A 70801-nucleotide genomic window follows, 5' to 3' on the forward strand; every position below is an offset into this window, starting at 1 on the left:
TGTTTGATATATTTGTATTAATTATATCAACTATTTGTTTTATAAAAAATAAAAAAAATTTAAATATGCTAATTTTACAGCTCTGTGATGGAATGAGTATGCCCCAAACCAGACTGTGGAGTGTCCTCAGGCTAGTTCTTCAGTTTCTACCTCACATTCCAGGACAAAGACCCCCTGATGACCAGTTAATGGAGGCAATAAAAATAATGACCATAATATACCAGACACATCCAGTCAATTTTAAATTTATTTTTTGGCCCTGGCTCAGCACGTTTGATTCCTGGTCAAGGGTGTGTACCTGGGTTGCAGGTTCTGAAGTTCCAACCCATTTTTATCTGGCTGGTACTTTCTTCTTGTATTCTAGCCACATGATTTATGTGTTTACAGCTGAAATAAGGAGTCGGCTCAGGGATGGCTTTTCAGGCCAAACACTGTTCTGTAGTAGTGCATCTCCTGCCCAGTACCCTTTCCTGGGTTGGCTGTTGGGGGGGACATGGCTCTTTCTCCTTCTAGTTTAGATAGCTCTTTTCTTACTGAAAATTTTATCCAGGAGAAACCAAATCACACATACAAGGTACAAATGGAATAAAGCAGTTGGTTTTTAAATGCTTTATTAACTTTAACCAGTAGATAAATATAACTGAGCTAACAGTTTGGGTCTGGTCACTGGGCAAATGAGACCATTTGAGACCTCACAAGAGTGCAGTGTGGAGACTAGAACTAGTTGTATCCTCTCTTCACAGACTAGTCACCACAAGCAGCAGAGGACAATCTAAGAACTTTCACTGCTGCTCTGCGCACCGTAAGAGGGGAGATGAAATTCCAGGGCATCTGCTGTCACACAATACCCAGGAAGCTGCAGGTAGGATGGCAGCACATAAATTTTCAACCTGGGACAGCAGTATGCAGCATGGTGCTATAGTGCTGCACAACCCAGGCAGTTGCAGTCTACAGTTCACATTTTTACTTAGGAGGAAAATCCACACATTTAAGAAACTCTTACCCTATGTTGATCCTCAGCCCAGATATCTGTAGTCTCATCATAAAAATTGATATTAGGTGGTTGTTTAGTTAGCTACTCTGTTACTTAAAATCTTATAACCCACTTTAATTACTTAAAGATGAGAGTTACACTTGTATATGTAGTTATGGCGTAACTGGAAGGTAGTTAACTTGTTTTGCTTTTAAGAACAAAGAACAAACAGTATATAGATTTAAATGATAGTGTGTCAACAGGCATAAATGTAGAGAAGCTAACAGCTATTTTAGTTTGTTAACATACATTTCACGGCCACTATAATGTGTCTGGCACTAATTCCAAACATATCCAGCAGTTCATTTGACTTTCCACTCCGAGGCACTCCTTGCACTGTCAGCCCATGGACCAAGATGTCAGGCTCCATGGAAACAGATGCACAGACAGCCTCCCGGATGCCACCTAGGGAAGCAAAGGATGTTAGGCTCTGTTCTGGAAGCGGCTAGTCAGCCTTAACGCCCCATGACATACAGGCCTTTGAATTTGCTGGTTCCCGGGGAGAAAGATTTTTCACTAGTATTGACTCATAAAAGCAGTCATTCCCTGACTGGCCAGAAGAGTTCTTCTACATTGCAGGTTTCCCAATTGCTCCCAGCCCCACCTACAGTAGGGGCTCTCACTCAGGGCTCCATGGATACAGGGGATTGTGGAGCTCAGATACTCAAAACTGTCAGGAACCCAAAAACGATTAAAACCAACAAATGAACTGTAAAGAAAAGAACTGGCAGGCCTGAGGCGACCAGTTTTGGAAGGGCTGCTTCTAAGGTTGGCCCTCAGGTGGTACCTGGGCAGTGAGCAGTAGTCCCTGTGCCTGGACTATTTGCACAATAGGGTGGTTTAGTCAGAGCACCTGCTTTCCCCTGGGAGTTGGGAAATTTGGAACATGCCTAGCACAGGGGGCTCATACGACCAACCCCCAATAAAAACAGGGCGCTGGGTCTCAAGTGGGTTCCCTGGGTCTGCAATGATGCATTTTTCACTGCTGAAGAGAGTACTTGGCAGGCCACTCATGGAAGGGAGGGAGTTTAAAGCATGGGGTTCTGAGCTGTGCCCTTTTCCTGTAATAAACCTCAGCTGTGAGGGTACTGGGACTGCTTCCAGAGACTCTCTGTGGATCAAGGGTGTGCTCTTAGGGCCCTTGACACGAGAACACATGAAGCTCCTAACTCCTCATTCCCTTATCTGCCCCACTTAAACTTCCCAGGCCAAACATTGCGCCCAGCCCCCTTTCCCTGACACATACTTTTTCTGCATTTGTAGTGTTCTCTGCCTTCAAGGCACTATTACCATTTTGGGGGTGGGCAAACTATTAATCATTCAAAACTCAAGAGCAACTGTGAAGCTCTTCATGAACCCTCCCTGCCCACAATGCTGAGTTAGACACTCATTTGTGCTGTCACTGAGCCACCCAGGGACCAGGCACTGTGCACTGTGCAGGGAACACACAAATGAGTATGGGCACAGCCCCACCCTTAAGGAGCCAGTGTAGGTGGGCAAGAGACTCCTAAGCTGATAGACTTGCAAAGAGCAGTGACAAAGGTTGCTGGGTAAGTGGTTGGCTGGAGGTGATGCCCAGGAGCACGGGGCGCCTCCAGTCAAGGAAAACAAAAACACCCTGCCAAAGCATACTTTAAAAAGACATACCTTCTGGGTGGTGATCCTCTACCGTGATAATTCGACCACCTGTGCATTTTGCATTGGCGATAATGGTGTCAGCATCCAGGGGTTTAATGGTAAACAGGTCAATGACACGGATAGAAATATCTGGAGAACAGCAATAACCAGCTTGGTATATGAAGCAGACTTAGAACAAAAAGACCAATGGGGTACCTGAGGCAGCCCAAGTCCTACCTCTCCCCAGCTGGAATGTTAACATTTAGCAACAACAAACTCACCTTGTTTGGAAAGATCATCAGCAGCTGCTAAGATTTCATGCAGAGTAACTCCAGCTCCAATAACTGTGACCTTGTCATTGACACTCTGGCGAATGACCTGGTATTGTACCGGCAAAACAAAAGTGCTTGGTTACTATGCTCAGAGTGCTTCTCAAAGTGGAAGACACTCTGCTACACCACTCTTCCCAGATTCTACCAATTTTATTCCTTAATAATTCACTATAAAAATGGGCTGAATAAACACACCGAAAAATGACATTCTCTTTTTGATAACCCCCACTTCATATTTGTTTTACAAATTCATCTACCTTTCCTCATGATTTTTCAGTGCCGAATTACTAAGTTCTTACACAATACGTATACAAAATGACCCTTTAACAAAAAAGGTGGATATGAAACTGAGATCTGAAAGGCAGAGGGCTGGAAGTGAGTTACAACTCATGTACAGCCAGAGCATGGACTCATACCCACTGAGGGGTCTGGAAAGGCACCATCTCTGGACTGCTTGGACATCTTGCTGGGGTGAGCACATAGACTGAACTCCACTGATGAACCTGTTAACGGACTGTTTTGGAGCATTTGGTACATGCTCTGTGCCATGTACCTTGCAGACCCCGAGTGCTCTGTAAGGTCTGTGCATTAGTGGGCCCATTCTGCAGCCAAAGAAAGTGAATCTCAGAGCAGGAGAAACTTCCCCAGGGCTGAGACTAGCAACCAGGCCCATGTATTGTCAAACCCATGCTCTCAACCACTCTCTCTGCTGCAAGCAAAAAACAGGGGTCCTTGGCCTTGCTCACAGAGTTTGGTTTCCTTCAAAGCTCCCCAACCAAAGGCATCTGGAATTAGTCTTCATTTCAGCCATCTGTATAGGTTTCCCTCTAACTTTAGAACCATTTCTGACAGTACAGATATTCAGGGCTTCTAAGCCACCCCATTCTCTGTGATAATGCCCTAGCTTTTTCACACACACACACACACACACACACATCTATGTCTTTTGAAAAACCCAGCCTTTGAGTTATCTATGCCATGCATGTTATCATACACATTTTAACTTACATTCTTTACCATTAGGATATTTATTTTGTCAGGGCAATGCAAATATTAGGAGGGAAAAAGGAGAGATATGAGAAAGCTCTGCAGACCTTTGATTATCATTGAGAACCCTCTCATGCCCCACAGGCAAACATATGGCCTTGAGTTCAAATGTGGGAGTATAGAGAACAAAACCTGTAGTTAACACTGAAAGTGAATAATGTAGTTTTTCCCATTCAGTGTTGGCCAGCTACCTAGTTGCATAGACTGTTCTGAATATACCGTTTATTACAGCACTAAAGCCACTCAGTGCTCAGACATAGTCATTCTGAGCACTACCAACTATGAATTCTGGAGCAGCCTAGCCATTAGTAATCAAGTAGGATGTCACCTGTTGCTCCTTCAAGAGTGGCTGTTGGTTTTTCACATATTTAAGAAGAATATTAATGACTTTATAAAAGGCTTATAAGAGTAGGGCATAAAACCTTCCAATGAAGTATGATCTCTTGCTGCTCACTATGAATCCTGAGAAAACTGCTCACCTTTTCTGAACCTCATCTACAAGACAGGGCTGCTAACAATCCATGCTTCTAGGGCTTTTGTGAGAAAGCCAGAGATAGAAAGTGCCCAGGATGCTAGCCTTTATCAGCAGGTCTGCAGGTAAGGCCACATCCAATGTGCAAAAACCATTTCAGGGCCCCATAATGGCCAGCAGCAAGATGGTTCCTATTCCCTTTTGTTCCTGACCTTGAATATGCAAAACCAGAACCTCAAAGATCTGTTATTCCTTTGAAATAATGGGTTCTATTATTTTGTTTAGCTTGAGGCTGTAATAAGTTATAGCCAAGCAACTCAAGTGCCTTCAGGTTGTATTGCTTTATCTTTAAAAATCCAACAAAGAGAGACTCCATTTGGAAAGGAGAGAAGTTCAGTTCTGGCTGATGTTGGTAGAATGTTCCTTCTGGAGGAAAAGCAGGCAAAGGTCACAACTGATTTTTTAAAAACTAGAACAAAGAAAGGATGAAGCCTTGCCCAGCGGTGCTGCTCAGTGACTTGAGCACTGGTCGTCCCATGGACTGAGATGTCCCGGTTGATTCCCAGTTAGCACACATACTGGAGTTGTGGGCCTGATCCCCAGTAGGGGGTGTGCAGGAGACAGCTGATCAATGTCTCTCTCTCTCCGGTCCTCTCTCTCTCTCTAAAAAAATCAATAAAAAAAAACATATTAAACAAAGGATGAAGCCTAGACTGTGGGGATTACCTAGTGCTAGCTTTAGAATAGTTCCCTGCATGTGAAATGACACTAGAGGACACTGGAGAACTTAAGGTCTTACCTTCGCCTGTCCAATCTCAAAAATTTCTTGTGGGGTGTAAATAACATCAGTTTCAGGTCGACTGGTCCGAATGTAGCATATTCCCTAGGGTATAAACAAAAACCAGAAAGTCAAACTCAATTTCCAACTAATAAACCTAAAAAAAAAAAAAGGTGGGGAGGGAGAACTGGGACTGAACAGTTTCTTTTATTATAACAAAGCACACATTTTGGAGCAAGAGATAAGCACCTACAACCACTGGCAAAAAGGTCAGGTATCATCTGGTCAGGTTATTACTGAGCCAGGCAAAAGTTTATATAGGACCCTGGTGGATACCCTCAGTGACAAGCTCTCCATGCTTTCACATTCACTGATTTAAGTAAGCTTTCTCAAATACATACCGACCTGTTCTGTCACCACAGAACGTAAATTCTGGGCAGGAGCACTGGCTCGTGTTGAGTAGAAAGGTCAAAACACAATGTTAAACAGTTAATTTTTCCCACAATAGCCTGTAATGCTTCAATCTTAGAAATACCGTAACACAGGATTATAAAGTGACTCAATATTTTCCCAGTGAGAAGATGTACAATACATTTTTATCAACTTGAACACATAAACAGAAGTATAAATACTCAAATGTCTGAAGTATTTTTTTTTTTGGTACATGCCCCTAGTGGGAACTGAACCCAGGACTCTCTGGTCCACAGGCTGACACTCCAACCGCTGAGCCAAACCGGCCAGGGCTCAAATGTCTAAAGTTTTAAATTTACATACATATTTAAATCATACATTATAAACTAATATATTAATTTAGGAACATAGCTTTTGTTAATTCATTCCAATGTTATAAATCAATTCTATTCAGTGTTTTTATTGAGGTAAAATTTACCTCAGTGGAGTGCTCCACAAATTCTGACAAAGGTATACGTACACCACATAACCATCACCTGAATCCAGATTGCATTTATTTGCCCAGAAAGTTCCCTTGTGTCTCTCTCCTGTCACTCTCCCTCCCAAGCAGCAATCTCTGTTCTGATTTCTGTCACCACAGCTTTGTTTTGCCTCTTTAGAACTTCCTAGAAATGGAATCCTCCAGCACATATGTGATCATTCTGTGTATGCACAGGCATATAACAATTAACAGGATATAGTAAGTAAAAAAGCAAGTATAGAACAATAAGTACAGTGTAAGCCCACTTAGGTTTGAAAATAAAAAGGTCCAAGAACCATGTCTCTAACATGCTGCAAGTGCTTAGAATGGAATTTCCACAATCTACCCCAACTGTGCAGAGAGTCACCTATACAGGAGCATGGGTGGGTGGTGAGGAGAGTCTGGTGATAGTTGAGATGATTGAAAAGGTGAAGACTACATCCCCTAGATGCCCCTACAGCTGAATTCTGGGCAGAAATTAGGTTATGTTCATCTGATACCCTTGCATGAGACTTCAGGAGGGGCAAGCGGGGCAGAAGTCATACTCTTGCCCTTTTGCACCTGTTTCTGAGGGCAGAGACAGGATGGGGACCCTCGGGTATTTGTCTGCAGTGAAGTCCCATGGGCCACTCTGCAGCTTTCTGGATGTCACAAAATGGTGGCACAGGGTGTGTCTAAGGCCAGCACTTTATAGCTCACTGCTGGAGCCCACTCCTTTGGCTCTGCCAAAAGCTCCCTGCCTCAGACCCCTGCCCAATCTGGGCCATCAGGTGGTGTTCGGCATCTCTCTGCACCGTTTGTCTTTGAACGTGTTCATGTTTTATGTGCTTAATCACCTTTATTGGGTAATTTCCTTTTCCCTTTATTGATTTTAGAGAGAAAGGAAGGGAGAGGGAGAGAGAAATAGAAACATCGATGAGAGAGAACATCGATTGGCCACCTCCTGCATACCCCCCACTGGGGATCAGGCCCACAACCTGGGCATGTGTCCTGACCAGGAATCGAACTGGCGACCTCTTAGTGCATGGGTCGATGCTCAACCACTTAGCCACACTGGCTGGACGGGTAATGGTTCTATTTTTAAAAGGAATCCTACAACCAAATTTTCTATAATGAATATGTATTACCTTTATGCTGACAAAAGAAAAAGGAAAAAATCCAACCGTTAGTACCAAACCAGTAGCAGAGCTCAGAAGCATTTCCTGTTTGAACCAGTGTTCCCTAAAAATACCTTGGTATTGGCCGCCAGGAACACAGCATGCTCTGTAGAGACTGCATCACTTGGATAAAAAATGGTGCAGTTGGGAATTGCTCGGAACATGGCCAAATCCTCCAGGGCCATTTGGGAGGGGCCATCTTCACCTGAAAAAAAACAAAAACACAGCCCAACAAAAACATGAGCAAGATCAAGAAGCTAGGACCCTCTCCTCTGCTAGATAAACACAGCTCTGCCCTGGCTGGTTTGGCTCAGTGGTTGGAGCGTTGGCCTGTAGACCAGAGAGTCCTGGGTTCGGTTCCTGCTAGGGGCATGTACCAAAAAATAATATAAATAAAATAGATAAACACAGCTCTTATGGACACTGAGGAGGGGGTGGGGGAGAGCACAACTGTAGCAGAGCCCTACAAAACTGTCCAATTCTTATGTCAGTATAATGCCTTATAATGAGCTGTCACACATCTACTTCCCTCGAGACATTATTGTGACACCTCAGGTTTAGCTAACTGACCTTCCAGATATTCAAACCAGTGGTCTTTTCTTGCCCCTGACCCCTGCCAACCTCTGGCACTTGGTCACTGGGCCCTGCTACTCCTGTCCAAGGTGACTTGACACTTCTCCTTGAGCACAGGTGCTAAGTCAGCCTCAAGTTTCTGTCTCTGTTCCCTTTTGCTTACAAGGGTCCTCTCAGGCTCTATCCTTCCTTCTCTGCTCTTCCATCTTCTCCATCAAGAGACTGTGGTTTTTAGATTGAAGTGATTTTATGCACTTCTTAAGGCCTTCAAGTGGTACCCTTGGGTGCTATTGTAGCTAAGGGGACCTTAGGGCTTGTTAGGGAACAGTGTTTCTGGCCAGAAATGCTGTGGAAAGAGAAAGCCCAATGTATAACAAAGTAGTCTACCTCTTTTAGCTAGGAAGGGGGCTGTTATTGTATACACTGCCTTGCCTGGGATAACAGACTAATCTCAGAACCCCCAGCTCTTCTGGGTTGGACCTAGAGCCATGTATCCACCTAGCTGACTTATTTTGAAACTTTCACTGTACCCAATCCCAGGCAAAGACCCCCAATCCAAATCCCTATCCAGGCCCTCTGCCCAGGTCAGCCATGAAATGCTGTGAGTCCTCCTCTCTTCTCACTCTGCTCTCTTCCCCTGGATCTGGCCCATCCAGAGACTTCTTAATCAGTCTAGTTCTTCCAGGGAGTCCCAGAGATAGCAAAACCAGCCAGGGTTGCACATGGTTTTTCTTCTTTTTTTTTTTTTTATCCTCACCTGAGGACATTTTTCCTTTTTTTTTTTTGTTCAGAGCATGAGGGAGAGAGAGGGAGAGAGAGAGAGAAACATCGAGGTGAAAGGGACACATTGAGTGGCTGCCACCCGCACGACCCAACCAGGGCCGGGGACAAACTGCAACCGAGGCACGTGCCCCCAGTGGAAACTGAACCTGAGTCTCTCTGGACCACAGGCCGACGCTCTAATGCTGAGCCAAACTGGCCAGGGCTGCACATGGTATTTCAACCCCCTTCCTGGCTTTCCTTTTCCCATTGTTTCCATCTAGGTTGTCCTGCCAGATTAATGCCCTGACAGTAATGTCTTCCTTAGCCTCACTCCCCTGCATCAGGATTCTCAAGACTTCCCATTCTATCCTATCAGGGTGCCCCACCCAGACAAAGCCCTGGCAGGCTGTGCTCCTCACTTCCCTGTGCCCATGACCACACTAAGAGCAGAAAGGGGTTCTGTGATGCTGGGGTGGTCTTATTCATAACCAGTATGTGCCTTGACATGTAAGAGGCACTCAGGACAGACCATTTTTTCTCAATGACTGCAAGAGTAGGCATTTTACAGTACAGTTGTCCTTCACCACTTTGTACTTCGACTTTCGCAGCTTCACTCTATCGCGGTTTTTTCAAATACTAAAAACTGCGATAGAGTGAAGTCACGAAAGTCAAAGTGCGAAGTGGCGAGGGACGACTGTTATAAATAAAGAATCTTACTTCGTGGAAATTCATTTATCGCGGTAGAGTCTGGAACTGATTAACCACAATAAAGGAGGGCCGACTGTAATATCAAAGGAGATCTACTCAAAAGTTACTCAGAATATCTAGAACTTTTAAAGCACAATGTGATTTAAAAAAAAAAAAAAAAAGTGGTTACAAATCAAATGTTATGAAACCCTACATACATTGGCAATTCAACCCTTCAGACACTAATCTTTCTCTGTAAAGTAGAAAGGATATCAAGATGATGGCATTGAGAACTCATACCAACGGATACCCCGCAGTGCGACCCAATAAGGTTGATGTTGGTTTGAGAGATGGTTCCCATCCGGATTTGATCAAATGCTCGGGTCAAAAAGGCAGCGAAGGTGCTAACAAAAGCAATGGTCCGACCACGGATGGTGCATCCCAGTGCTACGTTCACCTGTAACACCAAGAAAGCAAATCAGAACACCCCTGGACATGGCCCTCATCACCCCTAACTATCCCTTTCCCCCTTATACCCAGTGTAGAATGCATGGTTCTCAGGATAACACCCCTGCTCTGCACAACCCCCTGCCTCACCCCACCCCAGGCACATACCCAGGGAAACTCTAAGCCTGGCAAACCCAGTGTCCCCTGAACACTGCCAGAAACCAGAGGAATTGTGGTGCTGACTTGGCTCCTCAAATAAGAAGGAAAAGCCTGGGACACTCATGGCCACCCCTCCCCACCTAGTCCTCATGGGTCTCCTTCCTATTCTTCTCTTCCCAAACCCTCTGCATACCTTTCTCCCTGCTCCCTCACATGGTGCCCTCATCTCACATCTCCTGAAGAATAAGAGGCGAACAATGGAGGCTCTCCCATCTGCCCCCTGACCAGCCTGTCCACTGTGATGCTAGAAGTCATGGCAGCCCTGCACCTACCTAAGGCCCATTTGCCATGCTAAATCTCATCCTTCTCTTCCTTTCTCAAGAACATCTCAAACTATGCAATGATCCCCTCTCCTCCATATCCCTCCTGTATTCAATCAGTTTTTCCCTTTCTCTTGGGTTCTCTCACCATTGGAATATGTGCTGTTATCTTCCATCTTCACCCTCCCATCTCCACCTTGTCCTCTCCCTTCAGAGACTGCCTTTCATTTTTGTTCTCCTTCACAATATCTCACACTGACCCCACTCTCTGCCTGGCCTCCTCCTTCTAGGCTTCCAACCCTATGAGGGACCTTGAAGGTACCAAATGCAAGAGTTCCCCTGACCTCCATTTGCATTGTATTTGACCTCTCAGCAGCATTCCACAGGACAACTCCCCTCTCCCACTGGATGCTGCTGTTCCTGCCTCTGCTGGATGGTGCGCACCTTCTCCCCCAAGGATGTTGGACTGAGTCCTGGGACTCAGTGGCACCCTTTTTCATCTGCCCCCTCTACTGGCGACTGGCATGAGATTGTGGCCTGCAAAAGTCCGATATGATCTGACCCTTGGCGACTTTTCTGAACCAATTTTATTCTATATTCATAATGCTTCTTGCCACTGTCCCTTTTTCCTGCTCCCCAAACATCTCAAATTTGAACCTGCCACAGAGATAGCTGTGCCCTCTGCTGGGAACGCCATCTCCCTGATATGTGCACCGCTGACTCCTTGTCACATAAGTCTCAGCTTAAATGTCACCTCTTCTGAGGCTGTCCCTGATTGGCACTAGTTACATTCCCACTAACCACCTGTTTCACCATGGCACTGGATACTACCTGCTGGCTGCTTCTTTACTACTTTTCTTCCAATTCTAACAACACATTAGTAGGCACAGAGTATATGACTGGTGACTGAAGGGATCATCAGTGAGTTAGGGAATAAACTTTGATAGGAGGCTCAGTTCAGAAAATTATGGATTGTATTTTTTTATACTCAAAATGGAAATAGCTTAATGAAACTCACAGAAAAAATATACATATTCCTACAATTGTGATGACCTACTTTACTGAACAAGGGGCCTTAAATTCCAACAATGACAGGGCCAGGGAAGCACTGTGAGTGAATGAGCAGGTGGGAGGGAGGGACACGGCCCATCTAAATGGCTCCAACTGACTGGTGGGAGGCAGGAATGCCATCCCAGTGTTGTCAGATTTTCCCATTCTTCAAGAGAATCCAGAAGTCCAGATTCTATATAAAATCTGATATTTAAAAGCTGGCAACTAATTAAAAATGTGTAAATATTACTTGTTCCAAATCAAGTATCTCTGGTGGTCATGTGAGACCTGCTCGCTCAGTTTTCTGGCCAGTGCTGTTTTTGACCTCTACAATGTGAATACAGATATGCATTGTCCTCTGTCTGTTCTGGCACACAGCTTTAGAGGTCAAGGCATTTACTGGCATTAACTACTTTCTTTCTTTAGGGTGTGGGGGATATGCACACCTAAAAGAGACTCCCTGTATTAAGTTAGTATCTCTCCAGGGAGAGATGAAGCACAGATAAGCAGACAGCTTTACCCAAGACCATAGCTCTACTGGCATTCTTGAGGCTGCAATTAGCACAGCACTTGAGTATCTAGGATATGTTAGGTCCTGCACTACAGTGAAGAGAGAGAAATCACAATCTCTAGTAGCTCTCTCAACCTACTGGCCTCTGGGTGGTTGTAGGATTGCTTGATTGTAAGCAGGGCAGAAAGAGCTACTGGGAGCTCAGAATGCTTTGGGCTTGGAGCCCTGGGGTCAGACGGTTGTGGCCTACTGGGACAGGGTGCTGGACAGTACACCATGCTCCTCCCCCAGCAGTCCTGGAAGCTATCCCTTAGACTCTGCCCAGTTTCCCTGGAGACTTTTTTTCTCCAGTGCCTTTACTTTTATAAATGGAAAGAAAAACTGTAAGGTGGGCCAGGACCTCCTGTATCCAGTGGGCTACTGTTAATCAATGAGAAGACCCAAGCACACGCACCATGTTTTGCTCGGCAATAAAACACTCAATGAAGCGCTCAGGGTGCTCCTTCTTGAATATCTCAGAGAAGGTGGAGTTCTTGGTGTCACCGTCCAGCACAATGACTCTATCATTTGCATGGCCCAGCTTAGCCAGAGCCAAACCACATGCTTTCCGAGTAGCTACCTGGAAAAGTCAAACAGTAGAGTTTCTCAGAATGCCTTTAGAAAGGTGAAATTGTGTAGAATTACAAACTGTCATCTATCCAAATAAAAAAAAGAAATTTGCGAGTCACCAATAATCTTTTCTAGGGTTGTAAAAATGGATTGCTAGCCAATCTTAAATCCAATTTGGCTCACTGGGTTATCCATTTCTCAAAATAAGTTTGTTCTTCTGAATAATTTGTATTGTTGATTAAAAAATTTAAATTTTCCTTGCCCTGGCTGGGTGGCTCAGTTGGTTGGTGCATAGTCCTATGCATCAAAAAGGTTGTAAGTTTGATTCCCAGTCAGGGCCCATATCTAGGTTGTTGTGAGTTCAATCCCTGGTAGGGGCATGTACTAGAGGCAACTGGTTGCTTTTTCTCTCTTTCCCTCTCTCCCTTCTGCTCTCTCTGAAAATAAAAAAAAAAGCTTGGATGAGGACTAAAAAAGATTTTAATTTCCCAAAATGTAAATGCCTCTATGACTTTTCAGCTATAAAACTGGTAACACTCACTGCAAAAATTAAAATGTAGAACTTTAGAATCCTGACACCAATAATAAAGAATTCCATTAAGATATGTTTGAGATTAGATTGAATTTACGAATTTAGGGGAGAACTGACATCTTTACAATATTTTTTCTATTAAAAAACAAGGTTTGGCATTTCCTCAAAATGTTAAACATAGAATTACCATGTGACCCAGAAATTCTACTCCTAGGTATATATCCAAGAGAAAACTACATCTATATAAAACTTGTATACAAATGTTCAAAGCAGCATGATTCACAATAGCCAAAAGGTAGAAACAACCCAAAGGTTCAGCAAAAGATAAATGGATAAACAAAAATGTATAGTATATCCATAAAAGAGAGAACTGTACATGCTACAACATGGATGAATCCTGAGAACATCGTACTAAGTGAAATAAGGCAGACACAAAAGTTCATATATTATATGATCCTGTTTCTATGAAATGTCTGAAATAGGCAAATCCACAGAGAGAGGAAGTAGATTAGTGGTTACGAGGGGCTAGGTAGGAATGGACAGATTGCTAATGGGTAAGGAGTTACTTTTTGGGGTGATGCAAATGTTATAATATTGAGTGTGGTGAGGGCTACACAATTCTGTCAATATGCTAAAGACCATTGAATTTTACACTGTAGTCAGTTATATCTCAATAAAACTGTTATAAAAAAACAAACAAGGTTTGCCTCCTCATTTTCTTTGTCATTCATCCAAACACTCAGAAATATTTTTTTTAAATAGGCAATTCATGTAGACAGTACAAAATTCAAGTTATGAAAGGATATTGAGTGAAGATGACATCTTCCTTCCACTCTCCTATCCCCCATTCACTCAGTTCCCCTCCCCAGAGGTAAGGGGTTACTTTTTGCAGCACCTTTTTAAAAAAATTGATTTTTACAAAGACGAGAGGGATGGAGGGAGAGGAAAAGAGAGAGAGAGAGCAAGAAAGAGAAACATCAATTTTGTTGTTCCACTTATTTATGCATTTATTGGTTGTTTCTTGTAGGTGTCCTGACCGGGGATCAAACCCCCAACCTTGGAGTATGGAGACGATGCTCTAATCACCTGAGCTACCTGGCCAGGGCCCACAGCAGCCTTTCAGGAACAGTCTATGCAGAAATACTTGGTGAGTGTATCATATGTACAAAACATACAGGTTTCTTTTAAGGGCTATAGCTTTAGAGCATCTTAATATAGATTTGTATATTTAAGTTTATTTTTTTAAGTTTTTTTTTTTTATCCTCACCCGAGGATATTTTTCCATTTTTTGTACAGATAGAGTGGGAGGGAGAGAGAGGAAGGGAGAGAGAGTAAGAAACATCGACGTGAAGGGACACATCAAGTGGCTGCCACCCGCACGACCAACCAGGGCCGGGGACAAACCGCAACCGAAGTACATGCCCTTAGTGGGAACCGAACCCGGGTCTCTCCGGACCGCAGGCCGACGCTCTAACCGCTGAGCCAAACTGGCCAGGGCTATTTTTTTAAGTTTTTATTGCCATTATTAAAGGTATCACCTCTCCATTTTGTTACGATAAGATAGAACTTAATCCTTGTATACTAGTTTTGCTACAAGCTCGCTTACTGAACTTTTCTTATTTCTAACTGTTTCTGGTTGATTCTCTTTAGTGTTCCAGACATACAACTCTATCACCTGCAAATAATGATAGCTTTGCCTTCTTGTCAGGACTGAGCCTTTTATTCTGTTATTTAACTGCAGTGGCTAGCCCTTCCTGAGTGGAGCTGACTCTCTGCCAGGTTAATGAAATGTTTTTGCCATTAGGTATAAAGAGGGCTCCAGGTTTTGTGTTTTTTTTTTTACCAAGTATTCTTAGGTATAAAAACATGGAAGGAAAAGAGAAGGACTAAAATTTGCTAAAATTAAACAAATTAGTCTGATGTTAATATTTTCATGTATTAACAATTTTTGGTCACAATTTCTCAGAATTTTTCTGATTCTTTTACAAAAGCTTAGTTTGAGAATATCGCTTGTGCCTATATGATATTCTTGTTTTTCATATATTTTTTAAATTTCAAATTATTTTTAGCCAGATATTTCAGCTCTGCTTTGTACATCAAAAAGTTTTCAAGTTCCCTTCTCCCAGAGCTCTTGAGCAAAGGGGTTGGGGGTGGGAAAGCCTGCATTTAACATATGATGACTATCTCTGCTTTCCAATGAACGCTGTCCCTTTCCAATCATCTGAATTTATCAGTAACTCCAGCCTCTACAAATCCAATACTGATATGCCAATGCAATCATAAACTCAGAATTATACAGGCTTAGGGCTCCAGGTTTAAGGTATCTAGATTGAAAATAAGATTGAAGTAGTTCACCAGTCCTACTTTGTTTTACTAAGGGGTTTTTAGAAACAAAAACTGGCTGGTGTGGCTCAGTGGTTGAGCGTCGACCCATGCACCAAGAGGTCGCCGGTTTGATTCAGGACACATGCCCAGGTTGTGGGCCAAATCTCCAGTGGGGGGGATGCAGGAGGCGGCCAATTGATGTTCTCTCTCATCGATGTTTCTCTCTCCCCCCTCACTTCCTCTCTCTCTAAAATCGATAAAGGAAAAAAAAAAACAAAACTTAAATTTTATAAACTGCTTTTGTTTCCCATGCATCAAAATGAAAATTTCCCCCTCCCCAATACTGATGAATCACCACATTACTAATTTGCACATACTTCTTTTAATGTATTAATGGAGTTGAGATTGGTGACTGTTTTATTAGAATTTTTACATTGATAGTCATACATGAGGTTGGTCTGTATAGTTTTTCCTTTGGTCTAGCCTTGTCACATTAAAAAAATGTTTTTATTGATTTGAGAGAGAAACATTGATGAGAGAGAGAAACATAGATTGGTTGCCTCCTGCATGCACCCCGACCAAGGATCAAACCCACAACCTGGGCAAGTGCCCTGACCAGGAATCAAACTGGTGACCTCTTTGATGCACAGATGGCGCTCAACCAACTGAGCCACACTAGGCTAGCTCTGTCACATTTTGGCTTCATAAGTGAATTGGAATGATGCATTGGTCTTTCCCCATATTTGAGAAGGTTTGAAATAGTCTAGGACTTACTCATTCCTTGAAGGTTAAAAATAAGTCTTAACTTGGTGCGCTGAATGGCAATTTGAAGGTATTACTTTTGGACAGTTTTCTAAATTTTTCCTATGGCTGTTGATCTACTTAAGTGTTTTGTATCTTTTAAAGTCAATTATGGTATTTTATGTATTCCTAAAATAATGGTCCATTTTTTTACAGGTGTTCCTATCAATTACCATAGAGTTGTATAGTTTTATCATAATTTTTCTGAATGTTTTCTGCATCTATGGTTATCTCCTCTAAAGACTAATTTTATACATTTATGGGTTAAAAAATTTTTTTTTCTTTATTGATTTTTAAAGAGAGAGGAAGGGAGAGGGAGAGATAGAAACATTGATGAAAGAGAACATTGACTGGCCACCTCCTGTATGCCCCCCACTAGGGATTTGGCCCACAACCTGGGCATGTGCCCTGACCGGGAATCGAACTGGCAACCTCTCGGTGCATGGGTTGACACTCAACCACTAAGCCACATTGGCTGGGTTACATTTATGTTTTTGTTTTTGTTTTTTCATCCTCACGCAAGGACATTTTTTCCATTTTTTGTTCAGATAGAATGGGAGGGATAGAGAGGAAGAGAGAGAGAGAGAGAGAGAGAGAGAGAGAGAGAGAGAGAGAAACATTGATGTGAAAGGGACACATCGAGTGGTTGCCACCCTCATGACCCAACCAGGGCTGGGGACAAACTGCAACTGAGGTACGTGCCCTTAGTGGGAACCGAACCCAGGTCTCTGTGGACTGCAGGCCAACGCTCTAACAGCTGAGCAAAACCGCCAGGGCTACATTTATGTTTTTTGTCTTTAAGTAGACCTAGCTATTGTGTTGTCTACTGTATTATTAATTCAGAGAGTCAACTCTTATATTTGTGTATTAATGCAACTTGTTGTTTAATTCATTAATTTTTATGAACTGGCCTGCTTCCTTAATTTTTTCTTCTTCATAAAATATACACACTTCTTTTGAAAAATGAAAAGTTCCCATAATTCCACCTTCCAGAGAAAAACAGTTCAATCTGATCATGTTTGTAAATATACTTTTCAATGACCTTTAATAATATATGATGCCCCCTTTTAAGATTTTCTACCCCAAAATAGAATTAAACTTTATGCTGCTTTGAAACTTGAAAAACAGTAATGATAATTTGGGTGAGCTTTTTGCTGGGTCATTTCCAATTTTATAATTATAACAAATGGTACAATCAACGTTCATTCTGGCAGACATATCTGCACACTTGCACAGATATTTCTGTAGGACGAATTCCTGAGTTGCACTGCTAGTTCGAAGGGTCTGAAGTGATTAACACATGCTGTTAAAGTACCCTTTGTTAATGTGCACTTTTTCCTCATTAACTCCTTTTTTCTGATTTTTCATCTATTTTCTAATTTCTTAAGTAGTCAATTAATTTTTAACCCTATTACAAGTTTAACCCATATTACCAGGACAGGAAAACATAAGCAACACTCAGAATGTCCCCAAACAAATAAGGAAAATAAAGGTCAAAAAATATTTTCTTCCTTCCAGGCTTGCCATCCTGTTTCCTTAGGTCCTGAAGATTCCACCTATTTTGGGTCTGTTATAATATACCCAGAAGGCAGGATATAAAAATGATGATAAAAAATGAAAAGGCACGCCAGCCAGTTTGGCTCAGCAGTTAGAGTGTTGGCCCTCGGACTGAAAGGTGTTGGGTTTAATTCTGGTCAAGGGCTTGTACCTGGGTTGCAGGTTCAATCCCTGGTCAGGGTACGTGCAGGAGGCAACCAATGGATGTCTCTCTCCCTCACTCTGATGTTTCTCTTTCTCTCTTTCTCTCTCTCGCCCTCCCTCCCACTCTATCTAAAAATTAATGGAAAAATATCCTCAGGTGAGAATTAACGAACAAACAAAAAAAGGCTTTATGTTTAGGGTTTCATGACTAATTTGTTTCCTTTTTGAAAAATTGGTCTTTTTAACTGGCTTGCTTCCTTGTGTAATCCAGGAAGTTCAAAAAATCAGCCCAGCCTGGGCCCCATCATTAGAGCAGACACAGAATTGTTTTATGCACAGTAGGCTGCATAAAACCACAAACTGAATTTAGGAAGCAAGCAAAGCCACCCAACGCTGGGCACTAATAAGTAGTAAACAACTGAGAAGAAAATTCAGATGTAAGTTAAGTTTGAAATCAAAGAATGAATATCAGAGACAGTAAAAAAAGAAGGTAAACCCACCTTTATTGCTTATAACCTTTAAATGTCACACCATCTAATAATTGGTTCATCCATGGATATCAGAGTAAATAGAGTCCTGTGGATTTAGAAAAGCAGAGAACAAAGCAGTTTGCTTACCAGGTCACCGACTTTGTAATCAGGCAGAGAGGTCATCTCTATGTCCGTGATGTTGATTTCAGGACAGTCTTCAATAGGGGCTTTTGGTTCAAGCTGCCTGTTGGTCTCTATCTGGCTCTCAATTAGTTTGATAATTGCATCTGCTCTTTCTGTTGGCATTGGCTTTCCATGCCAATTTTCTGCATCCTCAACGCCTGCAACCAAAGGAATAAAAGATATTCATTCTGTAAATATTTAAAAACATCTGTTAGGTCATCTGAAAGACATCCTGATAGAAAAGATGTCAGCCAAGGACTCACAGGAGTAAAAATCTGGCACAGCCTGAGATGATATCGCACTCCCAAAGAACAGCCTGGACAAAGGCCCCAGAGGCTCTTGAGGGGGGCCACTGGTCCATGTGCTGGTGGACGGAGGGGAGAGTGAGGGAGATGAGGTTGGAGAGACAGGATCCCATGGAGGATCCCATGCATATAAGGACTTTTGAGTTTTGTCCAAAGCAATATGGGAAACTGCTGAAGGGTTGGAGCGGGGAAGGTGACTGATCAGACCTGTGTTATAGCAAGATCACCACAGTAGCCCTGTAGGGACTGGCTTGTGGAGATAGCAGTTAGGGAGAGATGGCAGGGGCCTGGGTGGGAGAGATGGAGAGAAGTGAACAGATGTGAGATACACTTTAGGGACAAAAATCAGAGTCGATGGGGGACTGGGTATACATGGAGGGGGCATATAAGGGAGAGGCAGAGGCAAGGAGGATAACCCAGGTTTCTGCCAGAAGCAAATCGGTCAGGTGGTCATTTCCTGAACTGAGGATACCAGAGTAAGACTGTTATTTTGGGGAGGCATCACAGAACAGTTTTATTCTAAAATTTTGATATTAAAACACACCAGAAATCACACCCTTTACAACTATTTTTATACTTGAGATGAACAACTTCAGGTGTCAGCTTTGAAATTTGCAAGAAGTTAAGATTTTCAAAACCTCTTCCTTCCCCAGGCCCTCAGTTACATAACTACCTTTCCTAGAGGCACCACTTTACTAGTTGCCTGTGTTTTCCCTGATGGTGTGGGCACAGGCAAGCATGCATGTGTGTGTGTATACCCTTATTTATATATCTGCTCATGCACATAGCAGAACCTTCTCACACATTCCTATGGAGATCGTTCCCTGCCAGTCCTCTAACTGATAGACTATCCCTCCTAGCCACTCTCTCATGTAGGCAGAAAACCACTGCTCACCTGCTGGGGGTCTGGGCTTCCCTTCCCACCCTAACCAGACACACCGTTTATAAAAGTTAAGGAGAGCAACAGTCTCCAGCACATATTTCAGGCACAGTCATTGTGCACTAAGTTGGTTGTCTGCCTGGCCAGCCTGAGTCTCCTGCACAGAAATAACCCCAAGTAGAAAAGAAACACTTCTTGCCCTGGCCGGTTTGGCTCAGCGGTTAGAGCGTTGGCCTGCGGTCTGGAGAGACCCGGGTTCGGTTTCCGCTAAGGGCATGTACCTTGGTTGCAGTTTGTCCCCGGCCCTGGTTGGTCGTGCGGGTGGCAGCCACTCAATGTGTCTCTTTCACGTCGATGTTTCTCTCTCTCTCTCCCTCCCACTCTATCTGTACAAAAAATGGAAAAATGTCCTCGGGTGAGGATAAAAAAAAAGAAAAAAGAAAAGAAACACTTCTTTACTTGGAGTGCCTCGGCCCTTGAAGGTCTTGGCAATTATAGCAGTGGGCTTGTTCTTCACTTGAGTTGCTTGCCAGAACACCTCGCACAGTGCCTCAACGTCACGGCCATCTACCACGTAAGTATTCCACCTGTCAAACAAGGAGGAAGCTAGGTTATAAGGTGAAATGAGGGATGGGCAGAAAGAGGAGACATAAAACAGGACAGTTACCCAAAGGCTTCGCAGCGCTTCTGATAGATGTCTATGCAGTGCTCGATGGGCAAGACGCCACTGTGGCCCAGGCGGTTCACATCGAAGATGGCCATGAGATTATCCAGATTGTAGTGAGAACCAAAGGCCAATGCCTCCCAGACGGAGCCTTCCCAAGACTCGCCATCTCCCAAGAGGCAGAACACCCGATAGCTGGGGCAAGCCAGAAGAAGTTTAGGATTCTGCTTGGGTCTCTTCAGGGCCACTCAAGCAAATATATTTCATGGAGAGAAACAAAGGAACAGACTGAGGCAGATGCTTCAGATCATCAAATTCCTAAGACTTGATGTCCACCCTGTTCAAACTCAACATCTGAGGAAATACAGCTTTAAAAGCTTGGGCCTCATGAGATGGGCTTCGCCTTTGACTAATTTTCTCATTCTAGCTGTAAAGGCTATTTCTAGGTTCTTCTGCCACTTCCCTGGGCTCAACAAACAAGAGGGGGTGAGAAGAAAGCAGCTCCCTAAACACCCAAACATTTACATATAGTTTTTTGGCAAGCTCCATTTTAAGGACTGCCGGCTTCTACTTGTGATCCTACAAATTCATTTACAATAATCATAATCAAAACATTCTACCTCAGGAACATATGTTCTGTTCTAAAATGGTAAACTCCTCTGCAGGAGAAACATGAAACATTTATATCAATGAAACAAGCCAGACCCCCCCAAAATGCTGTAATTTAAAAAAGTGATTAACGGCAGGATAGGGACTAATAGAGGCAATAATGAGAGATAAAAAATGTCAACAGACTTATGGGAAATGAAGTAGGGAAGCTGCCTGAGCAGTGGACGACGCAGAAAAAATAAACCTTTGATTATTAATATTTAGGGGTCCCCAATGCAAAGGTAAATGTGCCATCTGTTCACTCTCTAATAAAGCTCACTGAGACATGGAAAACAGAAAGATGTCTTTCCTAAGCAAGATTAGAGTCCTAAGAAATTGGTTTCAGTACTGCAGGCAGCACCTAAAGCCCAACCAGAGATGCCAGAACAGTTTCCAGAAACATTATTTCTATACTGCATGAACATTGGTAACCTAAACTTCCAAAATAATTACTGTCTTCCCAAACTAATAAGCCATAAATAAAGTCAAAGTGCCTGGGGTGGTATGGGGACAGTTAAGTGGTTTCTGGGTAAGCACCTTACCTGGCATTGTCAAAGTACTTGCCAGTATATGCCATCCCACATGCAGCCCCCAATCCTGGACCGAACCATCCGATTGCCATACCAACAAATGCCAGTCGCTGTAAGAGAAGGGACCAAATGAATCTAGGTGCACCTGCAGGACACAGGTATCAATAAGTTGAGTATTAGGCCAATTTCTGGCACTGAGTATAGGTTGCTCCTTAAAACGGCCCCCTCCCACCCTGTTGGGTGACTTCCTATTCACTACATCCACATGTACCCCAAGTCTCAGATCACAAACAGAGGGGAACCATAGGTAATCAATGCAACGTGGCAAGGATGCCTGCAGCTTTGGGAACATAGAGGGAGGCTTTTCCTCCATATGGCAGGCTAAACAGAGCCCAAGAGTAAAGCAGAAAATCTAAGCATGAACCTTGCCATTTCACAAGGCCTTTTATCTACCCATGCACAAACCAAATGTTCAATCTTTTTGGAGAATCATAAGGTTTTTTGTTCAGACATAGTGGGAGGGAGAGAGAGGAAGAGAAAGAGAAAGAGAGAGTGAGAGTGAGAGAGAGACTGACTGACATGAAAGGGACACATTGAGTGGCTGCCTCCCACATGACCCAACCAGGGCTGGGGACAAACTGCACACAAGGTATGTACCCTTAGTGGGAACCGAACCCGGGCCTCTCTGGACCACAGGCCAACGCTTTAACCACTGAGCCAAACCGGCCAGGGCGAATATGGATTCTTAAGACATGCTTTATCCTCCCATTGCCACCATCTTGGCCTGGCCACCATCATCTCTCCCCATCACTGCAGTGGCCTCCCTGCTCCTCCATAGCCGTTCTCAACATAGCTACCATGGGGAGCCTGTTAAAACCTACGCCTGCTCATTACTCTCTGCCAAGAACTGACCAAGGTCTTGCCATCTTGTGCCAAGCAGAGCCCAAGTTCTTGCACTGGCCTATCCACAATGACCCTCTTCACCTCCTATTCTTCCTCCTACCACTCTCAGTGGCCTGGCCTCCTTGCTTCCCCTGATGGGCACATGCCTGCATCAGGGTGTTAACACTTTCAACTCCCTCTTCCCCAAGTGCTCAGTACTCATGCCTAAAGAGGTGAACAGCTCACTCCCTCACCTCTTCCAAAATTCTGCTCAAATGTCAGCATCAAGGCCTTCTTGGACCATCTCTTTCAACTAGTAACCCCAAGCCCTGGCCAGTTTGGCTCAGCGGTTAGAGCATCAGCCTGTGGTCCCAAGAGACCCGGGTTCGGTTCCCGCTAAGGGCGCGTACCTCGGTTGCAGTTTGTCCCTGGCCCTGGTTGGTCGTGTGGGTGGTAGCCACTCGATGTGTCCCTTTCACGTTGATGTTTCTCTCTCTCTCTGTTCCTCTCTCTCCCTTCCACTCTACCTGAACAAAAAATGGAACAATGTCCTCGGGTGAGGATAAAAAACAAATCAACTAGTAACCCCTACCCCTCCACTTCCCTTGGATCCAGGATGCTCAGCCCCATCTGACATGCTAGCTCTCTATTTACAGGTTTGTTTCTTGTCTGCTCCCTTCTCCAGTCAAATGTGAGCTCTAACCAAGCAGAAGTTCGTGTGTGTTGTCACTACCATGGATGGATATTTGCTATTCTCAGATCCCTCTCCCTTCCTGTTCCACCCTACTCCTCTGCTCCTCCCAGGGCTCCTGACCTTCCCTAGCTTTCTCCATGTGCTCTGTGACCCCAGAGATGCCCCTCCACTTTTCATCTCTATCCCCACAGAACTGTCCCAACTGAAATCTCTCCTGATGTCGCCTCTAGCTCCATCCTTTTCCCCATGGCTCCTACATCTTACTCCTATAACAAGCTCTGGCTACCAGTTGCCTTGCATGCCCTTGGACCCAGCCTGGGCTCTGCAGTCAGACCAACTCTGCTTCTCCCTGGCTTTAAAAAGGGGGCAAGTGAAACCACCTCCTCAAGCTGTACTTTGTAGATACGGTGGAGATGAGAGCCCTCCTCAAGCGGCAGGAGGCTGTAGGATTGACTGAGAAGACTGGTGGGGCACTAACAATGCTGGCATGGTGGAAGTGCCCCCACATGGGTTCCCTTCTCTTTTCCATGAACTCTTATACTGTGGAGGGAGACACTCACAAGTGAGTGGAGCTAAGAGCTAGAATAAAGATGTGTACAAGGTGCTATAGACATCCAGAAAAGAAAGGCTTCTCTTCCATGTTCTCATCTTTGTTCCAGCATATAGTATATATCAAGAACAGTTTACAGAAAGGCCTTTTGGTTACTTTGCCAGGCCTGCCTGCCTAAAGAAAACAAAAGAGATTAAAACAAAAACAAAGGCCTGGGTGGGGGCATAGGGCCATCATAAGCCATGATCCCAAGCCAGAGGGCTCTAAGAAAGTCCAAGCACCTCAGTGAGCTACATTGCCAGGGTTTAGCAGTGGGCCTTCTAATGTACTCATCTGCATTAGACACTTGCATCCCAGGAGAACTGATGGTGAAGACCCTCTGGTTCCTCTGCCTGTAGTGGAGTCTATTTACTCCATTCCCAGCCAAAGCCCAGATGGACCACGCTTCTGTGTGTTTTCTCCTTTCCTCCAATTTTATCTGCTGATTAAATCTGATGAACACAAATTCTAGCAAATGAACAGTGCCCAGCCTGCTATTCCATGCCAGAAAGCCTCTTTATCCCTCTAAGGCCAATATCTCCGATTATTTGATAGGATAGCAGTGGATCTGGGACAGTCTAGGCACCTTTTCCTTTTTCTAAACCAGAGATCTAAACACTCATACTGTTTTTGTACACTTATATTTATTTGATTTTTATTGTAAAGAAAATTCAAGCTTATGGGAAAGGTTTTTTTTATTTTATTAATTTTTGTTACAGATGTTTCTCCTTTTCCCCCCACTGATTCCCCCCTCCTTTTTTTTTTTTTTTTTTTTTTTAATCCTCACCCGAGGACATTTTTCCATTTTCTGTTCAGACAGAGTATGAGGGAGAGAGAGGAAGAGAGGGAGAGAGAGAAACATCGATGTGAAAGGGACACATCGAGCGGCTGCCACCCACATGACCAACCAGGGCCGGGGACAAACTGCAACCGAGGCACATGCCCTTAGCGGGAACCGAACCCGGGTCTCTCTGGACCGCAGGTCGATGCTCTAACCGCTGAGCCAAACCGGCCAGGGCCCCCTCCCTTTTTTTAAAATCCTCACCCAAGGATATTTATCCATTCAACTTCAGATTAAGTGGGAGGGAGGGAGAGAGAAACATCAATGTGAGAGAGAGACATGGACTAGTTGCCTCCCGCACAACCCTGACCAGGGCTGGGAACTGAACTGCAACTGAGGTACATGCCCCTGACCAGAATTGAACCCGAGACTCTTTGGTTCGCAGGCTGATGCTCTAACTGCTGAGCCAAACCGGTCAGGGTGGAAATTTTTAAGAATAGTACAATCATGTCCCATATTCTCTTCACCTTGATTCATCAACTATTACTAATGGACCACTTTCGCTTCATCTCTATCTTCCTACACACACTCATGCATTTTATTTATCTTTTGCCAAACCTCATTTGAGATTATATTTCAGTCACAAAGACAGAGTCATAACCACAACCCCAGGTACCTCAACGAAGCCTGTATTCTGACTTTTTTTTTTTTTTAATCAGAAGTGTGAGTTTATTAATTAATTTGTGTTACAGATGTTTCTCCTTTTCCCCCTACTGATTCCCCCCCTTCCCCTCCCTCCCTGCCCTGTCCCCAGTTTGTTGTCCATGTCCACTGTTCATGCATACATGCATATAAGTTCTGTGGTTTATCTCTCCCCCACCATCCCCTCTTCTGGGGATTGTCAGTCTGTACCCCACATCCACGTCTCTGGGACTACCACATTCCTCAGACTGTTATGTTTATTACATTCCACAAATAAGTGAGATCATATGATACTTGTCTTTCTCTGTTTGGCTTGTTTCACTTAGGATGATACTTTCCAGGTCCCTCCATGTAGTCTCAAAGGATAAGAGGTCTTTCTTTTTTACAGCTGCATAGTACTCCATTGTGTATATGTACCACAGCTTTTTTATCCATTCGTCTGACTTTGTTTTTAAACTACTTTCTGATGCCAAGTTCTGGGGTTTGTTTGTACATAGTGCTCTACTAGTTGTTTTCTTTCTTTTTTTTTTTTTGTCCTCACCGAAGGACATTTTTCCATTTTTGTTCAGATAGAGTGGGAGGGAGAGAGAGGAAGAGAGAGAGAGAGAGAAACATCGACGTGAAAGGGACACATCGAGTGGCTTCCCCCTGCATGACCCCAACCAGGGCCAGGGACAAATTGCAACCGAGGTACGTGCCCTTGACCAGAATTGAACCCGCGACTCATTGGTCCGTGGGCAAACACTCTAACCGCTGAGCCAAACCAGTCAGGAGTACTAGTTGAGTTTTAAATGATTTGCTCAGGCCCTGGTCTTTGTGGCTCAGTTGGTTAGAGCACCGCCCCATGCACCAAAGGGTCACAGGTTTGATTCCTGGTCAGGGGATATACCCAGGCTTCAGGTTTGATCCCCAGTTGGGACACGTTCAGGAGACAATCAATCAATGTTTCTCTCTCCCTTCCTTCCTTCTCTCTCTTAAGTCAATAAAAACAAACAAACAAAAACAAAACATATCCTCTGGTGAGGATTAAAGTAAATAAATAGCCCTGGCTGGTTTGGCTCAGTGTGACCAAAGGGTCACAGGTTTGATTCCTGGTCAAGGGCACATACCTGGGTTGCTGGTTTGATTCCTAGCTGGTCAGGGTGTGTGCAGGAGGCAACCAATCGATGTCTTTCTCACATCGATGTTTTTCTCTCTGTCACTCTCTGTCTCTCTGTCTCCTCCTTTCTCCCTTCCACCCTCTAAAAAAAAAAATCAATGGAAAAAATATCCTCACGTGAGGATCAACATCAACAACAAAAAGAGCAGCACGTTCTTCTAGATCTACCTTGCTTTTAACATTCCTTTTCTTTCCCATCCCCCAATATAATGAAGTACCTGGCAGCATACCTAATCTGAGAAACTTCCCCATTGTTATCAAGCCAGATCTGCAGAGAAATGGAACAGAAAGCTGACTGACAAGGATAGGATGTCCCTCCAAATCCAGTTAAATTTTCCTTGAGCTCAGCAAGTTGGATTCACTAATGTTACCCACTTCTACCCAGGTGTGACAGGATAAAAGCAACATGATCCTGCCAAGGGGGACTTCAGTGCTAGGTGGTGTAAAAAGGGGTACCACCAAAGGAAAGGAAGGGTGCGAGTCCCACAAGTCATCCTTCCTACCACACAGTCCTTGGTAGAACACCTTTTAGATCTTTATGAGATGCTATGGTGTAAATGTTTGTGTCCCCCCAAAATCCGTATGTTGAAAGCCTAATGCCCAAGGTGACAGTATTAGGAGGTGGAATCTCTGGGTGGTGATTAGGTTATGAGAGCAGAACCTTCAAGAATGGGATTAGTGTCCTTGTAGAGGGCCCTCACCAGAACATGACCATGCTTATGCCTTGATTTTGAACTTCTAGCCTCCAAAACTATGAAAAATGAACTTCTACTGTCTATAAACCACACAGTCCATGGTATTTCATTATAGCAGTCCAAATGGACTAAGAAATAAGGCAAAGAAAGAAGAACCAAAAAGATAAACAGAGCCCATTTCAGATCTTGTTGCCACATGGTGGCTTTATTTTTTTTTATTTTTATTTTTTTTATCCTCACCCGAGGATATTTTTCCATTTTTTGTTCAGATAGAGTGGGAGGGAGAGAGAGAAAAAGAGAGAGAGAGAGAGAAACATCGATGTGAAAGAGACACACTGAGTGGTTGCCACCCGCATGACCCAACCAGGGCCGGGGACAAACTGCAACCGAGGTACGTGCCCTTAGCAGGAACCGAACCCGGGGGTCTCTGGACCACAGGCCAACGCTCTAACCACTGAGCCAAACCGGCCAGGGCTACATGGTGGCTTTAAAAGTGAGTTTAAGAGAGCATCTGAGTAGGCCCTGGGCTCCCATGCCTGCTAACCTTGCAAAGGATAAATCGATCGTTGTTCGGGTTCTCTGGGTCCTCCTGTTTATATTTCATGATGTGGAAGAACAGCACAGACATGATCTCAGCAGCACTGCTGCATGATGTAGGGTGGCTGAAAGAAAAACATGGCACAGGTCATTTCTTACAAGTTACTCACCAGGGACATGGTGCATGGGGAGGCTTTTCAGCACACGGTCTCCTCAGACCAGAAGCAGCAGTCATTACTCCCAGCCCTGGAAGAATTCAGTCAAGGGGAAGGGATATAGGGCCACTGCTTCCCACTGCATATATGGTCAACTAATATTTGACAAGGGAATCAAGAATACTCAATGGAGAAAGGACAGTCTCTTCAATAAATGGTTCTGGGGCAATGGGATAATCACATGTATGAAACTAGACCCCTATAATACAGCACTCACAGAAATTAACTTGAAATGGATTAAGAGTTAAATGTAAGACCAGAAACCATTACAGTCCTGGAAGAAAACACATAAAAAAGGCTCCTTGACATGGGTCTTAGTAATTATTTCTTGGATATGACACCTACAGCTCAAGTTAACAAAATACAAAACAAACAAGTGGGACTACGCCAAACTAAAAAGTTTCTGTACAGCCAAGGGGACCATCAGCAAAATAAAAAAGACGACTTATTTTATGGGGAAAATATTTGCAAACCATGTATCTGATAAGGGGTTAATATCGAAAATATATAAAGAACTTGAGTGTACAACTCAATTGCAAACCACCCCCAAATAATCCAATTAAAATGGTCAAAGGACCTGAAGAGATATTTTCCCAAAAATATTAAAATGGCCAACAGGTACATGAAAAGGTATTCAACATTACTAATCATCAGGGAAATGCAAATCAAAACTACAATAAGATATAACCTCTCATTATATTAGAATGGTTATCATAAAAAAGGCGAGACAGGTGTTGGTGAGGATGTACAGTAAAGAAAACGCTTGTTCACTGTTATTGAGAATGTAAATTGGTGCAGCAACTATGGAAGACAGTATGGAGGCCTCTCAAAAAATTACACTATGATCCATTAATTCCACTTCTGGGATATATCCAAAGGAAATAAAAAACACTATGTTGAAGAGATATCTACACCTCTATGTTCACAGTAGCATTATTTATAATAACCAAGACTTGGAAACAACATAAGTGTCCACAGAATGAATAAAGATAATGTGGTACATGTATACAATTATTATTCAGCCATAATAAAGAAGGAAATTCTTCCATTTTCAACAACATAAATGGACCTTGGGGTAGTATGCTAAGTGAAATAAGTCAGACATAGAAAGGCAAATATTAGTGATCTCATTTATATGTGGAATCTAGAAATAAAAAACAGAAAAACAAACTCTTAAGAAATAGATCATCAGATTTGTGGTTACTAGAGCTGGGGGTTAGGGGAGAGGGAATTGGAGGTAGGTGGTCAAAAGGTACAAACATTCAGTTATAGGATAAATAAGTACCAGGGATGTAATATACAACAACATGACTACACTTAACATTGCTGTATAGTTTATTTGAAAACTGTTAAGAGCCTAATAGTTCTCATCACAAGAAAAAAAAAACACTTTTCTTTTTAAAAATTTTCCCCCTTTTTATTGATTTTAGAGAGAGACGAAGGGAATGGGAGAGGGAGACAGAAACATCAATGAGACAGAACATCGATTGGCTGCCTCCTGCATGCCCCCCACTGGGGTTCGGGCCCACAACCTGGACATGTATCCTGACTGGGAATCGAACTGGCGACCTCCTGGAACATGGGTCGATGCTCAACCACTGAGCCACACTGGCCGGACTTCTTTTTGTATCTGTATTATATGATGGATCTTAACTACATATATTTCAGTAATCATTTCACAATATATGTAAGTCAAATCATTATGCATACTGCTTAAACTTATACAGTGCTGTATGTCAGTTACATCTCAATAAAACTGAGGGAACATTTTTTTAAATAAAAGAAATACCACAAAGAAGATCCCATTGTACCACCTAAAGTTAATTTCTATTAGGAAGTGAATGATGAGACTGAGAAGTTTCTCATGGTGGAGTAACCTAAGGCTCTTATTGAATGTCAATAACCACCACTCTTAGAAAGCAGCCTGCATGGATGTCCAGCCAGTGCCTTAATAATTAAGGGGGTGGGGTGGGGACAGGGTAGAGGACAAAACCAACTCCCTAGAGTCCTGCCCCAACTGTAGGAAGTTAAGATTTTAGGCCCAGCTCATGCATATTAATAATAAATATCTCCTTTCAAGTCTCACAACACAGAAAACAGAAACTTCAACTTCTTGCCTTGCAAGTATCCCCCTAAGGGGATGATTTGGATTTTAAAGCTGTTAGAGATCCCTTGAGAAAATTCGAAGGTGAGGAGAGCAAAACGAAAATTTTTTTTAAAAATGCAAAAACAGGCAAGTCTTAAACTTAAACTTAACCAATGGGTCAAAGAAGAAATCACAAGAGAAATTAGAAAATACTTAACACAAATGAAAGTGAAAACACAACATACAAAAATTTATGGGAAACAGCAAAAACAGTGCTGGGAGGAAAGGTTGTAGCGACAAATGCTTAAATTAAAAAAGATAGACCAGCACTGGCCAGTTTGGCTCAGTGGTTAGAGCGTCGGCCTGCGATCCGGAGAGACCCAGGTTCGGTTCCCGCTAAGGGCACGTACCTCAGTGGCAGTTTGTCCCCGGCCCTGGTTGGTCGTGCGGGTGGCAACCACTCGATGTGTCCCTTCACGTCGATGTTTCTCTCTCTCTCTCTCCCTTCCTCTCTCTCCCTCCCATTCTATCTGTACAAAAAAAAAAAAAAAAAGATAGACCTCGCCTGGCCATTGTGGCTCAGTGGTTGAGTGTTGACCCATGTACCAAGAGGTCGCCTGTTCGATTCCCGGTCAGGGTACATGCCCAGGTTGTGTGCCCGATCCCCAGTGTGGGGCATGCAGGAGGCAGCCAATCGATGTTCTCTCTCATTGATGTTTCTATCTCTCCCTCTCCCTTCTTTTCTCTCTAAAATCAATAAACAAAAAAATTTTTTAAAAAGACCTCAAACAAAACACCTAATTTTATAAGTTTTGAAATACAAAAGTAACTAAATCCAAAACTACCAGAAAGAAAAAAATAATAAAGATTAGAGCATAAATAAAATAGAGACTAGGAAAACAGAGAAAATAAAAGCAAAAGTTGGTTCTTTGAAAAGATTAATAAACTTAAACCGTGAGCCGAACTAAGTAAAAAAAAGAAATCACTAAATTTTTTTTTTTTTATCCTCACCCGAGGACATTTTTCCATTTTTTGTTCAGATAGAGTGGGAGGGAGAGAGAGAGAGAAACATCGACGTGAAGGGACACATCGAGTGGCTGCCACCGCACGACCAACCAGGGCCGGGGACAAACTGCAACCGAAGTACGTGCCCTTAGCGGGAACCGAACCCGGGTCTCTCCGGACCGCAGGCCGATGCTCTAACCGCTGAGCCAAACCGGCCCGGGCCAGGCTTTGTCTTTTTAAAACTCCCATGCCCTGTGTTTTGGGACTCTGGCGTCGAGGACAACCACTACACAGAAAACCCCTGCCCTCCCACTCCAACGCGAGCTCCAGCCCGTCCCCAGGGCGGCCTCCACTGCACGGCGGCGCCCGAGGAACCACCAGGGAGGCAGTGGGGAGTGAGGGGCTGGTGCCTGAGCCTGTGGCCAGCCACTAAGCGAACCAGCGGTGGTTACGCTTGGCTGGCGTCAGGGGTGGAAGCGAAATCCCACTGGCCCAAAATTGGGCCTCTAAGACCAAGCCCACCGAGCTCCAACGGTTCCCTTCACCCACGTCCCTCATAACCGCTGGGCCTACCACCCGGAGCCAAAGCCGCTTCGGCTTCGAGGAAGGCGCCTTACCCGGAGCTCGAGGCGCACGTGGCTCTGATGGAGTGGATGCGAAGGCGATTGGCCAGGTCCCGCAGCACCTGCAGAGTTTCCTCGTCAGGTTTGTCTTCTGAGGCCATGGCAACGCTCACCTCTGCGTCGGCCATAGCTGCTACCCCGTCAGCTGCTGAGGAGAAAATGGCGTGGAGTGTGCGCCGCCGTCACTTAAGTGACCTCTGCATTGGCTTCCTCCGCACAGCTCCTTCCGCGTGGCTCCCTCCGCGCACCCAATTCAATGGATTTTGAACGTTTCTCACTTGTATATATGACATTATTCAAAATTATTTAATTTCTTTATATCTTCCCTCGTTTTATTAATTCAAAGAGGACTGCCTCTGTGCGTGAGTTCAGGGTCTACTTTTTGGGGTTGAATGTGAGTCCAGGGTCTACTTTTGGTGTGGCGGTTGACAAGATGGCGGAAGTAGTAAAGTGGCCTTCGATGCACATGCTTTAAAATACGATGGTGCATTTTATTTTACACGTTTTATCACACTATTAAGAGAGCTGTGCAGTAATTTTACAATTTTCGGGTACTCCTCACACCCAATAGCAGCCCAGCTACTAGGTCAGCTTCTTAGCACATGAGGTGGGCTGAGGGTTCTGAGACCTTGCGCCGACCTTTCTAGAATCTTCCGTATGGCAAGATCCGTGTGAGTGCTTAGGTGGCATTAGCCCAATACTAGCTAGCTGCGTTTTCAGGGAGTCTGACTTGAGGAGGCTCCTACTGACTTTCTGTATGAAGGTCCCCATCTGTATGAAGGTCACACTGTTGTCTTGGGGAGCTCCCCTCTGATTTTGAGACGGTCTACCAAGAACCAGCCTTGCTCCCAGCAGCACCATCTCCACAACACAATACCCTAAGTCCAACCATTCCACCACTAGGAAGCATCTTGAAAACTGCCAAGCTCCTGAGAGCCCCAAGTGTCTCTGATTGCAGCTAGACATTTACGTTCTTGCTTGGTCAGGGGGTAGTACATTGACATTTTTCATTGATACTCCTGACTGCTCAAGAAAAACCCTGCCCCTATGTGTGCTCCTACTTGCAGAATACCTGAGTGCTCATTTCCTCACATCCTCATCCACACTGAATATTGTTAGCCTTTTTAATGTGTGACATTCTGATGGATAAGAAAAATCACATTTAATCATTGCTTTGATATACGTTTGTCCAAGTTTCTTTCAGTGGCACGTTTATCATATGTTTATTGCCATTCGTAGTCCATCCTTTGTGAATCGTCTATTGCTACCCTTACTGTTTTTTTTGGATTATTTCTCTTTACCTTCTTAATTTGCAGGACTTCTTTGTGTTGATTAGCCTTTTATCTATTAGCGATATTGCAAATCTGTTGTTTCTCAATCTGTTACGTTTTACAAAAAAGTTAACGGGAATACTTTATTTTTAAGAAGAAGCGTTTGAACCAAAACCTAACTTTATGCTTTTTTTCTCCATAAGAATGTTTTAAAACACTTTTATTCAGTAAAATATGTAAATCTGTTGCTTCATGGCATTTTGGTTTGAGTCATTTAGAAAAATCTTCTCCACACAAAGATCATAAAAATATTCCTATTATGTCCTCCTAATACTTTTACAGTTTCATTTTTATGTTTAGTTCTTTGTTCTGTCTCAAGTTTATTACTGTGTATGATTATCAGGAAACACTAACAACTTTTTTCAAATAGCCAATTGTCTCAAGACCATATTTATTATTCCTTTTCAAGAATTTCTTAGCTTTTTTTGTACATTTTTTTCTTCCAAATAAATTTTGAATCAGCTATTTTTAAGATTCTTAGGAAATTCCCATAGGGTTTTTAATTGGGATTTTATTGAATTTATATGTTAGTATGTACAGGGCTAACATATATATTTACAGTATTGAATCTTCTCCTCAAGTACATGGTATATAACCATTGATAATCACATTGACACTGTATTTTATATTTTCTATTTAACTGGATATTTTGTTCTTTTTCTTCCTCCTTTCCTTCATTTTCTGGATTAATCAAGTTCTATTTTATGTCTCCCCTTGGTTATTTGGATGTTATGTACCTGGTTTTTTCCTAGTGGTTACCTTTAATTTTTTTCACCAACATTTTCCTCTCAATTTTAAGTTTGTTTTAAAAATAATTTTTTTTCTTTATTGATTTTTAGAGAGAGAGAAAAGGAGAGGAAGAGAGAGATAGAAACATCGATGAGAGAGAACATCGGCTGGCTGCCTCCTGTATGCCCCCCACTGGGGATCAGGCCCACAACCTGGGCATATGCCTTGACTGGGAATTGAACCAGTGACCTCTTGGTGCATGGGTCGATGCTCAACCACTGAGCCACACCAGCCAGGCTCAATTTTGAGTTTTATGTGATATCTATAAAATTCCCCAATAGAACAAATCATTAGAAAACGTTAATTTTCCCTATTTCCTATTAAACAACTATTTAGTTCTTTCATTTATCAATGGTATATATGAACATAGTTTAAAGCAGGGGTCCACACACTTTTATATATATATATACATATATATATTTATACATATAAATATACATATTTAAAAGATTTTTTTGTCCTCACCCAAGGATATTTTTTCATTGATTTTTTAGATAGAGTGGAGGGAGAGAGGGAGATAGAGAAACAATAAACATCCATGTGAGAGACACATCAATTGGTTGCCTCCTGCACGACCCCCACCAGGACCAGGATCAAACTTGCAACCCAGGTACATGCCCTTGACCGATACTTGAACCCAAGACCCTTCTATCCATGGGCCAATGCTCTAACCGCTGAGCCAAACTGGTCAGGGCTGATATATATCTTTCTTTATTATTAACAGTATTACAGATGTCCCCCATTTTCCCCCCTAGCAAACTTTTTTCTGTGAAGAGCCAGATAGTAAATATTTGAGGCCATGGGATCTCTGTTGCAGCTAATCAACTCCACTGTTGTGATGGCACAAATGCAACCATGGACAATATGTAAGTAAAGAAGAGTGGCAATGTGCCAATCACACTTTGTTTATGGACATTGAAATTTGAATCTCATATAATTTTCACATGTCAGAAAACATTCTTTTTCTGATTTTTCAAGCATTTAAAAATGTATAAATGGTTCTTAGCTCACACCTATACAAAACCAGGCCACAATTTGCCAACCCCTGGTCCAAATAGTTAAATGGTTCTATGAAATATTACAAAAAATAGCAGTCCCTGGCTTCCACCCACCCAATTGTCCACTCTCCAGAATCAACCACTTTCTACCCTTTTAGCTGTTTCTTTTAGCATTTACCTCTAGTTCTCTAAATAAAAACTTTATAGTGCTATTTAAATTTTTAAAATATATTTTAGAAATTATTGAATGACTTCTCGCTATAAAGGACAATGAGGTAGCTCTTTCACCCCACCCCACCCCCATCTTTCCAGTTAGATCATTCCTTGGTGTTCACATTATCAAGTCAATGAAAACACTGGTCACAACTGAGTCATTACTCTGATGATGTTTTCTTTCTCTTCCAGTGTTTTGTTTTCCTTCAAGTTAACATTTGTCTCCCCCAATCCTTGTGTTGTTTGTTCTCTGCTATATAGGTCAGTACTTCTGCCAACTGTCTGTATCTCCTCTCCAGCTGGTCAAAGATGTCTGGCATTTCATTCATTTCATCCCCTTGGAGTGCTCTCTCCTGGAGCCTTTTGACTTGCCCTCCAGGACTGCAGCCCAGCTGCCAGCCTAGGCTCCCCTGCCATCATTCTGGAGATTGCATTTGCCTCTCTTTCGTCTTGGGGGTCCTGTTTCATAGATTCCATCTCTACCTCTTTCTGAGGTTCTTCTCTGGTTTTGGTGGAGCACCTTCTCTGGTAGCTTCCAGAGAAAGAATGCAGAGGAAGTAAACTATATGAGTACTTTCATGTTGGAAAACGCCTTTACCTCACAATTGACAGTTTGGGTATAGAATTCTAGGTTGGAAAATTGTTTTCCTCCCAAATTTAGAAGGAATTAGTTCATTGTTTTCTAATATCTAGTGCTTTGCTGAAAAGTTTGAAGACATTCTGACTTCTGATTCTTTGGATATGATCTCTTTTTTCCCCTCTCTGATGGTTATTCTCTCAGCATTTTGAATATATTATTCAACTCTCTTCTGAATTTTATTGATGCCATGAGAAGTCAGCTCTGAGTCTAAAAGTCATGATTTTAAAGGTAATCAGCTTTTCCCCCTTTTTATTGAGCTTATTGGAGTGACAGTTAAAAAATTATATGAGTTTCAGGTGTACAATTCTATAATATAGCATCTGTATATTGTATTGTGTGTTCACTACTCCAAGTACTAATCAGCTTTTTTAATCTGGCTGTTTTTAATATCTTATATTTAGGTGTAGATCTATTTCTGTTCTAATTGTTTGGGATTTATGGGGCTTCTTGAATTTGTGTCTTTCATTAGTTCTGGAAAGTTCTTAGTGGCTATCTCTTAAAATCTTTCCTGAATTAAAGTCACTCCTGACTTTCCACTGGGAGAGCATTTTCAGATCAAAAACTGTCATGAAGGCACTTGTGGTTAAAAAATAGAAACATAACAGTGGCTCTACCTGTTCAGACCCCATTGACCTCTTCTAGTTCATCATCATTCACTTTGCCCTGGTCCACCGTGTTCCAGCTATGCTGCTATGGCCATCTTTATTTTAGAAATGAGAAAACTGACCCTCTGAGCAGTTTATTAACTTGCCCAAGGTCCCAGAATGGTAGAGTCAGGATTTGAACTGAGCTCTGTCTCAAAGGTAGTGCTCTTTCTGTTATCCTTCACCATGTGGGAGACTCATTCATTTGTGTCACGATAGAATTTTATACCCTGAACTATGAGCTCTATGAGAGCAAGGAATGTGTCTGGCTTTTGTAACACATGGTAGGCAATCAGGAAATATGTATTGAATGAATGATTGGATAAAGGAACATATCTGCTAGGTTGCAAAGCTCTCCACCTCTCTCTTCTGTCTGCCTGGCAGTAGCAATGCAGCAAGATGTATGGCTTAATGGGAATGAATTTATTTCATACTTTACAAGAACAGTTTTTAATAAAATGAGATGCACAATTGGTAATTCTTGGAAGAAAGGAAGCCCAAGAATGGAAGGGGTAGGTATGGAGGGGGTATTCTAGCCATCGGGGGTCACAGTGAGGTATACCCATAAAGCAAGAAGTCTGGTGCCGAAAAGGAGAGGAGATGGATCCGTAAGATGAAATTGACTTCTCCAGTCTGTGTTGGACCCATCTCGAATGCATAAATCTTGCATATATAGTTATCTGTGCATATGTGTAAGTATTTTTATAGAGTGAGGCAATAATGTGTTCAATTCTCCTATTATTACAGCTTACAGAAAAGTACCCATTTTTAAATTTGTTTCCCAATGCAGGTGGACTACACCAAGAGCCCAAGTGCAACCCTCCCCTCCAACATTCCCTCGTGCAGGTTCCTGTCTTCCAGTAAAAAGGGCCCCAGTAGCCACTCCAGCCTCTTGGATGGGGAGATGGCCCGAAACTTACGGGAGAGCATCAAGCACCGCATCCTCTACCTCTCAGAGCAGCTGAAAGTGGAGAAGGCCAGTCGGGACAAGAACACTGTGGGCTACCTCAAGCTGGTGTCCAAAGCCGACCGGCACCAGGCCCTTCACATCCGGCAGGCCTTCGAGAAGGTGAACCAGCGTGCCTCTGCTGCCATTGCCCAGATTGAGCGAAAGCTCCGTCAGTGTCACCAGCAGCTGCAGGAGTTGGAGGAGGGCTGCCGGCCCAAGCGCTTAGTGCTGAAGGAGGAAAGCAGCCTGGACAACTGCCAGCAGTCCAGTGAGAAGGCTCTAGTTTTGGAGTCCCCCAAGCTGGGTGGGAAAGATTGCTTGTCCACCAACCAGTCTGAGAGACACTTCCCACTGGAGAGTCACTCCCCACCGGCCTTAGAGCAGTGTACATCCTCAGAGACAAAGGGAAACTTACTATTGCAGAAGGCGAAGGAAGAGCTCAAAGAAGTAGAAGAGTTTCACTTCAACCTTCGGGTGTCCTATCAGAGCCTAAAGGAGAGGTATCTGACAGACCTGCAGGTGTCACTGGAGTCCCTTCAGGAGGAGAAATGCAGGTGAGGTAAAACCCCTTCTGCCACCTTGGCTTTGGGGACAGGACTGTTTGTAGGAGGGTGAAGGGAAATCAGGGGCGGGGTAGCAGCTCAGAATTCCTCTTGGTGACTGCCTCCCCCCCCCCCCCCCCCCCCCCCCCCGCAGTGAAGAGAGCTCATGCACTGTCCATGGTGGCACACCAGCCTGGCATTCTGCTGGCAGCGAATGAGGCTCTAGCTCCAGGCCCTACCAGGCTGTCCTGCCGCTGTGGCTCTAACTGGAATGGCAGGAGACAGCCACGGTGGTGTTGAGCCCAGAAGACACCTTTCATCACGGAGGCATTTTGCCATCCTCTCTGCTGGAATGGTGTGTAGGCAGGATTGAAGTTGTCTTACCAGCCCTTATCCCTTCACTTGTGCTCATGGCTGAACTGGGGCACAATGTCACATATGGGATGTTTATTCTGAAAATGACTGCCTTCTGGAGAATGCTTTCTCCCCACTGTGCAGTGGGTTGATTTTATTTTCATCTAAGACTAGTCCCCCCCCTCTAAAAGGCAAACTCAAAGGACCCCCTCCATTCCTATTTGGTCACTTCTCAGGGTTCCACTGACCTTCAGAGGTGCCATACTCCCTCCCCTGATCCCTGTGGTGTTCATTAACTCTAATCCTTTCTTTCTCTCCACTAGACTGAAAAAGGGGCTTTATCTTGTCCATTTCTATATTTCTAATGCCAAAAACTGTGCCTGCCATTTAGCAGGTACTCAATAAATATTTGTTAAATTAATGGGGGGAAAGGGAGAGAGGGATTTGCTTAGATGAGCCAAGATTCTCAGCATTTTCATGAAAGCAAGAATTTTGCAGTCCATTTAGTCTCTTTTTATGGGGAAATCTTACCTGCGTTTACACTGCTAGTTTCATAAAGGGCAACCCACTGTTATTACAGGTTTCTTTTGGAGGTGATTTTCATAGGACATGGCAATGCAATCTAAAATCTTGGCACTTTTTTTTTTTATCCTCACTTGAGGATACTTTTTCCATTGATTTTTAGTCAGAGTTGAAGGGAAAGAGGGGAGAAGAGCGGGGGGCGGGGAGGAACATCGATGTGAGAGAGATACATCGACTGGTTGCCTCCTGCATAATCTCGACCCTGGGGATCGAACCTGTAACTCTTCCGTCCACAGGCCAGTGCTCTAACTGATGAGCAAAACTGGCCAGGGCTAAAATATTGGCACTCTTTTTTTTTTTTTAATCCTCACCCAAGGACATTTTTTCATTTATTGTTCAGATAGAGCGGGAGAGAGAGAGAAACATCGACCTGAAAGGGACACATTGAGTAGCTGCCACCCTCACGACCCAACCAGGGCTAGGGACAAACTGCAACCGAGGTACGTGCCCTTAGTGGGAACCGAACCCGGGTCTCTCTGGACCGCAGGCCTATGCTCTAACCGCTGAGCCAAACCAGCCAGGTCTCTTTTTTCCCCCTTTATTTATTTTTTATAATCTTGGCACTCTTTTTTTTTTTTTTTTTTTGTGGTACGTGCCCCTAGCGGGAACCGAACCCAGGACTCTCTGGTCCGCAGGCCGATGCTCAACCGCTGAGCCAAACTGGCCAGGGCAATCTTGGCACTCTTAAAGAACCCTTTGTCGAAACAACATTCCCAAGGTTGGATTTATATAAAGCAAGACTAGAGCTTGGTGGCAGTTATACATATCCTTATACATTTCCATATTGCCCAGGACAATGGGACTGTTGTGCTCAAGTGAACTCTTAACACCTTAAGCAAATCAGAATCTGCCAGCTGTGCAGGGGAGTAGGGTAATCTACCTCCCCTCAGACTCTGTGTGAATTCCACAAGTTTGAATTGCTGAGCCAGCCCCATGCCCCCACTACTGGACTGTGACAGGGGTATGAAATAAACTTTAATTGTGTTCAGCCGCTGAGATTTTCTTGTTGTTGACTACAGCAGTTAGCCTACCCTGATTGATATACTTTAGAAGCAAAAAAAGCAGGTCTGTAGGACTCAGATTTACCAAGAGAAATGGAGGATGGGCTGAAAATAACTTTACATAATAACAGTGACTACAGGGAACACATAGCATTATTCACCTTTAGTATTCAGACACCCACTTTACAGATGGGGAGACAGAATCTCAGAAAGGCACAAGTAAGCCACACAGCTAGGAAGTGCAGACCTGAGAGCATGTCAGCATGTCCTGGCCTGGCTCTGTGGTTTCCTAAGGTAAATGAGGGGGACAGAATTCATTGCATTTAAATATATATTCAATCTTTTAAAAAACCTTTATGTGAACTAGATGCTGATATAGAAAAGGGCATGTGACATATGTGTTCAATTCAATGAAGTGTCACCCAGTCTCCATGCCTGCGTGTTTACCACCCAGGCCCCTGTGATTGTCATGCCTTCTCTGGTGCGTCACAAACTGAGCTTTTTTTTTTTAATCCTCACCCAAGGACATTTTTGCATTTATCTTCAGATAGAGCGGGAGGGAGAGAGGGAGGAAGAGAGAGAGAGAAACATTGATGTGAGAAAGACACATTGAGTGGCTGCCACCCACACGACCCCAACCAGGGCGGAGACAAACTGCAACTGAGGTATGTGCCCTTAGCGGGAACCAAACCCAGGACTCTCTAGTACGTGGGCCAATGCTCTAACTGCTGAGCCAAACCGGCCAGGGCATAAACTGAGCTTTTAAACTGAAAAGTTCTATGACATTTCTCACAGGTAAATCTGTTTGCATTCAAGAGGGCTTTCTTTCTTTCTTTTTTTTTTTTTAAATTGAGATGAAATTCACAAAATATAAAATTACCTATCTTAAAGTGTATAATTCAGTGGTACTTGGCACATTCACAATGTTGTGAAACCATCACCTATATGTAGTTCTAGAACATTTTCATCACTCCAGAAAGAGACCCTGTCACTAACCCCTCGTCCAGCCCCTGCTCTGTTTCTATGGATTCATCTATTCTGATATTTCAGGTAAATGGAATCACACAGTGTGTTGTTTTTGTGTTTGGCTTCTTTCACCCAGTAGAATAATTTTGAGATTCATTCAAGTTGTGTGTGGGAGCAGTTTACTTCTTGCTCAGCAGTATTCTATTGTATGGATGCATACAAGTTTGTTTACTCATTCATCTGCTGCCAGTCGGGCTATTATGAATAAAGCTGCTATGAACATCCTGGTACAATATTTTTGTGAACATACAGAGTGGGGCAAAAGTAGATTTATAGTTGTTCATATGGAAAATAATACAATTAATAAATAATAATACAAGAATAAACTCTGTGTTTCACATACCCACAGCTATAAACATAATTTTGCCCCACCCCGTATACTTTCATATATGGAATAATAGGGTAGATGTATGTTGAACTTTTTTTTTTTAATCCTCACCTGAGGACATTTTTTTCCGTTTTTTGTTCAGATAGAGTGGGAGGGAGAGAGAGGAAGAGAGAAAGATTGAGAAACATCGACATGAAAGGGACACATCGAGTGGCTGCCACCCTCACGACTAACCAGAGCCGGGGACAAACTGCAATCGAGGTATGTGCCCTTAGTGGGAACCGAACCTGGGTCTCTCTGGACCACAGGCCGGTGCTCTAACCGCTGAGCTAAACCGGCCAGGGCTGTATGTTGAACTTTTAAAGAAACTGCCAAACTATTTACCAACACGGTTGTACCATTTTATATTCCCACTAGGAATGTATGAGCATTCCAGTTGCCCCACACTCTGGCCAACACTTGGTATTGTGTCTGTGAAATTTCAGCCTCTTAAATTCAGTCACATCTTGGTGGCCCCTAAATTCCAAACTGTTTCATCCTAGCCCAGGTTTTTGCAACCTCAATACTATTGACATTTTGGACTTCTCAACCAGATGCATTCTGTGTTGTGGGTGCTGTTCTGTGCTTTGGAGGATGTTGAGCAGTGTCCCTGGTCTCTACCTACTAGATGCCGGGAGCACCCTGGAGGAGTGCTATAGCTATCATAACAAATTACCCCAAACTTGGTGGCCTCAAACAACAGAAATTTATTCTGTCACAGTTTTGGAGGTCAGGAGTCTGAAATCAGCTTTATTTGGCTGAAGTCAGGGTGTCAGCAGGGCCACGCCCCCTCTGGAGGCTCTAGGTGAGAATCCATTTCTGGCCTCTTCCAGCTTTTGGTGACTGCTGGTCTCCTTTGCTTGTGGCTACATCACTTTACTCTTCAAGATGAGCATTTTCACATCTCTCTTTGTTCTGTCTTCACACGGCTTTCTTCGCTGTATGTAAAAGCTCCTCTGTTTCTCTCTTATAAGGATGTATGTGATCGCAAAAAGGGTCCACACATGCTCAGGAGGAGCTCCTTTGTCCCCGCTGCATTCCCCAGCCCTATCCCTGCTGTTTGAGCCCCCATCTCACATCTGTTTCTCTATCTTAGATTTCTCATCAAAGTCTCAAGCCACTAGGTTCTAGCTCAATTTTCCAAAAAGCCAATTCTCAGGTATAGTTAAGAGTATAGCCCTGGCCAGTTTGGCTCAGCGGTTAGAGCGTTGGCCTGCGGTCCGGAGAGACCCGGGCACGTACCTCGGTTGCAGTTTGTCCCCGGCCCTGGTTGGTCGTGCGGGTGGCAGCCACTCGATGTGTCCCTTTCACATCGATGTTTCTCTCTCTCCCTCCCACTCTATCTGTACAAAGAATGGAAAAAATGTCCTCGGGTGAGGATTAAAAAAAAAAAAAAAAAAAAAGAGTATAATCTTTTTCAACAACAATATAGTTTAAGACAATTTGTATTGGAGAGGGTGGCCTTATCAGCTTTGGAAGATTTAGGGGGCATTTTGGTTGACTGGTCATCATTTTGTCTTTTTTTTTTTTTTTTTTACTCATCTTTATTGTTAAATGTATTACAGATGTTTCCCCTTTTTCCCCCCATTGACCCCCTCCTCCCCAATCCTACCCCCCTCCTGCCTTCCCCACACTATTGTCAGTGTCCATTGGTTATGCATTATGCATAGAAGTTCTTAAATTTATCTCATGCTGCCCTCCCTCCCCCCTTCCCTTTGAGGTTCATCAGTCTAACAACCAATTTGTACTTCTTAATTTCTTCATCTTTTTCACCTATCCCCCCAGCTCCCATCCATCTGGCAAACAACAAAAAGTTCTCTGTATCTATGAGTCTGTTTCTGTATCTATGAGTTCTGTTTGATCATTTTGTTTGTAGATTCAATTATTGATAGATATGTATTAATTGCCATTTTATTGTTCATATTTTTGTTCTTCTTCTCCTTCAAGAAGACCCTTCAACATTTCATATAATACTGGTTTGGTGGTGTTGAATTCCTTTAGCTTTTTCTTGTCTGGGAAATTCATGATATGTCCATCAATTCTAAATGAGAGCTTTGCAGGATAGAGTAATCTTGGTTTTCATCACCTTGAATATCTCTTGCCACTCCTTTCTGGCCTGCAAAGTTTCTTTTGAGAAATCAGCTGACAGTCTTATGGGAGCTTCTTTGTAGGTAACAAACTGATTTTCTCTTGCTGCTTTTAAGATTCTCTTGTATTTAACCTTTGGCATTTTGATCATGATGTGTCTTGGTGTGGACCTCTTTTGGGTTCATCTTGTTTGGGACGGTCTGTGCTTCATGGATTTATATGTCTGTTTCCTTCACCAAGTTAGGGAAGTTTTCTGTCATTATTGTTTCAATTTCTTGTTCTCTCTCTTCTCCTTCTAGCACCCCTATGATGCGAATATTGGCATGCTTGAAGTTGTCCCAGAGGCTCCTTACACTGTCCTCATTTTTAAAAATTCTTTTTTTTTTTTTTTGCTGTTCTGATTGGGTATTTTTTGCTCCCTTATATTCCAAATTAATGGTTTGCTTCTTGGCTTTACCTACTCTACTATTGACTCCCTGTAAATTATTCTTTATTTCAATTAGTGCATCCTTCATTTCTGACTGGTCCTTTTTTATGTTGTTGATATGCTCACTAAGTTCCTTGGAGGTATCCTTAAGTTCCTTGAAGGACTCACTAAGTTCCTTGAGCAACCTTATACCCTGTGTTTTGAACTCTGCATCTGATTGATTGCTTATCTCCATTTTGTTTAATTCTTTTCCTGGAGTTTTGTTCCTTTGTTTCATTTGGGACACGTGTCTTTGTCTCCTCAATTTGGCTGCTTCTCTGTGATTGTTTCTATGTATTAGATAGAGTTGCTATGTCTCCTAGGCTTTGTAAGATGGCCTGTTGTTGTAGGTGTCCTATAAGATCCAATGGCACAGCTTCCCTGACCTGGGCCCTCGAGGTGCACCCCTAGTGTGGACTGTACATCTTTCTGTTGTAATTGAGTCTTGATTGCTGTTGGCACATCAATGGGAGGGATTTACCCAGGCTTATCAGCTGCAAGGATTGGCTGTGCCTACTGGCCACTGGCCTCTGACTACCTTGGAGGAACCCACCACACAGAGTAAGACATACTTCATCAGGGCTCTGATACCCACTGAGTCTGCTCATTGAGTAACATTTTGTTTTTGTAAGAGCATTTTTCAGAGTGGTCCATTTGCCTCTGTGACTGTAGGAGTTGGACAGAGAGGGGTACTTGACTAAAAGAGGGACAATGATGAGAGTCAGCTGTGTCGCAGCCAGGACACTGCTACCAGAGGATAAGGAGGCTGGGGGCAAGGGCAAGGGAGACTGAGAGAATATCCTTATGAATTAACATCTTATTCAATAATACATTTAAGAATATAGTCATAAATTCTTGTAAATATATTAATGAAGAATCTATTCTTTGACTTCATATTTGTAAAGAATATATTCATGAAAATATACTTGAACATAGTTAATATCTTGAATGTTCTCATTGCTGGATCTTTCATGATAATAGAAAGACAATCATGGGGAATCTACTCTCAGTAGGGAGCACCTTGTCTTTCCACTTAACTCACTCAGTAGCCTTAGCCATGTCGTCAGTCCACTCTCTTCTCAACTGGGAGTAGGGCAGAGACTAATGGAATGTTCCTTGAAACACTGTTATGAATTGGCTCTTGATGAATTGGATTTCAACAAATGAGTGTGCAGCTTATTAGCTGCTGGGGAACATCTACATGTGGATGTCAGTCAAGTTCTTGAAGCAGACCAAATTACCTCCTTGCCTCACATTGCCCGTCTGTATGACAGCGCCATTGATTATGTTCTTGTGCGTGTCAGAATCACAACTGTCAGCCTGGTCCTTCATTGCCCTGTTCTCCATAAGGCGGCAGGCCCCAGCCATTCTGTGTCTCCAATACTCTCCGGTACCTTTCCTCTTCTCCAGTGTCACTGTCCCTGGCTTGGGTCAAGTCTTCCTTGGCTCTTCCCTAAATGAGAGTGCTAGAAGCTGCCTGACATCTATCCTTCTGACTTGTTCTTCCTGTTGCCCAAATGAGGAACCTCAAAGATTTAAAAAATTCTGAAACTTGCCCTGGCCAGTTTGGCTCAGTGGTTAGAGCGTCGGCCTGCGGTCCAGAGAGACCCGAGTTCGGTTCCCGCTAAGGGCATGTACCTCGGTTGCAGTTTGTCCCCGGCCCTGGTTGGGTTGTGCGGGTGGCAACCACTCGATGTGTCCCTTTCACGTCGATGTTTCTCTCTCTCTCTCTCTCCCTCCCACTCTATCTGAACAAAATATGGAAAAATGTCCTCGGGTGAGGATTAAAAAAAAAAAAAAAAAAAAAATTCTGAAACATTCCAAACCCAGGTGAAATGTAGAGAATAACATGATCAACACTGTATACCTACCCCCCCAAGCTTCTCAAATCTTTACATTTACCATTTTTGCTTCAAATCTTATATTTTTAAGAAATAAAACTTAGCCCTGGCCTGTTTGGCTCAGCGGTTAGAGCGTCCACCTGCGGTCAGGAGAGACCCAGGTTCGGTTCCCGCTAAGGGCGCGTACCTCGGTTGCAGTTTGTCCCCGGCCCTGGTCGGTTGTGCGGGTGGCAGCCACTCGATGTGTTCCTTTCACATCGATGTTTCTCTCTCTCTCTCTGTTCCTCTCTCTCCCTCCCACTCTACCTGAACAAAAAATGGAAAAATGTCCTCGGGTGAGGATAAAAAAAAAAAAAAAAAGAAAGAAAGAAAACTTAAAAAACATGTACTTGAAGCTCTCTCATTACTCTTTTCCCAGGTCTCATCCCTCTTCTTTCCACCTGGCTATCTTCAAGGGACACTTATCTTTTCCATGCATCTTTGTATACTTTTACTACTTACATATGTAGCCATAAACTGCAGGTAGTGATATTTTGTTTGTGTTTTTTAACAGCTCCACTGAGATGTAGTTTACATGCCATAAAATGCCGTTTTAACTGTACATTTTAATGATCTTCAGTAAATTTACTGAGTTGTGCAACCAATACCACAATTCTATATTTGTTATTTGTTTTAATAATAGCTTTATTGAGATATAATTCACATACCATAAAATTCATCCATTTAAAGTGCACAATTCAGTAGTTTTTAGTATATTCACAAAGTTGTGCAACTGTCATCGCTATCTCATTGCAGACCATAATATTGTCATCACTCCAAAGAGAAACTCCATCCCCATTAGCAGTCACTCCCCACTTTCCCCTTTTCCAGCCCCCGGCAATCACTCTTCTGTTTCTGTCTTTCTGGATTGGTCTATTCTGGGCATTTTATATAAGTGGAATCATACACTATGTAGTCTCTTATGACTGCTCCATCTCTATAATCCAAGATTTTTATAGAATAATTACTGCATGCCAAATACTGGTGCTCGGAATACATATGGAATTTAATAGCATACAGGGGTGATTTAGATTTTGATTCCTACAACTTCTAGTCCATCTCTATTTTGGTAAAGCTGTTACAAAAGGGGAGCAACATATAGGAGATAACATGATTATCAGTGTGGGTGTGGCTGAGGTGCAGACCTGGAGCAGTAGGCTGGGTTTGACTGGAGTTGGCGGTGAGAGGAGGATGACAGACCCTGAACCTAAATCTAGTCTTGATGTAGGACCACTCACTGGCAGCACAAGCTCTGGGCAGGGTACTCAGAGAGTATTACTTTCTCTTTTACTCCCAAGACAAGCACTGATGGAAGAACTGGTGAATGACCACCTGCAGCGGCACCTGAATGAAATTTACCATCTCAAACAGAATCTGGCCTACACTGAAGAGAAAATGGCTTATCTTTCCTATGAGAGAGCCAAGGAAATATGGGTGAGTTTCTCATCGGGGAGCTTTTTGAAAAAGGGCCAGTGAGAAGGATGTAAGGATGAGAGAAGCAAAGGATAAGCAAATAACCTCCAGACCAAGGAAAGAGACATACATATTCAAGCTGTACCCCTCCTGAGGGTTCAATGGCAACTCACACTTTTTTTTTTAGAACTAGCAGTGTCCAATCTTTATGTTCATGCCACACTCCCCAACCCACACCCTCTTAGCTCCTCTGGAAACTTGGGCATTGTAGTTCTTATACTTGAGCATGCATCAGAACCACTTGCAGGGAGTGTTGATGAGTGCCCGGGAGCTACTGCTTGTGCAGGGAACACCAGTTGGGAACCCCTGCTTTAGACCCTGGAGTGACAAAGGTGGGTGAAAGATTTTCCTCTTTGGTGATAGCCTCACTCTCTTCCACACCCTCAGACCTTACACCTGTCCTTGGTCAGCTCTCTCATGGCCAGACTCTCAGTTTCAGACCATATTGGATGAGGGCTGAGTCAGATGAGACCTTCACTTTACTGGGAACCATGGACCCCCCCAAGACAGGGCCTTCAGCATGTAGGTTCTTTAGGTTTTTGACTTCCCTTTTAAATCTTCAGCTCACCAACACTTGCTGTGCAACCCTTAGGAACTCAGGTAAATGACCGCACTTCCCTTCTGTCCTCTGGTGAGGGCATGTGTTTTTGTCACCTGCAGGAAGTCATGGAGACTTTTCAGAGCCGTATATCCAAGCTTGAAACTTTACAGCAAGTGACTCAACTGGACGTGACAGAGAACCTCAGGAGCTGTTCCCAGAAGTTTATGTTCCAATTTCTGAACCTGCTCCTCACACTGGCCACCATCTTCTTGGTCTTCATCTTTACGTCGTGTGCCTGCCCCTTGCCATTGTTGAATTCACACCTGCGCACATGCATCATGCTCATGCTGATCGGGGTTGGGGTCCTGGCCTGGAAGAAGTGGCATGCTATCCCTTCCATGGACTGGCAGGGCTGGATCCCCTCCAGATGGAGACTATATTCCAAGGACTCCAAGCCTATATCAGATGGGTCTTAAAGGGCCTGGGTTTGCTAGCTCCTCCCCCTTCCAAGTGTCAGGGCATCCAACCAGGGCTCCCCAGACAGCCACTTCTCAGTTCTCCCTTTCAGATTTTACTAGCACCGGCCCCATGAGAAGTGTATGAGTGCTCACCCAGCTCACAGTTCCCTTCCTCACAATCCTTCCATACCATCTGCAGACATGAGGTTTGGAAAAGATTAAAGTCTCTGAAGTACAGTGCTGTTATGCCCTCTAAACCCCTCACGCCCTCTCACAATCGAGTGACTGCGCACTCAGAGGCTCAGGTGACTCCCTCTGTGACTTTGTTGTTTTTGGCAAAGAGAAACTACATTTATCTCACAGGGGTGGAGAAGAAGGGATGGTGGGGGTGGGGCCAAAGCCTCGGTGAGTGGAACAGGGGTTACATTTTCCTGGGAGAGACTCATGCAGGTGACACCGAAGAGACAGATGAAGCCTCCGTTTTTGAGGTGCTGGAGAGTTCAGAGCTATCATCCACTTTCTTCCCAAAAAGCTGCAAGATGCAGTTTCGAAACTGGCAGGATAGAAAGTGTTATTCAGCAGAGCAGAAAGGGTCAATGTGCTATGCTAAAGGTAATGCTTAGGGCATTCGGAGGAAGGTATTCATTGTCACCTGGATGACTTAACACCTTCTCTCCTATCATTCAGAATCCTACAAAGCGAATGGAGGAAGATTCAGGTTGTTCCTTGCACATGGAGATGGGCTATTCCTGACTATCCCGGTCATCTAAATCATCTAATTTAGCAACTGATGATGGCTTTTGTAGGTCACATTATGTCCCCAAAAAGGATATGTTCGAGTCATAATGCTTGGGGGTCTATGAATGTGACTTTATTTGGAAATAATTTTTGCAAATGTGATTAAGATATACATTACCATGAGCTCATGCTGGAGTAGAGTGGCCCCCAATCCAATGACTGGTGTCCTTATAAGTAGAAGGGAATTTGGACACCAACACACAAGCACAGAGCAAAGAAGGTCATGTGAAGGTGAAGACAGAGATCAGGGTGACTCGTCTACACATGAAGGAACAGCAAATACCCACCCACCAGAAGCTAGGAGAGGGGTATGGAACAGATTCTCCCCCAGAGCCCTTAGAAGAAACTAACCCTGCTGACCTCTTGATCTCAGACTTCTGGCCTCCAGAACTGGGGGACAATTTATTTCTGTTGCTTAAAGCCACCCAGTCTGTGGTAGATAATTATGGCACCCCAGGGAACTCATACAGTGACCAAAGACGATGTAGCTAAGGGGCCCATGCATAGATAGAATAACCTGTCTCCAGAATGTCTGGGAAGAGGCATTTTAGTGAAAGGGAACATGATTGTCATCTTGTTTGTATTCTGTCAATTTTGAGGGTAGATGAGAGCTAGGTAGACAACAGACTAGCCACCACCTCATCTCTTTAGCCAAGATCATCTTCTGGCACTAGAAGGGCCCTGGTCTTTGCTGCTTGATCCCTAAAGAGATCTGGGCTGTATTCATTTCTCAGATTACATCTCAGACCATCACTGAGCTAACCAAAATGCTTTGAGAACGCAGATCAGATGCATTTCCTATATATTATTCCAGGCCTATTCTTTTTTGTTGTTTTTAATCCTTACCTGAGGATATTTTACTGTTGATTTTTAGATAAGATAGAGTAGAATAGAGGGAGGGGGAGAGAGACAGAGAGAAACATCGATGTGTCACATGGATTGGTTGCCTCCCACACGACCCTGACCTGGACTGGGGATTGAACCTGCAACCAGGTATGTGCCCTTGACCGGAATTGAACCATGACCCTTCGGTCAGTGGGTCATGCTCTAACCATTGAGCCACACCGACCAGGGCTCCAGGCCTATTCTTGACTACCTCCAGCTCTCTCCAACATCAAAACTCTCAAAAATGAAAAATGTAATTGTTTAAATCGATTACATAAGAAATGGGCTGGACTGCAGAATCAACTCAGCTGAAAAGCTGGCAGATGAGGCTAAAAAATTCATTAACACATTCGCTTAACATCTATCTACTGACTGTGTCCTAGGGGCATCAGCAGGGATGTCCTCATGGAGTTCATTCCAGAAAGCTCTCTCAGCATGCAATAGGAAGAGGTAACAATGTGAAAAGGGTGAAAGAAAAGTTTGAAAGCCTGGAGAGGTCCAGAAGTGTAGACATCTCTCTAGGAGGGGGAGAATGGAAAGACTCAAGTAAAGACAGTACTTGGCAAGCTAGCCTAGGATTCCACAAACGAAGGCCAGACCTAAAAAGAGACCCATGTGAAAGACAGGAATCAGGGATAGAACTATACTCTGGATATTGAGGTGCCAAGAATGAAACCCCGGGGAATCAATTGTGGTACTGGTCCCACTAAATATTTAAACATTACCAAAAGAATGCATGCTTAAGGAACTCAACAGAGAGTCTGGGCCAGGTGGGAGGGGGAGGAACTATGGGGCAACTGTGAAATGGAGGAGTAAAGAATAGCCCGTTGAATGGAGTAGACTGGGTCTGGTGAAATAGGAGGTCCCTGAGGGGACAGTATTTCTAACCCACAGGCCTTTCTGGTCACCAAGTCACATCACAGATGTACCTTAATGAAGTTGACATGATGGATTCAAGGAAGAGTAAGACAAATTGTACTTGGAAGATGATGAGACTCAATAGTCACCTGTAATCTACCAAGAAGTCTAGCAGTCATAGGCAGTTTGCTGCAGAGGCCCAATATGCCAGCCCATGCTGGCTGCTATCTGGGAAGACTTTGGGTGAGACAACAGCATGTCCACCCTAGACTAACCTATAAAGCCACAAAGGCCACAGGTCAGTGCAGCCAAGAAGGGCCTTTTTTATGTCCTGGTCAGAGTTAGGGGCTAAAGATGGAAAGACGAAGGTTAAGAGGAGTTGCACCAGTAATGACAAGAAGTGCATATCTAGGGTAAATGTGGCCATGTTCAGGCAATCCTCTGGTTTTTGAGCTCTAGGTTAGCCCTGAGGCCAACAGAAGGGAAGAGCTCACAGGCACTGCAGGAAATACCCACCCTTAGGCAGAACCCGGAGGGAAGGCTGCCTGGGGTTGGAACACATACTGAGCTTTCTCCAGTCATTGTTCCAGAGGCCAGACATGATTCCGGTGAGAACCATCATGGGGTTCTTCCGGGGCCTATTTCTAGTTTGCTTGGCTGATGGAGTGACTTACCTGACGGTTCATAAAGACATAGATAATGGGGTTGTAGATAGTGGCACTTTTGGCAAAGTAAGCTGGCAGGGCGGCCACCAGAGGGTGGAAGGCGTAGCCAGGGTGCGCAGCAGCAAAGCATGCAAAGAAGGTGTAGGGCCCCCAGCAGAGGCAGTATGCCAGGATCATCACCACCACCATGCGTGTCACCTCCTTCTCTGCCTTCTGGGTGGATTCGGATTCTTTCTGCTGCTTTGCCACCTGGGGTAGACAGAGGGTTGTACCAAGGTACAGTAAGTGGAAGAGTCCCTTAGGGCTCTGAATCTGAAGGGACTCTGTGTTCCTATTGCTTGGGCAGCAAGTCTGGGAGACAGTAAGTGATGAGTGGCCCAGGGAAGAGGAGTCATGGGGAGAAGGAGATGTGCCCACCCACTATAGCACCCTGGCCAACCAGCCATCAGCTCCCATCTGAGTGAGTGCATGCGTGGCCGGGGTGCCTCCCCAGAGCTGCACAGGCTTTGAGGTAGCACACAGCTGAACCTGGCTGAGATGGTTCTGAGCTGGGGCCTTCCAAGCTCTTGGCTCAGCTTGGCTCCCTTTAGGAGTTTGGGCAGGAGCTAAGGAGGCTGTTCTTAGCCTCACCTGATCAGCATGCCTCATCCTGTGCTCCTGTCTGAGGGGTTGGGCAGGAGAAGACACAGGGGCTGCCTACTGTCTGCTATGGGCAGGGACCGATGGCAGGCAGCTAAATGGGCATGAGGGGAAACTGTGAGGGCAGGCAACACATTCTGGAGCCTGGGCTCCACAACTCAGACCTAATATAGCACAAGCTATGGTTACACACCTCGGGGAGCCAGCTAAGTTGGTTCTTTCTGATCCCTGACCACCAACAGGGTGGGGGAAGGAAGAGGAGGGGATATCACAGGCTGAAGGTAGTGAGATAAGAGGAGCTTATCTTGAGCCCATGGCCTCCTCCTCTCTAGAGAGAGCTTATAAGCACATGCTGATCGGATTGTGGGCAAAAGCAGCTTCATATAAGAAAGGTGCCACCCCAAAGGACCTTCTACCATCTGTGCCAAGCAGGATCCCAACAGGACCAGATGGCACATCCAGATCAAGCTAATTGTAGCTTAGCTCATTGATAAAGGGACAACTTACAGTATTCAAGAGACCACAAGGGGAGCACCCCAGGACCCAATCTCACTCCCCTGTCTTGCTCTGATTTCCTGCAAGGGCTCTCCTGTGGTAGCCCAGCTTTTGTAGGGAAGGAGGGGCATGGCTGTGGACAGGATCAACTTCCTAGGAAGGAGGAGAGTGGAGAGGGATCTGGGGGGTAAGTGACACATGTTAAGTCACTCCTTAGTGTGCCCCAACAGAAGAGTGAAGGGGACAAGGGCCCTCCAGTGGCAGCCTTTTAAAAATACTCATTGAGCCCTGGCCGGTTTGGCTCAGCGGTTAGAGCGTCGGCCTGCGGTCCTGAGAGACCCGGGTTCGGTTCTCGCTAAGGGCACGTATCTCGATTGCAGTTTGTCCCCAGCCCTGGTCGGTCGTGTGGGTGGCAGCCACTCGATGTGTTCCTTTCACATCGATGTTTCTCTCTCTCTCTGTTCCTCTCTCTCCCTCCCACTCTACCTGAACAAAAAATGGAAAAAAAATGTCCTTGGGTGAGGATAAAAATACTCATTGATTTGCAGGTTTTACTTTCAGATCCGGCTGCCCCTAGAACTGTCCTGGATCAGGAGGAATGCAGCTCTGCTCCATTATTGGGGTACTCCCTTCCCATTCTATAAGGACAAGGACAAGGGAGCCAGGGCTGAAACTGCAGTCCCAAAGAAATTGCTAGATTCACGTCTGGTTTGGGGGCAAGAGAGTGCACTGGGTGATCTCATCTGTCCCTGCCCAGACATTCCTGGCCTTATGATCCTACCAGCCAGGGGTGAAGCCAGGAGGGCATGGGGGCTTACAGCTCGGATGGCCAACCACACTTGGAGGTAGCAAAGCACGATGACGCTGAGCGGGATGATGCAGCATGTGGTCATGAGGACAATCATGTACGACTGCACCCCAGGGTACGAGCTACCGCTGAACACATCTGGGCCGCATGAAGTCTTCAGGCCATGAGGCCAGTACCTGGATAGAAGGGCCGGCAGCCTGTCCTGATGCATGCAAGGCAACCTTGGACACCCCAGCCCAGGTATGCCATTGATTTGGGTAGGGTTGTTAGTTTATTTTTTATTATTGAGGTGAAATTCACATTACATGAATTGACCATTTTTGAAATGAACAGCTCAGTGGCATTTAATACATCCATTACCACTATCTGGTTTCAGAACATTTTCATCACCTTGATCACATCCCCTTTCTACAAAGGGAGGGTGAAACACCCTCTTGCTTTCTAAGAACCTGTGAGTACCCGAATCTTTTTTCTGGGTCAACTAGATCAGCCTGTTGCCTGAAGTTGTAGGCATTTTTCCATGTGTTCCCGTGAGCAGCTCACTCTTGGGAGAAATAGACCTTTCCAGAGGCTTGGAGACCATGGGTCCCATTTCCATGTTGCTGTCAGCCAGATTTATACATTTATAGACACTGCATGCTTGAAGGGATCTCAGAGAGAGTCAGGTCTATCCTCACTTTGTTCATGAAGCCCGTGGTGGGCCAGAGACAGAAAACTATTTGCCCTGAGGTCACAGAGGGAATCACTAGTTTGACCCTCCCCTCTCTGTCCTAACAAGCCACCTTCCTGGTACCCTGGCATCCTTACCTGCTCCAACCAAAGATGGGCGGGGCCGTCCACACAGCAGCCCAGACCCAGGAGAAGGTGATACCTGCGATAGCCAGTTTGGCATCAAATCTTACGTTGCCAAAAGGCTTGCAGACCACCATCCACCTCTCCCAGGAAATGATGGCCAGGGACCAGAGACCCGTGATCCCTGCAGGAGAGAACAGACAGATGATGGCTTTGAGCCTCCTACATCACTTCTTCCATCTGGACCAGCCGACAGTTTTCCAGATGAAGAGGCACCCCCCCCCCCAACTACCTTCAAAACCTCATTCTCCAAAGAGTGTTTTCAGGTTCAGGGGGCACTGGGTCTCTTGGTCAATTTCATTTTCTAACACCTGCTTTACCATTTTTTCCCCATTAGGCCTCTCCTTGCCCCCTGTGATTCGGCCTCTTGGTCCACCTTGCTTCCCCTCTTTCTTTTACTTGGCCACCAGCCATGTACACACCAGAATGACCCACTGACCTGTCATGATCCCAGCCAAGAGCTGTGCCTCTCCTGCCAGCATGCACACATTCTCAGCTGTTCTCAACCTGTGGGTCACGACCCCTTTGGGGGTTGAACGACTCTTTCACAGGGGTTGCCTAAGACCATCGGAAAACACATACTTCCGATGGTCTTAGGAACCGAAACACTTCTCCTCTATCCATCTCCAGGCGGGTCCGCCCACATGCCCATATGCCTACATACAACATGAGGAACTGTATTAAAGGGTCGCAGCATTAGGGAGGTTGAGAACCACTGCTTTAGGTGCTTGGAATCCCCTCCCTGATATCCCACCACCTTCCTTCGTTTAGCAGGTGGAGACAATGTATCCTGTGCTGCTTAGACCCCAGGGTCTGTGCACAGAACTCAGGAGCCCATGAACTGGGGTGAGGAAAATGACATCTTTGTTTCTACTAACCTCTAACGAACACTGGCATTTCCTTCCATTATGAGTTTGGCAGCATTAGCGGTGCCCGTGACTTGGTCACTTTATAGAGGTGGCAGACATTTACCAATATCCCTATGTTCATTCCCACTTTGAAAATTCAGTGGCTGTCAGGCCAGATCCAGTTATTTGATACTTTAATAAAGAATAGTGTCACTAATACTTCTAATACCACTTATTTAATTATAATATAATCAAATTTAGTATTATAATTTTAATACTAATACTTTAAATGAAGGACTATGTTGCTAATTACTGTTTAATACTTTGATAACTATATTTCAGTATCATTGTAATGCTCTGTAATCCTATGGACCTCATGTGCATTTGCAACCATTCTTCTGAGAATGGGTTCATATGTTTCCCCTGAGGGCCAGGGGGTGTCTGTGGTACCAAAACTGGTTCTGAAGTGCTGGCATCATGTTAGCACCTACTTCATAGGGTTGTGGGAGGTTTAACGTGTTCATTTAAATCTTCCCCCAAGTCCTGTCCCCATTTTACAAATGGAAAAATGGAGAAAGAGCAAAGCAGTTAAGTAATTTAGTGGAATTCACACCCCCAGTAATTCAAATCTGCGGCCAGGCTCCCCCCTCCCCAGGTCCTTCCTATCTTAGGGTCTCTTTCTCTTTCTGTTGTTCACCTCCTCAGAAACCAAACTGGAGATCAGTTTAGTTGGCAATGAGACAAGCCCAAGTTAGATATGGGAACTAAGAACTTAGGCCTGGTGGCCAGATGGCCCTGAGAAAGTTTTTTTTTTTTTTTGGTTAATCCTCACCCGAGAATATTTTTCCATTGATATTAGATAGAGTGGAAGGGAGGAAGGGAGAGAGAGTGAAACATCGATGTGAGAGAGACACATGGATTGGTTGTGTCCTGCACGACCCCAACCAGGACCAGTGATTGATCCCACAACCCTGGTATGTGCCCGTGACTGGAAATTGAACCCTCAACCTTTCGGTCCAGGGGCTGACGCTCTAACCGATTAGCCAAACCTTGTAGGGAGGTCCTGAGAAAGTTTTAAAATGGGACAGCAGCTGCAAGCTTCAGCTGGTTTGATAGGCAGGGGCCTGGAGACAGGCTGCATGCACTGAGTGCTGTGGCCCTTGGGCTCCTGTTGTCTTGAGTGGATACCAGGGCTGTAAACCTGCAGCTTTCTGTTCTCTCATGGGGCCATAGTACAAAGGCCACTGGAGGGGACCTCAGCCTCATCAGGCCTGCTTATCCTTCTCTTCCTCGTGGGCCTCTGAGAAAGCAACCTAGCCTCATGGCAGCCACCTCACCTCACCAGGTGCCCAACGTGCGACAGATCTCTGCTCTAACCTTCTTGACACTCCTGTTGATATGACTTTGGTTCCCTCACACAGACTCCCTTCCATCTTCCAGCCTCTTCCTGAATGTCCCCCTCCAGTTCCCTCCTCCCAAAATAAAGTCCCCACTCCTGTGTGTACCATCCCAGGCTTGCCTGTCTGCTCAGAAGTTGCTCACCAGTTATCTGACCACCAAACCATTGACTGAGCCTGGCTTCCCTTGGCCACCTCGCCCCAGCCACATTCTCATTCTGCTGACTGAAGATTCAGCTCATTCAGGACACGGTCCTCTGAGAGGACTGATGGCACTGTGTAGTCACTATCTGGCATAGGGCTTCCTCTTCCCAGGACTTGGGAACACCTCGAGGCTGGAACCCTGTGTGTAGCATCCTATATGCCTGGTGTCCAGCACAAAGCCCAGCACATGGGTTCTTCTTAGCCAAGTTGACCTGAATGGAGCCACGGCCCACAGAGAGATTAGTGATGGGGATGGGGAAAGGGATCTGAGAATTGCTTTTTTCCCTGAAAAAAGCCAACACAGGTGAGCTGAAAGAGAACACATTCCTGATTTGGGTGGGAGTTCTGTTCAGGGCGCCAAAAGCCCCCCCATTGTTCTGGGGTCATCTGGCTCTATACCTGTCTCCTTACATGCCAGATGCATGGCCCCAAACTGGCTGCCCAAAGGCAGAACTTATTTCAGAGTAGGCACTGAAGGTGTACTGGACTGCACAAGCGCCCCACCTAAATGATAACCCAGGCCCAGTTTCCCCTGAAGGTCTATCTCCCTTCAAACCTGTGCATTGCAGGCACACCTGGGGGTTTGCCCTGTGAGTATTTCCTTTATGCACAGTAGGCTGGGTCTCTCCTGAGCCTGGGCCCTCAACTGGCTTACCACAGAGCGAGACAGTGTAGCCCTCCACGATGCACAGAGGGTGGCCCAGCACAAAGTAGCCATAGATCTGGTTCACAATGCTGATGGTGCTGGCGATGATGGTCTCTGCTAGGTCAGCGACCGCCAAGTTCACCAGGATCCAGTTCAGAGGATGGCGCAGCTTCTTGAACCTCATGGTGGCCACCAGCACAAGCCCATTAGTGAAGACAGATGCAATGACTACGAAGACCATCCAGGCACTGGTGAGGTGGTACACCCATCTGGGAGCAATGTGGTAATTGGGGCCTTCAAAGGGGCCTGGAGGCATGAGGTACAGAGTAGGTAGCAGCATCACTCACCTATACAGCTACACGCATCCCCCCCTCCCCACCCTGCCAGAGCATCCCCTCAACCCTCCCGCTTTCCTGTCGGCCACTTTTGCAACTGGCTCTTTCCCCTCTAGCTTTGTCCATCCGCAAACAACCTGCCCTCCATCCTGTCTCTAAGGTCAGAGGATGTGGCTTGCTGGACAGCTGCACGGGCATCTTTGAACTTAACAAAGCAGAACTCCTCATCATCTTTGCTGGGTATCTCTCTATCCTCTGATTCACCCCCCACACCCAGTATGCTGGGCCAGCCCTCTGTAGTGCCATTGGCAGGCTTCTGGTTCCCTGAACTCCCTGCACTATTTTCCTTGCACACTTCACGTCTTTCTGTTGTTGGATCTTCACTCACACTCTCCCCTGCACCTGGGTCCTCTTCCCTTCCATACTTTAAAGCCCGGTTCAGATGCCCTTGACTTCTGGGAGCCTTTCCAGATTCCCCAGCTGAGAGTCAACTTGGTCCCTTGGCACTACCACAATGCTGCTCTATGATGTTCTAGTATGTATTGGAGTTACCAGGAAATAAAGAGGTTTAGTGTAAGAATAGCAACTGGAAGTGCGAGATGTTTGGAACATTCCAGTTTGCAGGCAAATGTAAGGGGCTGGAGCAGTTTCAAAATGAGGCAGACTGAGTGTCCTTCCTGGACAACTCATGGAGTCCAGATTGGGCAGTGCAGGGACAAGAGGGACAGGGTAAGAACAAGGGCCGTGCACGGTGGTGGAGGAGACAAGGGCACTCTGAATATGGGAGGCCTAAGAGGAGGGGCCTCTAGCAGAGCAACTGTGCAGGTGCCCCAGCCTGCTCTTCCCCCCTGAAAGCTCTGGGACTCATTTCATGAAGAAATGAGCATGAGAAGGTATTCTAAAAAATACAAGAAGGATGGGAATCAGGTATAGGGGCAGGCAGAGAAGCAAAATTTCTTTAAATGTACCTTGTTTTCTAGATTTTAATTTGGAACCTTGTAAATATTTTATTACACAATTTTAAAACAACATTAAATTTTAAAAAGCAATTCCTGAAAAAAAAAAAAGAAAAAAGAAACAAATGGACCTAAATGCATAGTCACTTAGTGGTATAATCACATAGAGAGGGAGTATTCTAAGGGACTTGAAAAGATACTAGCTTGACTATGTGAACCTAGGGGTATATACCCTAAAGATAAAAAGACCTGTCCAAATATTACATTTTTGGTAATCATGTTGTTGGCAATTGTGTTAATACTATATTCTTAGACCATTGTGAGTGTATGTGGAATAAAGCAAATGATTAAATGATATTCTAATTCTGATTCTACCAAAGTTCTTGAGAACACGATTCTTGGTGAGAAAGAAAGGAAATACAGAGGTCAAACCCAATTGGCTCCACTGGGGAACCAAGTCATTATTTTGAAATGGGAGAGATAAAAGGGAAGAATCAAGCATTTCTCCTGCCTTTCCCATATTCACTCCCCTTGGGGGAACACAATGGTAGATGAGGGCGGGTTTCTCTTTATCGAAGTAGTCCAGCTAACAGTGAAGACGGTCAGAATGTTATTTTTGCAATCCCCAGTGGTCTAATGGGTCTGGGCATTGGACTTCAGCAGCTGCCAACACCCTGGAAAAAAAGACACCCTCCTAATGGAGCAGTCTTGCCAAAACACCTGACAAATCCAGCTGGCCTCTTAGCAAACCTTCAGATCAACTGCCAGTTTACAGAAACATCCTGATGAATGAGGTGGGAGGGACATGGGAAGCCACACATGGGAAGACATCAGCAAAATCTGAAGTGGGTGAGTCAAGGAATTAATTTTCTTTGACAAATACAATGCAAAGAGGTTGAGGGGAAAGCTCTAAATTCAAAAAGGATGAAAAGACATATCAATCAATAGAAACACGTGGGCCTTATTTGAACCCTGATTCAAACAAACTGAAAAAAATGTTTAAATGCTGACTGGGATTTGATGATATCAAGGCAGTGTTACATTTTAGGTGTGATAATGACATTGTAGTTATGTTTTCTAGAGTCCTTTCCTCTTAGTGGTGTATATTGAAGATTTATAGAGAAAATGGTGTGATATCTTGGATCTGCTTCCAGAAATCAGAAGGAGGGGTTAGTAGAGAGGGTTACAAATGAAATAGGAGAAATGCTCGATACCTAGGGATTTACTATACTTTTCTCTCTACTTTGGTAGATACTTAAATTTTTTTTTTATCCTCACCCTAGGACATTTTTGCATTTATTTTTTCAGATAGAGCAGGAGGGAGAGAGGGACGGAGAGAGAGAGAAACATTGACGTGACCCCATTGCTGATCACTGCCCTGGTCACCAAGAAACCAAGGTATGTAAGATATTCTTTTTGTTCAGATAGAGTGGGAGGGAGAGAGAGAGAGAGAAACATCGATGTGAAAGGGACACATTGAGTGGCTGCCACCCACACTACCCAACCAGGGGCCGGGGACAAACTGCAACCGAGGTATGTGCCCTTAGCGGGAATCGAACCCGGGTCTCTCTGGACCGCAGGCAACGCTCTAACCGCTGAGCCAAACCGGCCAGGGTGAGTAAGACATTCTTGAAGGAACCAATGGTCTTTGGTTTGGAGGAGGAATCTGGGGAGGAGTCCAGGGCTGGGATCACTAGTATCCTCAGCTCTTTGAAAGGCTTACATGCAAAGCTTTTTGACTGGGCCACTCCCAGGGCAGAACTCAGCTGCCTTGACAATGTTCAGTCTCTTTGGAGCATAAGCCCTCTCTCGCCATGGACCAGCTCTAAGAGGAAGGGAGGCCCTGGCAGTAGAGCAAACTTCTTTCCCCAGGTACGAAGTTGGACAAGATGATCAAGACAGTCTCTTCTGACCCGAAGGTTCTAGAAGTTACTCATTCCCTCCCCAAAGCCTCCTGCTCCTAGAGTTTGCCTCCTTTTGGCTTCAGAACATACAAAGATGAGTCAGACCTGGGTCTTTCCTCAGACTTGAATGTAATGAGTGCTCACTAGCAGTATGGGGTCACACAGAAAGGGAAATTAACTTTCATGGGATAGGGATTCTCAAAGAGTCTGGGGAGCCTACGTGCTTTGGAAAGGCATATTGGATATTCTGATGTCCTTTTCTATTCAGAAAGAAACCCCCATTTATGTCATCATAAAAGCTAAGGGAGAAGACCCTTTAGGCTGGTGATGATGTGCAGAAGACTCTCTTGGGTGGGGTGGTGGCTGATGATCCCCTGTGTGGCCACTTGGGCCTGTTGTCCCAGGGGGCCTGCTTCAGCCATCATAACCCAGCCTCCATGGCACCTGCCCTCTCACCTCTGGTGGTGTTGCTGTTGGTATAGGTAAAGACGCTCGCCTGGGTGCTGTCCTCAAAGTCAGCCTGCAGCTGTCCTCCTGCAAGCCTTTGGGGGCCCCATAGCTGGGCCATGGCTCTAGAAAGCCCTGTCTCTTGATGTCTGCCAGTTCTGGCACTGTCTGGGGGTTACAGTGCTTTATACAAGCCTGCAGGATCAGCTTGGGCCTCCTCACCTTAAAAGCTCCCAAACCCTTCACCATCTGATCTCTTAATTGGGCCCTGGACTTAGACCTCCTCCTCCCCCACCTCTTGCATCCTGGCTCCTTAGGAGAGCCCATGAGGGCAGCTCAGAGGGATTTACTTGGAACCAAACTCAGAGCCCTAGGCTTTCCAAGGTGGCTGCAGGAGCTGCCAAGGACCCTTGCTCCTGCTTATGTGTCCTCTGTTCCCTTCTGCTGTCCAGCACCCACTCTTAGGTCAGGGGGGCTCAAGGGTCAGGATTTTCAGATTTGGGGAGCAGCCCAAAGCCCAAATTTACCTTTGCCATCTGGTTTGCCCCAGAGCCCTGGTAGGTGGGGGATGCCGGGAGGCTTCTCAAGGCTGAGGCTTGGAAATGGAGCCTCCTTGAGGGTCAGGCCATCTCACTGTGCCCACATGCATACAACTTGCACTGGTGGGGGCCCTTCCCCTAAGAGGGGATGAGCAGACCTGGGGTGTCTTGCTTTCTGCTTCCCCTTCCCTTTTCTTTCATGAACTGCAGCTCCTTCAGTCACCAGGGTGCTCATCTAGGCAACCCTCTCGCTACGCCTAAAGTTGCCCACAGACACTCAGACCCCACCTGCTCAACCCTCCTTCTCCTGAGTTCACGACCTTTCCTTGGACTGCCCCTGACTACAGCCTCCCTCTAGACTTGCTTTCAAAGGTAAACCTCTCACCCTAGCCGGTGTGGCTCAGTTGTTTGGGCGTTGTTCTGTGCACCAAAGGGTTGCTGGTTCAATTGGGGCATATGCCCAGATTGTGGACTCAACACCCCAGTAGGGGGTATGCAGGAGACAATTGATTGGTGTTTTGTTTTCATATTGATGTTTCTCTCTCTCTCTCCTTCTCCCTTCCTCTCTCTAAAAATATCACTTTAGCCCTGGCTGGTTTGGCTCAACGGTTAGAGTGATGGCCTGTGGACCAGAGGGTTCCAGGATTGGTTCCCGTTAAGGGCATGCACCTCGGTTGCAGTTTGTCCTGAGCCCCAGCTGGGGTCATGTGGGTGGCGACCACTCGATGAGTCTCTCTCACGTTGATGTTTCTCTCTCTCTTCCTCTCTCTCTCTCTCCTGCTCTATCTGAAGATAAATGCAAAAAAAAAAAAAAAAAAAAAAGCCCTCAGGTGAGGATTAAAAATAAATAAATAAAAATATCACTTTAAAAACAAAACAAAAAACCAGTAAACCTCTTGGCAGAGTATTCCAGATGGGCTACCTCTGCTGTCCCTCTTCAGCCAATGCAGTCTGGCTGCTGCTGGCTCTGCACTTGGCAGGGGCACCAATTACTTGTTAATTGCCCAATTCTGCAGCCTTACCTGTTTCTAACTGAGGACCCTTGCCCCCTCCACAACCTCTTCCCCTGCCTTAGGGAAAACATCCTTTCTCATGGCTTCTGCCAGCTCCTCTCTACTTAGTCCTGAAATCCAGCTACCTTCAGCCACCTCCTTTGGGTTGGCCTTGAGCTCAATAAAGCCAAGATGTGGGCTCATGGCCTCACTTCTCTGTTCTCAGTGCCATGACTCTTCAGCACTCCATACTCAAGTTCCTGATGATACAGCCACTCCTGCAGGTGGAGGGGAAGCCTTGGCTGCCAAGCTGAAGGCCAGAGATGCATTCAGCCCCAGCTGTTGAGAATAGCTCTCAACATTGGTCAGTGCCTGCTACGTGCCAGGTGCCGGGCTAGAGGCTCTGTGAAACTGAAGGAAAGAGTCCTGGTCATAATCTTGCCAGGGCCCATTGGCAGACTGGAAAACTGGGCTCAATGCCCAAGGGCCCCTGGAAAGCTGTGCTTTCCTAACTTCAAGAGAAAGTGCACCCAGCACTTCCACTCCTAGGTATCTACCCAGGAGAATTGAAAACATGTTCACGCAAAAATCTTGTACAAGGATGCTGAGAGCAGCACTATTCATAAGAGGTCAAAAGTGAATCAACAGGTGAATGAATAAACAAAATGTCAGTTATCGATGCAATGCAGTTCAGTCATAACAAGAAATGGAGTTCTGACCCAAGGTACAACAGGAATGAACCTCAAAGACATGATTCTGAGTGAAAGAAACCAGTCACAAAAGGCCATATAATGTATGATTCCATTCATATGAAATGTCTAGAATAGGCAAATCATAGAGACAGAAAGGAGATTAAGGTTTCCAGGGATTGGGGAGGTAGGATAATGGGGTGTGACTACTAATGGGAACAGGGATTCCTTCAGAGGTGACGAAAATATTTTAAAATTAGATTGTGACGGTGCAGCCACTGTGGAAAACAGTTGGGCAATTCCTCAAAAATTAAAAATAGAATTATTATATGATCCAGCAATTACACTTCTGGGTGTATATCCAAAAGAAGTGAAAGCAGTGGCTCGTAGCGGGAACTTAGTATGTTCAATGGCTCACAGTGTAGTTTAATGTAAGAATGTCAGATACCTGCCCTGGCCAGTTTGGCTCAGTGGTTAGAGCGTTGGCCTGCAGTCCGGAGAGACCCGGGTTCGGTTCCTGCTAAGGGCGCGTACTTCGGTTGCAGTTTGTCCCCGGCCCTGGTCGGTCGTGCAGGTGGCAGCCACTCGATGTGTCCCTTCACATCGATGTTTCTCTCTCTCTCTCCCTTCCTCTCTCTCCCTCCCACTCTATCTGTACAAAAAATGGAAAAATATCCTCGGGTGAGGATAAAAAAAAAAAAAAAAAAAAAAAAAAAAAAAAGAATGTCAGATACCTAGAAGTCAACCCCAGGTCATTGTGACTTCCAAATCCACACTTTACCCTCTTCCTGGGTCCCCAGAAATTCTGCCTGCCTGTCAAAGAATCAGAGCATCTGAGAATGTGAGAGCTGGAAATGGGCCTCCTCTGAGATTATCTGTCCCACCTGGTCCCTTCTGAGCACTGGACACAGGATCGTCTCTTCCCAGCACCACCATGGACTGGCTGGGTGGCCTTGGATGGGGCAAAGCCTCTGTTTAGGGCCAGGTTCATCTTCTGTCTAAAGTGTGATGACCAATCCTGTCTCCCCATAGGGCTGCCATGTCGTTTGGAAGCCCTCTGAGAACAATGTGAAATGCCATCTCAGTGAGGTTCTGGGAGAGGAGGATAGGGACATCTGGGAAAAGCCTCCAGCTTAAGCCATGGAGGTGGCCCACCGCTTGCCAGGCCCACTCTTTTTTTTTTTTATTATTTATTTATTTTTTGTTACAGATATTTCACCTTTTTTACCCCATTGGCACCCCCCTCCCCACCCCATCCCCGCCCCGTCCCCGGCTTAGTTGTCTATGTCCATTGGTTATGCATACATGCATATAAGTTCTGTGGTTTATCTCTTCCCACCCCCCCTACCTCCTCTTCTGAGGGATGTCAGCCTGTGCCCTACTTCCATGTTTCTGGGTCTACCATATTCCTCAGACTGTTATGTTCATTATATTCCATATATAAGTGAGATCATGTGGTATTTGTTTTTTTCTGCTTGGCTTATTTCACTTAGGATAATACTTTCCAGGTCCCTCCATGTCGTCTCAAAGGATAAGAGGTCTTTCTTTCTTACCGCTGCATAGTACTCCATTGTGTATATGTACCACAGCTTTTTTATCCATTCGTCTACTGGTGGACACTTGGGCTGTTTCCAGATCTTAGCTATTGTAAATAGTGCTGCTATGAACATGGGGGTACATATATTCTTCCTGATTGGTGTTTCAGGCTTCTTAGGGTATATTCCTAGAAGTGGGATCACTGGGTCAAATGGAAGTTCAATTTTTAATTTTTTGAGGTAACACTATATTGTATTCCATAGCGGCTGCATCAGTCTGCATTCCCACCAGCAGTGTACTAGAGTCCCCTTTTCTCCACACCCTCGCCAACACTTGTTGTTTGATGATTTGTTGATGGCGGCCATTCGGACAGGTGTGAGGTGATACCTCATTGTTGTTTTAATTTGCATCTCTCTGATGATTAGTGATGTTGAGCATTTCTTCATATGTCTCTTGGCCGTTTGTATGTTCTGTTTGGAGAGGTGTCTATTCAGCTCCTCTGTCCATTTTTTAATTGGGTTCTTTGTCTTCCTTTTGTTGAGTTGTATGAGCACTCTATATATATTGGAAATTAACCCCTTATCTGATACATCATTGGCAATGATGTTCTCCCATACAGTGGGTTGCCTTTCCATTTTGATGATTGTTTCTTTTGCTGTGCAGAAGCTTTTTAGTTTGATGTAGTCCCATGTGTTCATTTTTCCTTTGTTTCTGTTGCCTTAGGTGATGTATCAGTGAAAATTCTGCTCCGTATGATGTCCGAAATTTTGTTGCCTACATTTTCTTCTAGAATTTTTATGGATTCACAGGTCACATTTAAGTCTTTTATCCATTTTGAGTTTATTTTTGTGTATGGTGTTAGTTGATGGTCTAGTTTCATTTTTTTTTGCATGTAGCTGTCCAATTTTCCCAACACCATTTATTAAAGAGGCTGTCTTTACTCCACTGTATGCTCTTGCCACCTTTGTCAAATATTAATTGAGCGTATTGCCTTGGGTGCCAGGCCCACTCTTGTCCAGCATTATACTAATCATTGAGCTCAGTTGTGGGTTGGTCCCAAGACCCTGGGGAAGGGGAGGGGAGATGTCAGAGGTGGGAGGAGGTGGGGATGGCAGTGAGTCCTGGACCATCACTGTCTCTGCAGAGTAGGTGCTAATTGATGATTAGGGCTAACAGAAGATCAAGTCCAGTTTAGCAGAAAGCAGATTACTGCCCTGGAAAGTCACCCAGCAGCACGTGGGCACACACATGTGCTCCCCAAGGCCCAGTGAAAGCTCACTCTGGTCCCTCACTATGGCAAAGAGTGGATGAAAGAGGAAGGGCATTTGAGAAGGAGATGAAGAGCAAGGAGGGGAGGAATGGGGTGAAGAGCAGCAGGAGAAGTAGGAGAGGCCATCCACTGTGCCCCCATCTCCCTCCCTCGCCTCCAACTGGAACTGCCTGGCCAGGCTGGAAAATAAAATGGCTGACTTGTCTAATCTGACTACTTTTAAATAATTGGGAGGGGCCATGATTAGGAGCCCTGGGGGCTGACTGTCATCTTGATTCAGCTCTTGGCTCTGGCCAGCAGTCAATGGCTGCTACAACTACAAGGCAAGGAACCACTTGGTTATTTGCTTTTTACTTATGTTATTGTAATAAAATATACAGAACATCAACTTTACCATCTAAACCATTTTTAAATTGTATTTTTCAATTAAAGCTTACGTTTAATATTATTTTGTATTAGTTTCAGGTGTACAGCATAGTGGTTAGACAACCATATACTTTATAAAATGTTCCCCCTGAAATTTCTAGTACTCACCTGGCACATCGTTATTACAATATTATCAACTATATTTCTTGTGCTTTTCTTTACATCCACATGACTATTTTGTAACTACTAGTTTGTACTTTTTTGCATAAACATAGCTTACTTTATTTAAAAAATTTTTTTTTCAAATCTTTATTGTTGAATGTAGAATGTATTACACATATTCCACATTTTTCCCCCATTGATCCCCTCCTCCCCACTCCTGCCCCCTCCCGCCTTTTCCCACACTATTGTCTGTGTCCATTGGTTATGCATATAAGTTCTTTGGTTTATTTCTTCCCACCCCCCAACCCCTTTCCCTTTGAGGTTTGTCAGTCTAGCAATGAATTTGTACTTCTTTTTTTTTTTTTTTTTTTTTTTTTATTTTTTATCCTCATCCGAGGACATTTTTCGATATTTTGTTCAGATAGAGTGAGAGGGAGAGAGAGAGAGAGAAACATCGACGTGAAAGTGACACATCGAGTGGTTGCCACCCACACGACCCAACCAGGGCTGGGGACAAACTGCAACCAAGGTACATGCCCTTAGCGGGAACCGAACCCAGGTCTCTCCGGACCGCAGTCCGACGCTCTAACCGCTGAGCCAAACCGGCCAGGGCGAATTTGTACTTCTTAATCCCTTCACCTTTTTCACCCATTCTCCCAACCCCCTCCCATCTGGCAACCAACAAAATGTTCTCTGTATCTATGAGAATGTTTCTGTTCTACCTGTTCATTTTGTTTGTAGATTCCATTGTTGATAGATATGTATTCATTGCCATTTTGTTTGTTCATATATTTTATCTTTTTCTTCAAAAAGACCCTTCATCATTTCATGTAATAACGGTTTGGTGGTGATGAACTCCTTTAACTTTTTCTTGTCTGGGAAACTCTTTATATGGCCATCGATTCTAAATGACAGCTTTGCAGGATAGAGTAATCTTGGTTGTAGGTTCTTGCTTTTCCTCACTCTGAATATTTCTTGCCACTCCCTTCTGGCCTGCAAAGTTTCTTTTGAGAAATCAGCTGACAGCCTTATGGGTATTCCCTTGTAGGTAACTAGCTGCCTTTGTCTTGCTGCTTTTAAGATTCTCTCTTTGTCTTGAACCTTTTGCATTTTGATGATGATGTGTCTTGGTGTGGGCCTCTTAGGATTCATCTTGTTTGGAACTCTCTGTGCTTCCTGGACTTGTATGTCTGTTTGCTTCACCAAGTTAGGAAAGTTTTCTGCCATTATTGTTTCAAACAGGTTTTCGATTTCTTGTTCTCTCTCTTCTCCTTCTGGCACTCCCAAGATGCGAATGTTGGCACGCTTAAAGTTGTCCCAGAGGCTCCTTACACTATCCTCATTTTTTTGGATTCTTTTTTCTTTTTGCTGTTCTGATTGCGTGTTTCTTGCTTCCTTATATTCCAAATCGATGGTTTGCTTCTTGGATTTACGTACTCTAGTATTGAAGCTGTGTGAATTATTCTTTATTTCAGTTAATGCCTCCTTCGATTCTGACTGGTCCTTTTTTATGCTCTTGAGCATAAGTTCACTGAGGTTCTCAATGAGTTCATTGAGTATCCTTATAAGCAGTATTTTGAACTCAGCATCTGTTAGGTTGCTTATCTCCATTTCGCTTAGTTCTTTTCTTGGGGTTTTGTTCTGTTCTTTCATTTGGGACCTGTTTCTTTGTCTCCTCATTTTGGCTGCCTCCCTGTGTTTGTTTCTGTGTATTATTTAATGAGTGGTATGGGGCTAGCTGAGACCAGATGCTACTCGTTTGAAAGAATTTAGGAAAACCTGAAGCAGGATCCAAGACAGGCCAATCCTATGGTTAAGCAACTGGCAACAGCTTGGGTGGGCCTGAAAGTTGGGTGGGGTGGGGCCTCAGGGAATCACCAGGGCGGGGCAGCCAGTGTGAGCCAGGTTGCTGGAGTCCCAGATATGGCAGCTGTCTGCCGCCCCAGGGAAGGGCTCACCAAAGGAACAAAGGCCTCTGACAGTACGTCTGTCCAGGAGAAAGCCCCCTGTCCAGCCCTCGTTCCAATGCCAAACAGCTCAGTTCTTCCCTGTATGTCTCTGGCGCCCCTTGAGCTGCCTCCCCTCCAAGCTTAGAGGGCGTGAGTTTGATAAGTCCGTGCGCGGGCCCTTTAAGAGGAGCTGCCTGGGGCTCCAGCTGCCTCAGCCTCCCTGAGCCTCAGTTCCCGCTGGTTTTTCCAGCCAGAAGTTATGGGAACTTCTCTTCCTGGCACTAGAGCCCTGAGCAGGGCGCCTGGTGTGGGACAGGGACCCCTCAGTCCTCAGGAAGGACCTTCCTAGCTGAGGTATCCTCCTGATTTTTATCGGCCACACGTGGGTGTGGGACCAGCCCGTCTCGCCACCCTCCCTCGTGCCTCCGCCCCTCCCACCAGTCTGGATGTGGCTGCTGCTTTAATTCCGTAGTTGTAGGACTTCCATTCAGCTTGATTTCTGGCGGTTGTGAATGATGGTTGTTCTGTAGTTTAGTTGTAACTTTGATGTGGTTGTGGGAGGACGCGATACCGCGTTTACTTACCCGCCATCTTGACCGGAAGTCTTTTTAAAAACTTTAAACGTATCTTTATTGTTGAATGTATTATAGATGTCGCCCCTTTGACCCCCAATGACTCCCTCCTCCCCACTCCCGCCCCCTTCTGCCTTCCCCACACTATTGTCTGTGCCCATTGGTTATGCATATATGCATATAATTTCTTTGGTTTTTCTTTTCCTGCCCCCTTTCCCCTTTCCATTTGAGGTTTGTCAGTCTAACAACCAATTTGTACTTCTTAATCCCTTAACCTTTTTTCACCTACTCCCCAACCCTCCTCCCTTCTGGCAACCATCAATCTGTTCTCTGTATCTGTGAATCTGTTTCTGTTTTCTTTGTTCGTTTATATTGTTCTTAAGATTCCACATATAAGTGAAATCATATGGTATTTGTCTTTCTCTGACTGACTTATTTCATTTAACATAATACCCTCTAGGTCCATCCATGCTGTCACAAATGGTAAGATTTCATTCTTTTTTTATGGCTGAGTAATTAGTGCATTGTCTATACATACTATAGCTTCTTTATCCACTGGAAATGGATATCCACTATTGATGGGCACTTGAGTTGCTTTCATATTTTGGCTATTGTAAATAATGCTGCCATGAACATAGAGGTGCATATATTCTTTCAAATTAGTGTTTTGGGTTTATTTGGATATATACCCAGAAGTGGAATTGTTGAGTCAAAAGTCAGTTCTGTTTTTAACTTTTTGAGGAACCTCCACACTATTTTCCATAGTGGTTGCACCAATCTGCATTCCCACCAATAGTGCACGAGGGTTCCCTCTTCTACACATCCTTGCCCACATTTGTTGTTTGTTGATTTGTTGATGGTAGCCATTCTGAGAGGTGTGAAGTGATATCTCATTGTGATTTTTTTTCTTTATTGATTTTTTTTTTTTAGAGAGAGGAAGGGAGATGAAGAGAGAGATAGAAACATTGATGAGAAAGAACATCGATTGGCTGCCTCCTGCATGCCCCACACTGGGGATTTGGCCCACAACCTGGGCATGTGCCCTGACCAGGAATTGAACCAGTGACCTCTTGGAGCATAGGTTGATGCTCAACCACTGAGCCACACCCACTGAGCTCATTGTGATTTTAATTTGCATTTATCTGATGATTACTGATGTCAAACATCTTTTCATATGTCTATTGGCCATCTGCTTATTCTCTTTGGAGAAGAGTCTATTCAGGTCTTTTGCCCACTTTTTTATTGGATTGTTTGTCTTTTTTGGTGTTGAGTTGCTTGAGTTCTTTATAAATCTTGGATATTAACAACTTAACAAATGTATCATTGGCAAATATTTTCTCTCATTCAGTAGGATGCCTTTCATTTTGTTGATAGTTTCCTTTGCTATGGAAAAAATGTTTAGTTTGATGAAATCCCATTTGTTAATTTTTTTCTTTTGTTTCCCTTGCCCAAAGAGATATACCATAACAAATATTGCTAAGAGAAATGTCAGACATTTTACTGCCTATGTTTTCTTCTAGGAATTTTATGGTTTCAAGTCTTACATTTAAGTCTTTTTTAAAAAATGTTTTTCTTTATTGATTTTAGAGAGAGAGGAAGGGAGAGGGAGAGAAAGATAGAAACATTGATGAGACCTAGTAGGAGGCGTGCAGGAGGCAGCCAATCGATATTTCTCTCTCACATTGATGCTTCCATCTCTCTCTGTTCCCCCCCCTCTCTCTAAAAAAATCAATAAAAACATATTTAAAAAAAGGAAGTGGGGAGCATAGTATGGTTTTGAGTGGAAAGTGATATGATGTGACTTAGATGCTAATAAACTCTCTCTGGTTGTTGTTCTAAGAATGGTAGAGGTCAGGTTGGAAGCAGGGGACCAGGTGAAAGGTATTGCAGTGATCCAGGTGAGACAAGGTGACAGCACCCATCAAGTAGGGGTCAGAGGCTAGTGAGGAATGTCAGATGCTGGATAGCTTCTGTAGGTAGAGTCAACAGGATTCCCTGTGGCTTAGGTGGAAGCAGTTGGAGAAAGGAAGGAGTCAACGTCCACTCCAAGATTTGGGGCCTGAGCAACTAGAAGGATGACATTGTCCTTAGCCAAGAAGTCAGAGCTGTGGGCAGTAGGTGTTTGGCTGGTGGGGAGAGGGAGTGAGCATCAGGA

General features: G+C 44.5%; 3 protein-coding genes across 5 annotated transcripts; 1 reads left to right on the forward strand and 2 right to left on the reverse strand.

The window, feature by feature from the left end:
- Window positions 1–1265: 1265 nt before the first annotated feature.
- TKTL1 (transketolase like 1) lies at window positions 1266–31620 on the reverse strand. Of its 2 annotated transcripts, none has more exons than XM_036271317.1 (13): window positions 31487–31620; window positions 27571–27688; window positions 21537–21634; window positions 20350–20541; window positions 20142–20269; window positions 18462–18655; window positions 12331–12495; window positions 9690–9846; window positions 7442–7572; window positions 5301–5384; window positions 2932–3028; window positions 2681–2800; window positions 1266–1438 (listed from the first exon to the last, which is right to left on the reverse strand). In XM_036271317.1, exons 1-13 carry the CDS (start codon window positions 31618–31620, stop codon window positions 1266–1268), a joined length of 1791 nt encoding a protein of 596 aa, XP_036127210.1. The 2 variants fall into 2 exon arrangements, with proteins under 2 accessions (XP_036127210.1, XP_036127211.1); XM_036271318.1 differs by having other exon boundaries at window positions 27571–27670; window positions 31487–31572.
- A 4059-nt stretch (window positions 31621–35679) lies between these two features.
- On the forward strand, window positions 35680–48088 carry TEX28 (testis expressed 28). Its single transcript, XM_036270508.1, has 4 exons — window positions 35680–35691; window positions 36898–37610; window positions 46661–46796; window positions 47496–48088. The coding sequence occupies exons 1-4, from the start codon at window positions 35680–35682 to the stop codon at window positions 47850–47852; spliced, it is 1218 nt and encodes a 405-aa protein (XP_036126401.1). The 3' UTR covers window positions 47853–48088.
- A 75-nt stretch (window positions 48089–48163) lies between these two features.
- On the reverse strand, window positions 48164–60767 carry LOC118635713 (long-wave-sensitive opsin 1). Of its 2 annotated transcripts, none has more exons than XM_036270509.1 (6): window positions 60581–60767; window positions 56939–57235; window positions 53790–53958; window positions 52993–53158; window positions 51050–51289; window positions 48164–48387 (listed from the first exon to the last, which is right to left on the reverse strand). In XM_036270509.1, the coding sequence occupies exons 1-6, from the start codon at window positions 60690–60692 to the stop codon at window positions 48277–48279; spliced, it is 1095 nt and encodes a 364-aa protein (XP_036126402.1). In that variant the 5' UTR covers window positions 60693–60767; the 3' UTR covers window positions 48164–48276. The 2 variants fall into 2 exon arrangements, with proteins under 2 accessions (XP_036126402.1, XP_036126403.1); XM_036270510.1 differs by having other exon boundaries at window positions 48272–48387; window positions 52956–53158; window positions 60581–60711.
- Window positions 60768–70801: the final 10034 nt, after the last annotated feature.

This window comes from Molossus molossus, unplaced genomic scaffold (genome assembly GCF_014108415.1).
Source record: "Molossus molossus isolate mMolMol1 unplaced genomic scaffold, mMolMol1.p scaffold_m16_p_2, whole genome shotgun sequence".
Classification (NCBI taxonomy): Eukaryota; Metazoa; Chordata; class Mammalia; order Chiroptera; family Molossidae; genus Molossus; species Molossus molossus.

Excerpts from the sequence above, each read along its gene's own strand:
- TEX28 (XM_036270508.1), top strand. Across the intron at positions 37,611-46,660 it reads CTTCAGGAGGAGAAATGCAG|ACAAGCACTGATGGAAGAAC; the intron begins GTGAGGTAAAAC and ends TTTACTCCCAAG. Across the intron at positions 46,797-47,495 it reads AGAGAGCCAAGGAAATATGG|GAAGTCATGGAGACTTTTCA; the intron begins GTGAGTTTCTCA and ends TGTCACCTGCAG.
- TKTL1 (XM_036271317.1), bottom strand. The coding sequence starts at position 31,620 with ATGGCCGACGCAGAGGTGAGCGTTGCCATGGCCTCAGAAGACAAACCT. Across the intron at positions 18,656-20,141 it reads CAAGGGCCGAGGCACTCCAA|GCGTTGAGGATGCAGAAAAT; the intron begins GTAAAGAAGTGT and ends CTTTGGTTGCAG. Across the intron at positions 5,385-7,441 it reads TCCTGGCGGCCAATACCAAG|GGAATATGCTACATTCGGAC; the intron begins GTATTTTTAGGG and ends TTTATACCCTAG.
- LOC118635713 (XM_036270509.1), bottom strand. The coding sequence starts at position 60,692 with ATGGCCCAGCTATGGGGCCCCCAAAGGCTTGCAGGAGGACAGCTGCAG. Across the intron at positions 57,236-60,580 it reads CAACAGCAACACCACCAGAG|GCCCCTTTGAAGGCCCCAAT; the intron begins GTGAGAGGGCAG and ends TCATGCCTCCAG. Across the intron at positions 53,159-53,789 it reads CCCATCTTTGGTTGGAGCAG|GTACTGGCCTCATGGCCTGA; the intron begins GTAAGGATGCCA and ends CCTTCTATCCAG.